The 72,089-nt window shown below is 38.6% G+C and overlaps 2 protein-coding genes, 1 long non-coding RNA gene and 1 other non-coding gene across 8 annotated transcripts; 1 reads left to right on the forward strand and 3 right to left on the reverse strand.

The window, feature by feature from the left end:
- Window positions 1-16,002: 16,002 nt before the first annotated feature.
- LOC111896420 (peroxidase N1) lies at window positions 16,003-17,791 on the reverse strand. Its single transcript, XM_023892415.3, has 3 exons — window positions 16,977-17,791; window positions 16,688-16,853; window positions 16,003-16,598 (listed from the first exon to the last, which is right to left on the reverse strand). Exons 1-3 carry the CDS (start codon window positions 17,373-17,375, stop codon window positions 16,180-16,182), a joined length of 984 nt encoding a protein of 327 aa, XP_023748183.1. The 5' UTR covers window positions 17,376-17,791; the 3' UTR covers window positions 16,003-16,179.
- Window positions 17,792-20,770: 2,979 nt separating this feature from the next.
- On the forward strand, window positions 20,771-23,334 carry LOC122195923 (uncharacterized). Of its 5 annotated transcripts, none has more exons than XR_006187000.2 (7): window positions 20,771-20,943; window positions 21,117-21,641; window positions 21,810-21,869; window positions 22,121-22,229; window positions 22,468-22,510; window positions 22,753-22,811; window positions 22,909-23,334. It is a non-coding gene; the product is annotated as an uncharacterized LOC122195923 (long non-coding RNA). The 5 variants fall into 5 exon arrangements; XR_006187003.2 differs by having other exon boundaries at window positions 21,815-21,869; XR_006187002.2 differs by lacking the exon at window positions 22,468-22,510.
- Window positions 23,335-25,478: 2,144 nt separating this feature from the next.
- TRNAM-CAU (transfer RNA methionine (anticodon CAU)) lies at window positions 25,479-25,551 on the reverse strand. The gene has a single exon. It is a non-coding gene; the product is annotated as a tRNA-Met (tRNA).
- Window positions 25,552-54,610: 29,059 nt separating this feature from the next.
- LOC111896393 (uncharacterized) lies at window positions 54,611-56,627 on the reverse strand. Its single transcript, XM_023892388.1, has 5 exons — window positions 56,167-56,627; window positions 55,553-56,072; window positions 55,254-55,493; window positions 54,941-55,190; window positions 54,611-54,843 (listed from the first exon to the last, which is right to left on the reverse strand). Exons 1-5 carry the CDS (start codon window positions 56,625-56,627, stop codon window positions 54,611-54,613), a joined length of 1,704 nt encoding a protein of 567 aa, XP_023748156.1.
- Window positions 56,628-72,089: the final 15,462 nt, after the last annotated feature.

Below are 72,089 nucleotides of genomic sequence, written 5' to 3' on the forward strand. Positions count from 1 at the left end.
AATGGAAAAACTGAAAATACGAGTAGCATATACTTAGGTTGTACCCTAACCCTAAACAACCATTCATTTCCAATCGACCTCATGCCAGTCTCAATAAAAAGTTTCGACGTCATCGTTGGCATGGACTGGTTAAGCCTTCACCGTGCCGACATCATGTGCTTCGAGAAAGCAGTCCGTCTAAACCTCCCGTCTAACGAAACTCTTATAGTCTATGGCGACAAACCCGGTGCAAGTCTTCGCATCATATCAAGTATTCAAGCACAGAAATACCTGCGTAAGGAATACCACGCATTCCTTGCTCACGTCGTCGACACGAACCTAGAAACGAAAGAACTAAAGGACCTCCCAGTAGTGAGCGACTTCCCCGACATTTTCCCAGAAGAACTACCCGGATTACCTCCGCAACGACAAGTCGAGTTCAGAATCGACTTAGTCCCAGGAGCTACCCCAGTAGCCAAGTCGCCCTACCGTTTAGCACCAGCCGAGATGCAAGAACTCTCTGGTCAACTTAACGAACTGCTCAGCAAGGGCTTTATAAGGCCAAGTTTCTCACCTTGGGGAGCACCAGTCTTGTTTGTTAAGAAGAAGGACGGATCCTTCCGTATGTGTATTGACTACAGAGAACTCAACAAACTGACGGTCAAGAATCGTTATCCTCTACCACGCATAGATGATCTATTCGACCAACTGCAAGGGGCGAACTATTTTTCTAAGATTGATCTGAGATCCGGGTATCACCAGTTACGAGTGCTAGAGGAGGATGTGCCGAAGACCGCCTTCCGAACTCGTTACGGACATTACGAGTTCGTGGTGATGCCATTCGGATTGACCAATGCGCCCGCAGTCTTCATGGATCTGATGAATAGAGTATGCAGACCCTACTTGGATCAGTTCGTCATCGTTTTCATTGACGACATCCTAATCTACTCCCGAAGTAAGAAAGAACATGGCGATCATCTGCGACAAGTTCTAGGGACATTACGAAAAGAGAAACTTTATGCGAAGTTCTCGAAATGTGAATTTTGGATCCGAAGAGTCGAATTCTTAGGACACGTGGTAAGCGAAGAGGGAATCCACGTGGACCCATCCAAAATTAAGGCCATTGAGAACTGGTCAGCACCGAAGACGCCTACAGAAATTCGTCAATTTCTAGGTCTCGCTGGCTACTACCGCAGGTTCATTCAGAACTTCTCACGAATAGCGAAGCCTCTTACAACCCTAACCCAGAAAGGTGTGGCCTTTGACTGGGAAGAGAAACAAGAAAGAGCGTTCCAAACGCTCAAACGAGCCTTGTGCACCGCACCAATACTATCCCTTCCGGAAGGAATAGAAGACTTCGTAGTTTATTGCGATGCATCGAATCAAGGGCTCGGATGTGTTCTGATGCAGCGAGGTAAGGTCATCGCCTACGCCTCGAGACAATTGAAGACACACGAGGTTAACTACACGACCCACGATCTTGAACTAGGAGCAGTAGTGTTTGCTCTGAAGATCTGGAGACATTACTTGTATGGAACGAAGAGCACTATCTTTACCGACCACAAAAGTTTACAACACATTTTCGATCAGAAGGAGCTCAACATGAGACAACGACGATGGGTCGAGCTACTCAGTGATTACGAATGCGAGATTCGTTATCATCCGGGTAAAGCCAACGTAGTAGCAGACGCCCTAAGTCGGAAGGAATATTCTGGTCGCAAAGTCAAGTCATTATCGATAACCATCCATTCACACCTGACTAAGCAAATTCAGGCGGCTCAACTTGAGGCCATGAAATCTGAAAATGTGTCAAGTGAATCCCTTAGAGGAATGGACAAGAATTTAGAAGCCAAGGGTGACGGAGCTTTATATTTCATGAACCGGATCTGGACACCGAAACATGGTGGCTTCCGAGACTTGGTCATGACCGAGGCGCACAACACTCGGTATTCCGTCCACCCAGGTTCAGATAAGATGTATCTGGATCTTAAGAAACTATACTGGTGGCCTAATATGAAAGCAGAGATTGCTACCTTCGTAAGTAAATGCCTTACTTGCGCAAAGGTTAAGGTCGAGTACCAGAAGCCCTCTGGTTTATTGCAGCAACCAGAGATCCCGGAATGGAAGTGGGAGCGGATCACTATGGATTTCATAACCAAGTTGCCCAAGACAACGGGTGGACTTGACACCATATGGGTCATCGTTGATAGATTGACCAAGTCTGCACACTTCCTGCCTATCAAAGAAACCGACAAGATGGAGAAGCTTACGAGAACATACATTAAGGAAATCGTACGGCTACATGGTGTACCTATGTCCATTATCTCCGATAGAGATAGTAGGTTCACCTCAAGATTTTGGCAATCACTACAACATTCCCTAGGAACGAGGCTGGACATGAGCACAGCCTACCATCCTCAGACCGACGGACAGAGTGAGAGGACCATCCAAACTCTAGAAGATATGTTGCGAGCCTGCGTGATTGACTTTGGGAAAGCATGGGATACTCATTTACCCCTTGTCGAGTTTTCCTATAATAACAGTTATCACACGAGCATCAAGGCTGCTCCATTTGAAGCTCTCTACGGCCGTAAGTGCAGATCCCCTCTGTGCTGGGCTGAGGTGGGTGATACCCAATTAGCCGGGGGGCAAACTCCCGACAGTACTCTCACCGGTCCGGAGATCATTCGGGAAACAACAGAGAAGATCGTTCAGATCCGTGAACGATTGAAAGCCTCTAGAGATCGACAGAAGAGCTACGCTGATAAGCGAAGGAAACCTTTGGAATTTCAGGTGGGAGACCGAGTCCTCCTCAAAGTCTCACCCTGGAAGGGCTTGATACGCTTCGGCAAGCGTGGGAAGCTTAATCCGAGGTACATAGGGCCTTTCGAGATTCTTGCAAGAGTCGGCCCCGTAGCTTACAAACTCGAACTACCAGACGCACTTCGTAACGTACATTCTACATTCCACGTATCTAACTTGAAAAAGTGTCTATCCGACGAGACTCTCGTAATCCCACTCGACGAGATCGAAATCAACGAAAGCCTCAACTTCGTGGAAGAACCTATAGAGATCATGGACCGTGAGGTCAAGCAGACAAAGCAAAGCCGTATCCCTATCGTGAAGGTTCGCTGGAATGCCAAGCGAGGACCGGAATTCACTTGGGAACGTGAGGATCAGATGAAACTGAAATACCCTCACCTTTTTGCTTAGTTATTTGTAAATTCTAGCTTGCTTAAAATTCTAATTTCGGGACGAAATTCCTTCTAACGGGGGGATGATGTGACAACCCGATATTTTGAGTCAATGTAATGTAAAACCGATCAAATTTAGGTCAAAATGTAACCTTCCTAAAATCTTATTCGGATTAATTAAAGTAATAGAAATCATATCAAGGTTTGCGTACATAAAAAGAACGTCCAAATCTGACCTCGGATGAGGAAGTTATGAATTTTTGAAGAAACTCCTTAATCACGTCATTTTAATAAATAAATAATAAAAATGATTTCGGAATTTGCCAGCGGAATCTAAACGAAAGTTGTAGATCATGGTCTCACCTTCGCGTGGATATAAAGAACGTCAAAAACGGAGTTCGTATGAGAGAGATATGAATTTTTGAAGTTTATTTAAAATAAATAAGAATTTAATTATAAATTCCCGGTAATATCCGAAGGGGAGTCATCGGATTGGACCGAAGTACGCCCTGCGTACCTTCGTACACCCCGCGTACTGAGATCGAGGGTCTCGGATCGTCCACGTCGCACTATCCGAAGAGTTCTAACCCGTCCGACCCGTCCGAAGCTCCGACCCGTCCGACCCGACGTCCCATCCGACCCGCCGTCCCATCCGACCCGCGTACCCAGCAACCCGTCCCATCCGAACCGAGGCAGTCGAGGCTTCGGTCATGCATGACGTACGCGTACGCGCTGCGTACGAGCGTACGCCCCGCGTTCGGAGGCGGTTCAGCCTTCCTATAAATAGGATGCGAGGCTTTCCGAAAATGTTGCTCATTTCTCTTCTCTCTCTCACAACTTTGTCTCGTTTTCCGTGCCCGTTATAACCCGAAGCTCTGGTCTTTTTGCTCAAGTCCCGAGGGTCGATTTTACTCCCGAGATTCCCGAGAATCCCGAGAAAAAACCGTTTTCTGAGACGAGACTCTGCCCGGTTTTCCATCTCGCTTTCTTCAATCAAACAAGTGAGTTTCATACCCCCTAATCAACCTGTTAAATATTCTAAATGCATTTATATGCTTTCAAAGGGGGGGATTACAAGTTAAATACTTATAGTTATTGTTTCAATCACTTATGATTGCTCTAATCACATGTGATTAATAACTAGGGAAATCAGTGGTTTTATCACTATTCGAACTATATATCAAACTGTTTTACTTCTAAATGTCTTCCAAACCCATTTACTATTCGAATTTACACTGCAACTGTGATTTAAGCAAATGTTCCTTATACTTCAACTGTTTTAATCAAATCTACGCCTTCAAATTGTTTTATAGATTGACATCAAGTTAATCTTTCTTTAATAAAATATACTTATGTTTCAAATGTCTTATAAACACTTATTTATGTTTTTAAATTACAAATTGCATGCCCATATATGTATAGACGTATAAATAATGTTTAAAGGGCTTAGGAAGGCTATCCACCTTGTTTCCTTTTCCTCGATTTGGATGTGGTCTGATAGGATTTTGGGTGACCATCCGAAGGTCGTTTCCATATTAATTATATATCAAATATACATATATAGACATAAAAGTACTTCCATAATCATACGTACTAAACACACTGTTAACAAGTTACCATCGGGGTAACACAGAATCATACTATTACAACTGCTAGATCAATGAGTCAGTTCATTCATGAGTCTATAATAGGAAGAGAATATATACAACTATACTACGAGAACATATACAACTATACTAGAACAAGAAACATTTCATCACACATGCAAGAATACGATAACAAATGTGATCCACTGTATCGGAGCATGCCTTAAATGTCATGGCCCGAGTTGTAGCCAGAATTCTCTTGGAGGGAGAGCGTTGAGTTTGCGTATAGATCTATACTGGATTGACTATCCTACACCTTGCTGCTAGCTACAGCCGGACCTGCAGGTCTGCGGGTGCCAAACGTCATTCCGTTATTACGACCGTTCTTTATGTCGTTGTTATCAGTCGATAGTATGGTGCAATTATCACATTATACCTTAATATAAATCCGGTTTAAGGTAGTAGTAATTAGTACAACAGTAGTTCTTATTATACAAAACTACAGTACTACAATGATTTACCCATTACATATTTTGGTGATAATCTCACTTAAGCATTAATGTACAAACTATATTTTATCAAATGATAGTTATACTTGGGTAATCACACACTTTTACAACAGACGAGTTTACAAAACAGTTAAGCCTTGGTAGAAGGTTACTATTATAGAAAATATAGGATTTTCTGAGAGATTCAAACTTTTGCAAATACTTTTAAACATTTATTTACATCTTTACAACTTATACATTGGGACAAGTTCAAACGTTTTTGACAATGAACATTGACACTAAAATACTTATGAACTCACCAGCTTAATGCTGATAAACTCTTTCAAAATAACTTGTATTCTCAGGTCATCAGTAGACAGGTACCGATGCCAACTTTTGAGATGATGGAGCGTACTCAAGACTCATCATCTTATTATTTTGATTTACGTTATATTTTTGGTGTCTAAAACTGTACAGAACACGCATGTATTAAATTTATATATTTAATGCAATGGATGATGTTGTTTGCCTATTTACATTTACTGTGTTGTGATTACCTTACATGACGTCCTCCGCCCCAGAACGTTTCCGCCGTTCTTGGTTTTGGGGTGTGACAGATTGGTATCAGAGCATTGTTTATAGTGAATTGAGTATATCAACCCATAAAAGATATACTAAACTATAAACCCAGTAGGGACTAAACTCTGACCAAGAGTCTATACTTTAAATAATAAAATATTTAACTAAGTATACTAGTCTGCATTCATACTAAAATAAGTGTCACAATGACAAGAACAAAAGTATTACGATTGATAAATATCACAAGTGAGCTCGGGGATGTATGGTCAGTCCTGGGAATGGCATAGCCTGATCAACTATGCTGATCCTAGGAGTGATTAGCACATGCCTTAGAATGGTTGTGATAGGTTAGCAAGTCTAAAAACTTACCAACAATTCCACAAGAAGATCAATAGAAAATTAAACTTAAAATACTATAGGAGTATTTTGCGCTACTAGTTACACGTATACTATATTCTTATACCTCTATTCTCGCGTAGATCTTGATGGCTAGATATCCATCATGGCGACCCGTACTTTCCCAAATGAAGGCAATGCCGGGTGGATCGATGAAGAGCCGAAGTTGATCATCCAATTCCTTTGGATGATCACCTCGCAGAAGGCTTTTCAGATGGGTCCGACTCCGAGCCTGAAGTCAACAACCTACCGATTGTAGGTCAAGCCCCGAACAACAACCCTCAACCAGCGTTTCCAGGTCCTACACCCATGTGAGCAAACAACCTGAACCGCTGGAGTGATGATCAGGGTCAACCCTTACCATACTTTGGAGACCGAACCTTTTACAACGTCAGCGATGGTGGCTCTACTGACCGAGCTCTGCCTGTCATTATCCACAGAATAGCTCGTATTGTCGAGCAAGGTGGAGCAGCCGTCGACCGGGTCATAGAGATAGATGCCGACTCAGGTGTCAACACAGTCAGCATCCGCCGTCTTGAAGAAGACATGGAACGGACCCGGAGGACAAATAAAACCCTGCTGTAGCAGTTGGCTGCCTCACGAGCTGAATTATTGGAACTTCGAGCTCGTCAGAGGACTTAGGATCGACCCATTCAAGAGGTGTTTCGTCAAGTGTCCGACCGCAGTACTCGCCCGGGATTTTCCCATCGCCGTTGGTTGATGTCTAGTACATCTCCGTCTTGAAATTAAAGAATAGCCTTTAACATCTGTGCTCCAAGTAGCACTTGTGTGTAAAATGTTTCTAACTTTCCGTACTCAAATTTGAAATCTAAGGACTGTCAAACTTTTCTATATGGTATGATGTATGACCTACTGTTAGGTCGATTTTCCCTGAACTTATTACATCAGTAATACCAGTAAATTTTTGAGATTTATCTATCTGGGGAAAAATCTATACACTTGTGCTTTCTAATAATGCTTGTTGTGGTTTCAAGCACCCTTTCAACTGTTGGACTATGTTTAGTTAGTCCATGTGTCACTCTCGCGTTGCTTACAAATTGATTCTTACCATCTTTCTTATCTTTGTAAACTTTCAGCTGAAGGATGCCTCCTCGCAAGTCTCCCAGGAATAGGAATAATCCTGCACCTCCACCACCTCCTCCGCCTCCGGTCATCGATACTGTAGCCCTGAATGCTGTCGTAGTTGCAGCAGTGGCAACCGCCATGGCTCAGTATCACTCTTCTGATGCCAGCAGAGGTGGAACCCCTGTGGAATCTATTCCGATCGAAATCCCTGTGCGCTCAAGGGAGTGCTCTTACAAGGATTTTACGAACTGCAAGCCGAAGCCTTTCTATGGCACCGGCGGAGTCATCGCTCTCTCGCAGTGGTTCGAGAAGACTGAATCAGTCTTCGAAATTTGTTCATGCCCTGCTGCGTGCAAGGTGAAATATGCCGCATGCACCTTTGAGGGTAAAGCCCTAACGTGGTGGAACGGCCACGTCAAAGCCCTAACTCTCGTCGTAGCCAACGACATGGGCTGGGAAACAATGAAAGACCTCATGACTGAGGAATACTGCCCGAGGGGCGAGATCCAGAAACTGGAGCAGGAACTCTGGAACCTGTCGATGAAGGGCACCAATGTGGTCGTTTATACTGCCCGATTCAGCGAGCTAGTGGCCCTCTGCCCCAATATGGTTCCCACCGAGGGGAAGAAGATCGAGAGGTACATATGGGGACTAGTGCCTCCGTATCAGGGGAATGTGCTAGCGTCAAACCCCGCTACCTTCGACAGTGCCAAACGATTGGCACAACGACTCATTGACCATGGAGTCAAAACCCCTGCAACCACAACCACCCTAGCCATCCCGGAACCCTCCAAACCCGCCGATACTAAGCGGAAATTCTGGGATGAAAGGAAGAAGCATCAGGCTGCCAAAAAGCAGCAATTGGTGGCAATTCATGCCGCAGTAACCCCTACTACTACTACTGCTCCGGTGAGTCGGTATGCTGGAAGTTCACCCAAGTGCACCAAATGCAGCTACCACCACAACGGCCCCTGCCGTGAATTGCAGTGCTCTAACTGCAACAAGAAAGGACACACCGTCCGATTCTGTAAGTTCCCGGCACAACCTATCAACCAAGTCCCTGGCTCTGGCGCGAGCCCAACCTGCTATGGATGTGGAGAAGCAGGCCACTTTAAGAGGGACTGCCCCAAAGCGAGGAATGCTGGAGGAGCAGGGAGGGTACTAGCTATTGGCCACGGGGAAGCAGTTGCTGACCCGACAGTAGTAACTGGTACGTTCCTCCTCGATAACTCCTATGCATGCATTCTATTCGATAGTGGAGCGGAGCGAAGCTTCGTAAACCATAAATTTGCTCGCATGCTTAATCAACCACCGGACGCACTCAAAGAACTATTTACAGTAGAAATGGCTAATGGAAAAACTGAAAATACGAGTAGCATATACTTAGGTTGTACCCTAACCCTAGACAACCATTCATTTCCAATCGACCTCATGCCAGTCTCAATAAAAAGTTTCGACGTCATCGTTGGCATGGACTGGTTAAGCCTTCACCGTGCCGACATCATGTGCTTCGAGAAAGCAGTCCGTCTAAACCTCCCGTCTAACGAAACTCTTATAGTCTATGGCGACAAACCCGGTGCAAGTCTTCGCATCATATCAAGTATTCAAGCACAGAAATACCTGCGTAAGGAATACCACGCATTCCTTGCTCACGTCGTCGACACGAACCTAGAAACGAAAGAACTAAAGGACCTCCCAGTAGTGAGCGACTTCCCCGACATTTTCCCAGAAGAACTACCCGGATTACCTCCGCAACGACAAGTCGAGTTCAGAATCGACTTAGTCCCAGGAGCTACCCCAGTAGCCAAGTCGCCCTACCGTTTAGCACCAGCCGAGATGCAAGAACTCTCTGGTCAACTTAACGAACTGCTCAGCAAGGGCTTTATAAGGCCAAGTTTCTCACCTTGGGGAGCACCAGTCTTGTTTGTTAAGAAGAAGGACGGATCCTTCCGTATGTGTATTGACTACAGAGAACTCAACAAACTGACGGTCAAGAATCGTTATCCTCTACCACGCATAGATGATCTATTCGACCAACTGCAAGGGGCGAACTATTTTTCTAAGATTGATCTGAGATCCGGGTATCACCAGTTACGAGTGCTAGAGGAGGATGTGCCGAAGACCGCCTTTCGAACTCGTTACGGACATTACGAGTTCGTGGTGATGCCATTCGGATTGACCAATGCGCCCGCAGTCTTCATGGATCTGATGAATAGAGTATGCCGACCCTACTTGGATCAGTTCGTCATCGTTTTCATTGACGACATCCTAATCTACTCCCGAAGTAAGAAAGAACATGGCGATCATCTGCGACAAGTTCTAGGGACATTACGAAAAGAGAAACTTTATGCGAAGTTCTCGAAATGTGAATTTTGGATCCGAAGAGTCGAATTCTTAGGACACGTGGTAAGCGAAGAGGGAATCCACGTGGACCCATCCAAAATTAAGGCCATTGAGAACTGGTCAGCACCGAAGACGCCTACAGAAATTCGTCAATTTCTAGGTCTCGCTGGCTACTACCGCAGGTTCATTCAGAACTTCTCACGAATAGCGAAGCCTCTTACAACCCTAACCCAGAAAGGTGTGGCCTTTGACTGGGAAGAGAAACAAGAAAGAGCGTTCCAAACGCTCAAACGAGCCTTGTGCACCGCACCAATACTATCCCTTCCGGAAGGAATAGAAGACTTCGTAGTTTATTGCGATGCATCGAATCAAGGGCTCGGATGTGTTCTGATGCAGCGAGGTAAGGTCATCGCCTACGCCTCGAGACAATTGAAGACACACGAGGTTAACTACACGACCCACGATCTTGAACTAGGAGCAGTAGTGTTTGCTCTGAAGATCTGGAGACATTACTTGTATGGAACGAAGAGCACTATCTTTACCGACCACAAAAGTTTACAACACATTTTCGATCAGAAGGAGCTCAACATGAGACAACGACGATGGGTCGAGCTACTCAGTGATTACGAATGCGAGATTCGTTATCATCCGGGTAAAGCCAACGTAGTAGCAGACGCCCTAAGTCGGAAGGAATATTCTGGTCGCAAAGTCAAGTCATTATCGATAACCATCCATTCACACCTGACTAAGCAAATTCAGGCGGCTCAACTTGAGGCCATGAAATCTGAAAATGTGTCAAGTGAATCCCTTAGAGGAATGGACAAGAATTTAGAAGCCAAGGGTGACAGAGCTTTATATTTCATGAACCGGATCTGGACACCGAAACATGGTGGCTTCCGAGACTTGGTCATGACCGAGGCGCACAACACTCGGTATTCCGTCCACCCAGGTTCAGATAAGATGTATCTGGATCTTAAGAAACTATACTGGTGGCCTAATATGAAAGCAGAGATTGCTACCTTCGTAAGTAAATGCCTTACTTGCGCAAAGGTTAAGGTCGAGTACCAGAAGCCCTCTGGTTTATTGCAGCAACCAGAGATCCCGGAATGGAAGTGGGAGCGGATCACTATGGATTTCATAACCAAGTTGCCCAAGACAACGGGTGGACTTGACACCATATGGGTCATCGTTGATAGATTGACCAAGTCTGCACACTTCCTACCTATCAAAGAAACCGACAAGATGGAGAAGCTTACGAGAACATACATTAAGGAAATCGTACGGCTACATGGTGTACCTATGTCCATTATCTCCGATAGAGATAGTAGGTTCACCTCAAGATTTTGGCAATCACTACAACATTCCCTAGGAACGAGGCTGGACATGAGCACAGCCTACCATCCTCAGACCGACGGACAGAGTGAGAGGACCATCCAAACTCTAGAAGATATGTTGCGAGCCTGCGTGATTGACTTTGGGAAAGCATGGGATACTCATTTACCCCTTGTCGAGTTTTCCTATAATAACAGTTATCACACGAGCATCAAGGCTGCTCCATTTGAAGCTCTCTACGGCCGTAAGTGCAGATCCCCTCTGTGCTGGGCTGAGGTGGGTGATACCCAATTAGCCGGGGGGCAAACTCCCGACAGTACTCTCACCGGTCCGGAGATCATTCGGGAAACAACAGAGAAGATCGTTCAGATCCGTGAACGATTGAAAGCCTCTAGAGATCGACAGAAGAGCTACGCTGATAAGCGAAGGAAACCTTTGGAATTTCAGGTGGGAGACCGAGTCCTCCTCAAAGTCTCACCCTGGAAGGGCTTGATACGCTTCGGCAAGCGTGGGAAGCTTAATCCGAGGTACATAGGGCCTTTCGAGATTCTTGCAAGAGTCGGCCCCGTAGCTTACAAACTCGAACTACCAGACGCACTTCGTAACGTACATTCTACATTCCACGTATCTAACTTGAAAAAGTGTCTATCCGACGAGACTCTCGTAATCCCACTCGACGAGATCGAAATCAACGAAAGCCTCAACTTCGTGGAAGAACCTATAGAGATCATGGACCGTGAGGTCAAGCAGACAAAGCAAAGCCGTATCCCTATCGTGAAGGTTCGCTGGAATGCCAAGCGAGGACCGGAATTCACTTGGGAACGTGAGGATCAGATGAAACTGAAATACCCTCACCTTTTTGCTTAGTTATTTGTAAATTCTAGCTTGCTTAAAATTCTAATTTCGGGACGAAATTCCTTCTAACGGGGGGATGATGTGACAACCCGATATTTTGAGTCAATGTAATGTAAAACCGATCAAATTTAGGTCAAAATGTAACCTTCCTAAAATCTTATTCGGATTAATTAAAGTAATAGAAATCATATCAAGGTTTGCGTACATAAAAAGAACGTCCAAATCTGACCTCGGATGAGGAAGTTATGAATTTTTGAAGAAACTCCTTAATCACGTCATTTTAATAAATAAATAATAAAAATGATTTCGGAATTTGCCAGCGGAATCTAAACGAAAGTTGTAGATCATGGTCTCACCTTCGCGTGGATATAAAGAACGTCAAAAACGGAGTTCGTATGAGAGAGATATGAATTTTTGAAGTTTATTTAAAATAAATAAGAATTTAATTATAAATTCCCGGTAATATCCGAAGGGGAGTCATCGGATTGGACCGAAGTACGCCCTGCGTACCTTCGTACACCCCGCGTACTGAGATCGAGGGTCTCGGATCGTCCACGTCGCACTATCCGAAGAGTTCTAACCCGTCCGACCCGTCCGAAGCTCCGACCCGTCCGACCCGACGTCCCATCCGACCCGCCGTCCCATCCGACCCGCGTACCCAGCAACCCGTCCCATCCGAACCGAGGCAGTCGAGGCTTCGGTCATGCATGACGTACGCGTACGCGCTGCGTACGAGCGTACGCCCCGCGTTCGGAGGCGGTTCAGCCTTCCTATAAATAGGATGCGAGGCTTTCCGAAAATGTTGCTCATTTCTCTTCTCTCTCTCACAACTTTGTCTTGTTTTCCGTGCCCGTTATAACCCGAAGCTCTGGTCTTTTTGCTCAAGTCCCGAGGGTCGATTTTACTCCCGAGATTCCCAAGAATCCCGAGAAAAATCCGTTTTCTGAGACGAGACTCTGCCCGGTTTTCCATCTCGCTTTCTTCAATCAAACAAGTGAGTTTCATACCCCCTAATCAACCTGTTAAATATTCTAAATGCGTTTACATGCTTTCAAAGGGGGGGATTACAAGTTAAATACTTATAGTTATTGTTTCAATCACTTATGATTGCTCTAATCACATGTGATTAATAACTAGGGAAATCAGTGGTTTTATCACTATTCGAACTATATATCAAACTGTTTTACTTCTAAATGTCTTCCAAACCCATTTACTATTCGAATTTACACTGCAACTGTGATTTAAGCAAATGTTCCTTATACTTAAACTGTTTTAATCAAATCTACGCCTTCAAATTGTTTTATAGATTGACATCAAGTTAATCTTTCTTTAATAAAATATACTTATGTTTCAAATGTCTTATAAACACTTATTTATGTTTTTAAATTACAAATTGCATGCCCATATATGTATAGACGTATAAATAATGTTTAAAGGGCTTAGGAAGGCTATCCACCTTGTTTCCTTTTCCTCGATTTGGATGTGGTCTGATAGGATTTTGGGTGACCATCCGAAGGTCGTTTCCATATTAATTATATATCAAATATACATATATAGACATAAAAGTACTTCCATAATCATACGTACTAAACACACTGTTAACAAGTTACCATCGGGGTAACACAGAATCATACTATTACAACTGCTAGATCAATGAGTCAGTTCATTCATGAGTCTATAATAGGAAGAGAATATATACAACTATACTACGAGAACATATACAACTATACTAGAACAAGAAACATTTCATCACACATGCAAGAATACGATAACAAATGTGATCCACTGTATCGGAGCATGCCTTAAATGTCATGGCCCGAGTTGTAGCCATAATTCTCTTGGAGGGAGAGCGTTGAGTTTGCGTATAGATCTATACTGGATTGACTATCCTACACCTTGCTGCTAGCTACAGCCGGACCTGCAGGTCTGCGGGTGCCAAACGTCATTCCGTTATTACGACCGTTCTTTATGTCGTTGTTATCAGTCGATAGTATGGTGCAATTATCACATTATACCTTAATATAAATCCGGTTTAAGGTAGTAGTAATTAGTACAACAGTAGTTCTTATTATACAAAACTACAGTACTACAATGATTTACCCATTACATATTTTGGTGATAATCTCACTTAAGCATTAATGTACAAACTATATTTTATCAAATGATAGTTATACTTGGGTAATCACACACTTTTACAACAGACGAGTTTACAAAACAGTTAAGCCTTGGTAGAAGGTTACTATTATAGAAAATATAGGATTTTCTGAGAGATTCAAACTTTTGCAAATACTTTTAAACATTTATTTACATCTTTACAACTTATACATTGGGACAAGTTCAAACGTTTTTGACAATGAACATTGACACTAAAATACTTATGAACTCACCAGCTTAATGCTGATAAACTCTTTCAAAATAACTTGTATTCTCAGGTCATCAGTAGACAGGTACCGATGCCAGCTTTTGAGATGATGGAGCGTACTCAAGACTCATCATCTTATTATTTTGATTTACGTTATATTTTTGGTGTCTAAAACTGTACAGAACACGCATGTATTAAATTTATATATTTAATGCAATGGATGATGTTGTTTGCCTATTTACATTTACTGTGTTGTGATTACCTTACATGACGTCCTCCGCCCCAGAACGTTTCCGCTGTTCTTGGTTTTGGGGTGTGACATTTAGCTCCCTCTTGCCTTGGTCACCTTCTTCTTGCAAGAACACCAACACAAGGATCAAAAATGGCCTCTCCTCCCTTACAAACGTTCTAGCTCTCTTAGGGTTTCTTTCAAGGGTCTGGTAGCCGCAACTGAAGGCTATAAGAGCCTTTAAATAGATCACAAACCCGAGAAATTAGGGTTTCACTTAACAGCGTGGACTCACCAAGTCCACGAGTCGACTCGTCGAGTCCGGTCACCAATCCAGATAAGAACCCGCGGTCCTACTCGGCGAGTCTAAGCATCAACTCGCCGAGTTCCTCCCCAAACTCAAAATAAATGAATAAAATAATATACTTAGAAATCCGGATGTTACAAGAATACAACAAAGTTTTATCACATGTATTTTATGCCACACAATGTCATAAAAAAATCATAAGGTTTTGTAGGAAAACTACATATGTTATTTTTACAGATTGTCTTATTTTAACAAGATAGCATACAAAAATATGGAAGTTTAAAAGCAGTTTATGTATTCGTAACATATAAAAGCAAAACCAATAAATTATAAAGTAGTTATGCTTTTTATATATAATAATGATATTTTATGTGTATTTTTGTATTATCTAACACAAGAAGTAAATGTATTCTCCCTTGAAATATATAAAAGAGTGGCAGTGTCACTCACCTTAAAGTGTGGTTATGGGGTCGTTTCGAGTATTGGATGCGAGAAACCGAGATGTATCGCTGTAAACACGAACGTATGTGATTAATTTAGTTTCCATGGAAATTTTATTATAAATTAATATTTCGAGTGTTATTTGGTAATTTAACTAAAGCATAGGGTTCCTTTATTTACTTAAATAAATCAAATTAATACTAAGTTTGTTAACTATTTCCAAGTGAGGGGTTATTTTAAATATTTAAAATAAGGTTTATACTTTTATTACTTATTTTGTAAATAAATTTCAAAAGAACGTTTAAACTATATAGGTAAAATAAAATTTTAATTAGTTTGGACTTGTTTTCAATTTTTTTTTCAAGGTTGTTTGAATTAATTTAATTTTTGTATGTTATGTTTTGATTTATGATTTAATTATATAACATGATTTATTTATATATATTTGTTTTTACAAACATTATAACAATATTGAAAAACAAACAGAAAATAACAGAAAATAAATAAATCAAAAAAATCCAAAAAAATACATGTCTCACCTAGTTATCACAATATATATACTAAAAATGTATTTTAAATAAATAAGTACAATATGATCTATTTAGAAAATTTTATCAGATTTATTGAAAGCTCATTGCAAATGACAACGTAACAAGTTTTTGGATTTTTAAAGTGGTTAATCAACATAGATGCTTGCAGTTTATTAATATTCAATTACTTCTACAAGATCTTTAGCATATATGCGACTAACAGCAGTTTTCTCCTTAGTACTGTAAATTCTATATTAGCGGAATAACGTGAAGATAGATATACAATAATAACATGTATCTAAACAATGGAACCACATTATATTACTGATTTCTTTTTATAAAATATATTACAATAATAAGACGCACGTAAAAATTGGAAGTATCAAAAAATATTACCGAAGAAACACAATATATTAACACTTAACCCAAACAAAATTGACCATCATAGATTCTCAATTAGATCTACCATTGATCAATTAAATGCACTGCAAACCCTACGAATTTCTCCTTGAGTTCCAGTTTTCACCTCAACATTACCCATCCTCACCATTGATCTCGCAAACTCAACATTGAATGTCAATCCAACTAGTCCACTAACTCCAAGAAACCGTTGTGCAAGTGTTCGTGTTGTAGGGTTTCCCCATAGCACCTGGTCAGATTCAAGTACACCTCGCCCACTCCTCAAGTTTGCAAAGTACGAAGTGTCAAATCTGTTTTCGCTACCAGTATCAAGAGCCACACGCCTTCTACTATCACCTCCGTTGGGGCACAGATTTCTGAGCGTGGTAAGGAATGCCGGGTCAATAGACGGGTCGGGACTATTGGTGTTGTTGAAGTTGTATAGCCTGTAGCTAAACACTAAACAAGCTCCTGTTCCAAGTGTATGTGCTCCTGGAAATCAATAAATTAAACCCAGAAACACATCAGTTTGTTAATTTCTTTCTTAGCAATGATTGAACTCTTGTTTTTGGTTAACTTACCAGAAAGGGTAACAAGGTCTTGGGTGTTAAGACCTTTCTCAGCAAACTTTCTGATTTGGACATTAACGGGGTCATTGAAAGCTGGCAGATTTGTAGTATCAGCGGCACGTGACACCAGTCCATCTCTCCGACCAGTTGGTACTTGCCAACGCGCAATTCCCCCAGCCTAGACAACAATAATTGAAAATATATATTATTATTACAAAGTTTTAATACCGGATTTTACCATTTCTATTGGCGCATTCGAAATGCTTAAGCTAATATAAATATTGAGGTATGAATAAATTACCAGGAGCACAGAATCACGAGCAGCGATAGCAAGAATATCAGCACAGGAGACCACTCCAGGACAAACCCTTTCGAGCTCGGTCTTTGCAGCATCGATTATCTCGTAGCCTCTCAGTAGAGTATTGGGTGGAGCAGTTCTCTCACTACCAGCACCATTAATTAGGATAGAGGCGTCACAGCCATTAACGAAGCAATCGTGAAAAAACATTCTAACCAAACCGGGTGGGACTCCTGGGTTGGCCCGATTAGCAGCTGCGACAGCAGACTGCACTATAGCTTCAACTCTTGGGCATGAGGTCTGATAGAAACCTACTCTGGTTTGGCCAAGTGCTAAGGTGATCAAGGAGGCAAACAAGACAAGAAAGAAAAGGGGTGTTTTGTTATGAGAAAACACCTCCATTACTACAAAGATTTATGTTTTGGATTAGTTGAAGTATTGGATTAATCTGGTATATTGGACAACGTAGGAGAAGGTATTTTATAGTAAGTGGAGGTGAACAAGTGTTGAGAAATTCTAACACGCCCAAGCCAATGAAAGTAAACAAAGTCGGCCATTGGAGATGCCAAGGAAGGAAAACAGTGAAGCTTCCTATGGATCCATGCAAATCCGACATTAAATTGGTATACATATATTGATCAATACTTTTCATTCTCAGATTAATCAACATTTCATCAATTTGATCATTCTGAGATTACGACGCCAATATCAACCATAGATAAAACAGCTTTGTTTTGACTTTTAATAAATTCAAACAATCATTTTATCAGTAGCAAATACTCATTCCCTTCAAAACCATTTTCAACCTTAGATTAAGCTTCTCACTTAGGCCCCGTTTGATAGTTGCTGACTGAGAATGTTCTTATTGGGAAAGGTCTGTCTGAATTTTGACTGAGTAAGAAACCATGCCGTTTGATTATATATATGACGGAATGTGCTGACTGATGCAAAATGACCATTTTACCATGTTGTTCTAATAATAATAATAATAATTGATTATAAAAGTTCAGGGTCCAACTAGTAATTTTCAGAAATTAGTTATGCAAAACAATTTAAAATTGTGGTAGATTCGGACAAAATGGGTATCTTTAAGGACCAAATCTGCCTAATTATGATTTTGAGTTGTCTTCTTCCCCTTATCTCCCGAGCATCGATGTAGGCTCTGTTTGTGTTTCTTTTTTTTTCTTTCTTTTTTTGTGTGCCTCTGTTCGTGTTTCTTTTTTCCTTTCAATGGATTAAATTGATGGTTGTGGGGGAGGAGGATGAGGGTGGTGCTAGTTGAGGGGCAATGGTGGAATGGATTTAATTCAAATTCAGTCAGCAACTTTTTTTGATATGAGTGAGTCAGACATTGTTGACCCGGTCAAATGCAAAGCTGAGACATATCAAACACATGGAGCTGACCGAGTAAGACATTTTTGTCTGACCTAATCCAGTCAGATCCAAATCAACCCGAGCCTTAATTTAGTTTGTTCATATTTATTTGAAGAAGACATAAATATATTTCTATAATAAAAAAAAATATTAATTTTGATGATAACATACATGGCCCAACAAAGACAGAATTTTTCGATAGAAAGTAGTTAAAAATATAATTTAGATAGATTTTTGTATGAGTTGGGCTACCTGCTGTCCCAATTGACTAACATGTAACCTATCAACTAACTAATTAAGAGGTTATTGTTTAATTCCACACATAAGAGATATTTAAATTATTTGGTGTTTAAAAAAAAGATAGCTTTGTTCGAAAATATTTCCTTTAAATATTTGTAGAAAAAAAATTAAGAAAGGCTGTACAAGTGTTGCTGTTTGTTTTGGAAACGGTTAAATGTCTTTTGTCTTTTTCCAAGTTTGCGGAAAAAGACGTGCACTTGTGAAACGTCTACCCGCTAGAAGGAAAAAGTGCTCAAAAAGTACTTTTATAGAAAAACAAACGAGGCTTTGGTGTTGTTTTCCTTTTAATATATAAAATGTTTGTACGTGTACAAAAAGATGTATATCAAACATTTGTAGTACATAAAGAATACTATTGTTTTTTTGTTTTTTTAGTCTGTGGCTAAATTAAACTTCAATTTAAATACATTGATGATTTAAACATAATTTTTTTTTCTCTCCATTATTTCTTATCAAAAGTTATATTTAAATTAAAAAAGTGACAAATTGCAAATTCAAAACAATATTTATGGATAAATACAAAAATGCATAACTAAAAATTGTTTGTCGATTACAAAATTAGGTATTGGTTAAATAAGATTATGTCGTTGTTTGAAAAGTAAAGTTAATATTATCAAAGAATTTGAAAGACATTGGTGTCACAAGAATTTTGTTTTTTTCCTATAAAACAATTATGTTAATATGTATATTAATTAATGTACTTTTATGAATTTTGTCTATTTGTTGACATAGTTTTATATTTTGAATACATGTTAGTTGAAAGTTTTTAAAAAATTACGCTAAATGCTTGAAATTTATAAAGATTATATTGGTTTTAATGTTAGGTTTTATTTGAAAATTAGTTTCACAAACTAGATAACTGGAAAACGAATGACTTGTATTTTCAAAAATAACATAACAAATTTACACCACCAATGATCATCTTGCACATTATGGAAAGATAAAAACACCAACCATAGAAATGATGAAGAAATAACAACTTGTGTAGTTTTTTGGATCTTCTTGGAAGACTTCGAAGTTGATGAAGAAGCCGTAACGTTTAAGATACCAACACGTTGTTAACTTGAAATAATGCTAGTTACAACTCTTAATCTTTAAGTCAAAACAAATCTATGACTTAAAAGATAATGCAAGTAACTTCTTCTTGATTTAAAAAGAAAAAGAAGAGTGGGAGGATTCATAGGAATTCTCTGCAATTTCAAGCAAAAACTAAATCCAAAAATGCAAGTCACTACCTAGTTAAATTATATACTTAATCTAAAGGTCCTTAAACATTAACCCCCTTACACAAATTTGTCCCCCATGCATGAACACATATATTATTTCTTTTGATTAAACAATGCAAAAGGCATCATCTCTCTTCCTAACTCTTTTTTTGCTATAGAGTAAAAAAAAAAAAAAAAAAAAAAGAGTTTAAATTTTATAAATCAAGTTTATAAAATGTAAACTTTATCGTTAGGTAAAAGACAAAAAGACTCAACTAGTGCAAAAGGTTGTATTTTAACGAATTAATTCATACCATATAAAATAATATGTTATATGTTATATGTTATTGTAAAATAATGATTTCTACGAAATAAATATTTTTCCAATGTATTACAAGAAATTATGAATATTTATTAAAATAAATTTCTAATAAATAATCAATTGTATCAACTTGTTGTTAGTGTGACCGTTAGGATCATATTAAATTAGCAATATTATACGACTATTGAGCATACAAGATCTTTCATTTAATTCTAATGAAATTGGTTTAATCCTAGGATATAATTTTGAAGGGTAGTTTAGTAATAACATATTGTATTTTGGATTTATTTTCAATATTAATTTCTTTAATCCTAATTAAAATATTACTTTATAATGCATAGATAATTAAAAAGTATATATATATATATATATATATATATATATATATATATATATATATATATATATATATATATATATATATATATATATATATATATATGCTACTTTATAATGCATAGATAATTAAAAATTCATAAGTTTTTAAGACCAAAGTTTTAAAACTAAGGAGATAAAGTTTTGATAATTATGTATATAGATTTAATTTTGTGTTCCTTTAGAAACAGTTCTTTCTTATCATTGGTCACTTTATTTATTTTCTTTTAATTTTTTTATTCGTTTTATCTTTGTAAACCACCGCTCATTCACACTTGTCTCGATTCTTTCCACCGCCTCTAGAAAACCTCACCCACTTAAAACCAGTCTTGGAAGGATGTAACCACAGGTCGACGATGAATGGATCGACAACGCCTTCCATCTTCTTCACCAGGTAGATGGTTCTTCTACTTCACTCAACTGTCCGGTTGCAAGACTTTTTCTCTCTCCTTTAATCCTCTTTTTCTGCAATTCCGACCCCCAACACGACACTTTATTACGAAATACAATGACTGTGTCTGCTGTTTCTCTTTATTTTTATGTATTCACGATTTCGTCGCCCTACAGAGAAATCGAAGCAAAATAAGTTCAGCAATTGAAGTGGGTCCTTTTGATCGATCATGGTTGAACCTGGAAACCTCCAGAGAAGAACCCTAAATTCATCGATTTTGCTCTGCTCCTTCTCTATTCGATTACACTTTCCACTCAATGATGATGCTATTGAAGATGAGTACAATTTGTTTGAAGCGTCCAATTTTTATTTTAGGGGTTTTCCACTTCTTTCGGTATTAAGTACATGTAATAATTTATGTGTCATTTTTCTTCATTTTTGTTTTTTCTTGATGCTTCGATTGATGTTTTCACAGTATTCCTTCGTTTGAACAAAGAAACGTATCCCTAACTGAATTTGTCCATAAAAGAAAGAATGAAAGATGAGGAAGAACAGAAAAAGAGGAGACGATATCGGAAAAAATGATGTTTATGCTGACCAATCGCCGTTCTTGATGCTCATTGCCATCGCTCGGAGCTTTCAACAGTAACAAAAAATAATTCTTTACCTACGTATTGCTGATATGTCAAAATTACCTTCTGGTAAGTGTGCACTTTGAAGAATACAATTACACGCAAACACAACTATACAGCCACACATACATCATACATCTATACACATATAGAAGCTGATTACCGATTTTTTCCTTTGACTATAAGGGTCAAACCTTTCACCTGCTAACATTTCTGTTTTTCCTTCTAAACGCATAGTGCAGTTGAGGCATGTGCAACCTGAAATTGATGCTAGAAGATCACAATGAGCAATTGCAGGTGAGTCATGAGGTACACATTTTCCATGGTGACACATTATATATATCCATATGATATGATGGGTAGAACAAAAGTGAAGGGTAGTTGAGTGAATCCCAATAGTTCACTCATGATATATTTCTTAAAATTTCAAAGTCATAACCATCTCTTTCATTTTGATAGAAAATACTTTTATATATGATCATGCTAATTTTTTATTGTGGTAGGAGGAAATTACCAAATTATAATTTTTTTTCCTCATTTTTTTACAGCTCCTCATCTTTTTCTACTTTACAAATTAAATTTCCAAAAATTTGTTGTGCTAAACTGGTCGCCTGTAAGCATTTGTGGATGCAGTTAACAAGCTGGGTGGAAGTCAAAGTACATTTTCTTTTTTTATTTCTGCATTGCTTTATTTTATTGTCCAAATTGTTATTATAATTTACTTATTTATAACTACGGGAGCTACCCCTAAGGGAGTATTGAAGCTAATGAAAGTTGAAGGTTTAACCATTTATCATGTAAAAAGTCATCTACATGTACATTTCTGAGTTAAACATAACATACGTCAAGGGAATGTGGTTCACTTAATTCACAATATGTTTGCTTTTGTATGCAGAAATAATAGACAGCTAGATACAAACCTAAAACTTCATCAGAAAGTAAGCTAAATATTTCTTTGAGTTATTTATTTATTTATTTATTTTTCACTTTAGTTGTGTCATTCATAAGACACACACTTATCTGGAAGTTGTTGAATCGGATGATTGATGAAGTAATCCCGGTTTATCATTCTGTTGCATCAAATTTGATGACATAGGTTCATACTGTTTATTTTTCATCCTTCCTTGTGCTGAATTCATTTTGACGTTGTATTATGTTTTGTATTTTATGTAACGGATAGCAAGTCGTGCCAATGTTAATTCTCCTCCTGTTGTGACAATAATGAATGCCATCCAGCAGGTACTCCCAAAGAGATGTAAACAAATTATATTTGTTATGTCGATATATGATATTTAGATATTGTTATGGTTTATACTTTATACTTCTATTATTGTAGGAGGGATATGGTGTTAGTAGATCGTACATTTCCAATAATGTGATCAAGACAAATCGTCTCATCTCAGAGTCGTGAGTTTATTTTTTTTATTAAATATGGAGTATGGACAACCTGATGTTGGTGGTCATAGAGAAATGGACGTTGTCCACAGTCATGATTGGGAATGTGTTACTGTGATTACAATTTGGAGAAGAATATGATTTAGAGTCCTTAGACCTGATGTTAATTTCTTTCTTAATGGTCAATTGTGATGAATTAAACCCTTGGAAACCTTGGGTTTGGGGTTGTCGGTGCCAATGGGCAATCCCAACCTCAGGAAACAAACACATTTTGGCAATTTGGAAGAACTGAAATAAATTGCGTGTTCAGTTGGAAGGAAATTGGAATCTCCTCTAAATATCTATGGGTACACAAATATTAAATAATAAACCATAAGCATATACTATTTAGTTAAAGAGTAGATACATTGTTTCCATTGGAAGTGCAAACCATATATATATATATATATATATATTATATATATATATATATATATATATATATATATATATATATATATATATATATATAACACCCCAATTCTGGTATGATATTTATATTTTGCTTATTGTTATTTTCTTTAAGTTCTAAGGGGAACTCGACGAGTCGGTAGCTGGACTCGTCGAGTAGAGTCGGGAATTCGAGCACGTATAAGTTAGCGACTCGGCGAGTCTATATCCAAACTCGGCGAGTCCGCCAGTCTGGACGAAACCCTAATTTCAAGGGTTTGCACCCTATTTAAACAACTTTTGGGGCCTCAGGTCAGCCCCCATCACCCCTCAGAGCATCTTCCCCGAAACCCTAGAGCCCTCTTTACATTTTGTGTGTTTTTGGTGTGTTCTTTGAAGTTTTTGAGAGATAAAGGAAGGTAGATCAAGAAGAGAAGAAGGAGATCCTAGATCCTTGAGGAATTTCAGAATAAAGTAAGGTATATCTTGGCCCTTTTCTGTTTCTATGCTTAAATCTCCTTTTTGAAGCCATTAAAGCTATTCTTGGACCATTTCTTGGCTTAATAGAAGCATAGAGGACTCATGGAGTTGATTAGCCTTCGGATCTAGCTAGATCTGAACTCCAGAAGCTTAGATCTAACACCTTTAGGGATCCATTTTACATGAAAGCTCTAGATCTACTATTATAGTGTGCTTTGAACCTTAAAACCTTCATTTGATGTTATTTCCATGTAAAGCTGGAAACTTTACGTGTAAATCAAGTCCCAGGAACCCAGATCTATTAATGGTATGGATTGGTTTCAAGCAGAATCGAGTATATAATGTTTGCATGCATACGACTCGGCGATTCGTTCTTCTGACTCGGCGAGTCGAGTCACGAGTCCCCTGTTTTTCCCTTTTTCGAGTTATGCCGAGTGGAACCAGTGAGTGAAAGGTGGACTCGGTGAGCTAGAGGGTTAGAGTCATTCGTGGAAGACTCGGCGAGTCAATGCCCTGACTCGGCGAGTCTGAGGCAATCTTCATACTTCAAGAACAGACTCGACGAGTTGTTCATACAACTCGGCGAGTCACAGCTAGAATGATCATCGGATGAAGGAGAACTCGACGAGTTGTTCATACAACTCAGCGAGTTGGATGCAGATTGTCGGAGTATTAGTAGTGAAGAGGAACTCGCCGAGTTTGCGCCAAAACTCGACGAGTAGCAGCGAGTGGAATCGAGAAAGTAAGAGTAAGGACTCGACGAGTTGGCGACCCAAATCGACGAGTCAGGTCAACTGAGTGTTGACTATGACAGTTAGGTTGACTTGGACCAGGGGTAGGAGAGTCATTTTACCCTCAGTATTATTATCAGTATTTGATTGATGGTGCTCATGGATATTGTAAACGGAGTGAAACCGGAGCCGCAGCAGACAGATTCCGGAGCAGTCCTTTCAGCAGCTAGGCTACGAGGTGAGTTTTCCTTCCAGTAGGAACGGGTCTAAGGCCACAATGCCGGCCCGTTTAAGTTAGCAGTAGTTTCCGGACTTTGGTCCGATGCAGTCGTTAGTATGTTTGATGTCTTCGTGACTCAGACAAATTTATGTGTTATGTGTTCCGAGCTACGGTCCGATGCAGTATGCAGTATATGTGTTTATGCTAGATGATATGTGTTATGCTAGTTGATATGAGTTTATGCTATGTTATGATTGTTCAGTTCTGGACTTCGGTCCGATGCAGCTAGTTCCGGACTTTGGTCCGATGCAGTCATTTCCGGACTTCGGTCACGCCCAAAATCTATCCCCGCGTTAAAGGAACATAACATTACGCTGAGACCCTTCATTGTATCCGATCTCGAGACGCTACTGGATGAGAATAATTATCAGTCAAATTCTGCGCTCTTATAATTGCTTAGATAGAAGGGTTCAAAAATCGTATACTTTTTCGATGCCCTCTATCGGCGATAGTTCGACGGACTACTTTTGCGATGTATGTCACATGAAGAAGCTCAACAAGCCTTGCAATGCTTATCTAATGCATAGTAATAGTGGTTAAGACCTCGTCTGGGCAACCTATTTGCATCCTGCAAAAAGATCTCAAGTGATTAGGCGGGGACAGGATTCGAACCTGTAGTCTTCAGATCATGAGCCTGATGAGTTGACCATTCCTCCACCCCGCTTGATGAATTCCCATTCAAAAAAGGTCAATTAGCTAAGATCGATCAGAAGGTGTGTTACGGAATCCGATATCCGATAAACTAGGCCACTTCTCTTACGATCACTGATGACTCAACCGCGAAGAATGAAAGAGTTGGGCACTCGACCGCGCTGTGTCTCTCTCTTGTTGCGGATGACCTTCCCTTTTTCCTTTTATCGAGCATAATGATTCGAATCGGGCTTTTTGGTAAAATTCTTTGCCGAAAGATTTCTCCCTTATCGGATGGCATCAGATGCCGGTGGCGGTTAGCGTTCTTTATGGGTATTATTCGGTGCCAGTCTTTTTGCTCAATAGCTAAATAAAGATAAAGTGATGCAGCTAGTTCCGAACACCGGTCCGATGCAGGGGAAAAGGTCCTAGTCAGTTTCGGACCACGATCCGATGTAGTTTCCAGGCTTCGGCCCGATACAGTGGGCAAGGCCCAGTACGTGTTTATATGTATTTGTATGGTATGTGGTAGTTTGGGGGAGCTCACTAAGCTTCGTGCTTACAGTTTCAATTTTGGTTTCAGATACTTCCGCAAGTAAGGGGAAGAGCTCGGGATGATGGCATCGCACACACCACAGCTTCAGTCTTTATCCTGGGAGTTTGTTGATTCGTAGTTTGATTTGATTCAGTTGTTTCACGATATTTTATTATGAGTTTAGATATTTGACGTATGGTTTTTATGATATGACAATCAGTATATGATTTTTATTACTATTTAAACAAAAAATTTGGGGTCTTATTTTGGGATGTTACAAGTTGGTATCAGAGCCTTGGTTTGAGGGATTCGGGCACACATCCAGGTGTGTCTGAACTCAAACTAAGGAAATGGTAAAATGTTTTTCGAAAGAAAAAAGATTTAGAAAAAAAAAATAGAAAGATAAGAACTTTGAAAAGAGAAAATGGGTGTGGTGCATGCGATCAGCCGAGCTCAAGTAAGTACTCCCAAATTACCCATACAAGTTTATGATCATTAGTTTCAATTTTAGTTTCAGTTTCAGTTTCAGTAGAACAACATGCTAGTATAGGACTAAGGATCTAGGATGATGCCTTATGTGCCTGCTTTATGTGTTTCAACTTGATAAGAATTTCATGCTAGTATTGAGTAGATAGTACTAGGATAGCCTGTGTAGGTTATGCCTGATAGTATGAGCTTAGCATTGTACGCTAGTACAGTTTCTTGTTATGAGGATAGTTTTGCATGAGTATGTTTCCTTTATCTGAATGCTGCTTGCTTTGTGCTTTGTGGGACTCTGAGTGATGGGAGTTAGCCATTAGGTGAATACGTCACATCCCATGTGATCAGGGTTGAATAATCTCAGAGTGTTGGATTTGGCCCTACTACGCAACTCTCGTTTGAGTCTAACCGTTGTAAGGACGAGAATTTTACTCGAAGGATTATCCCAGCCTCATTGCATGTGATGGTATTCAGGTGGTGGGTAATTGGCATTACAAGGAGGCTTTCAGCAGCTGAGAACTGGATCAGGTATAGTTAGAGAATTCCCTAGGGCAAGCCTAGGATGAGAGTAGCATAGATCATTAGCAGTAATAGTGACTTGGTGGAGTCAAGGCAGTACTTGAGGAAAGTACGAATAGATGTGGAAGGTAGTATGGACCCGTACTACTGGAAGCAAAGGATCCGTACTCAAATCAAGGAAAGCTGAGATGAGACCGGAAAACTTGTGGTAGTAGTGATTCCCCGAGATATATCAGTGTTCCTGACGTTTATTAGGTTGTGTTTCAGAATGGTGGTATTGCGCCCTAGACCAGCACTCGGCAGTTCGGGTGGCGGAGTAGGATCAGGATCAGGCCCGGAGGCTGGGCAGATGGATGAGCAGACCAGGGCGTTTCTCTCTTCAGAGATTACTTGCACCATACTTGAGCAGACTCCTGTGATCTTTGGTTCAATCTAGGAGGGTATCTTGGAGTTGATGGATGAGAGACTAAGTACTTTCCGTGCTGAGGTAGCGGCCATGATGGGGTCGCGCACGCTTACCTTCAGGGAGTTCCGTGCATGTGGAGCTCCAGATTACCACGGGGCGCAGGACCCCATAGCGAGCACCAGATGGTTGGCAGATGTAGCCAACGCCTTCCGCACTAGTAGATGTCCCGAGGGGGACAAGGTCAGATTGGCGTCCTGTCATCTGAAGGACAGGGCACGAGATTGGTGGGAGGAGATTGGTCATGCCATCGGGGATGACGCAGCCTTAGATGCCATGACCTGGGCAGATTTTTCTACCAGATTCAGAGCCGAGTTCGCACCGGTTATTGAGGTGCAGCAGTTAGCACGCGAGTTTCAGGATCTTACCCAGACTACAGAGACAGTGGCGGAGATTATCGCCAAGTTCAGGGAGAGGGCTCTTCTTGTTCCTCAGTACGCAGCTGATGAGGAAATAAAGAAAGCCCGTTATCATGAGATGCTGCGAAGTGATATCCGCCAGTTCGTGAGACGGTCCAGTTGTAAGACGTTGGATGACATGATTGCTAGGGCTTGAGAGAGGGAGATTGACCTTGAGATGGAGAGAAAGAGGAAGTCGGAGGCGGCTCCAGGTTCAGGGAATTTCGGCAAAAAGCCCAAGGGTTCAGATCATAGAGCTAGGAGTCAGCAGAGCCACGCTCGGTGTGGCAAGTGTGGGAGATTGCACGACGGGGCGTGCAAGGCAGGGAGTGCCGACTGCTACAAGTGCGGCCGGACTGGACATATGAGCAGAGATTGTACAGCCACTACTACCACCGTTGCGGCATCAGATCTGATTTGCTTCCAATGCAATCAGAGGGGACATAAAAAGTCTCAGTGTCCGAGTTTAGCAGCAGCGGGGAAGGTGTCAGCACCAGCTCCTGCTACCTTGAGGATTTTAGATGGCCGTCAGGGCCGAGTCGAGACACCGGTGGCGAAGAGTAGGGCTTTTCAGCTGACAGCAGAGGAGGCACGAGCGACTCCTGACTTGGTGACGGGTATGTATTTTTCCTTATCTCAGTATTTATTTCTTTATTGTTTCTTATGGTTATATGTTTTGTATAGGGTCGTTCTCGGTGAACGGCATTACTGCTACAGTATTGTTTGATTCGGGAGCTACCCGATCATTCGTCTCTCTTACACTTAGCAAGAGGTTTAGCAGAGCTCCAGGGGAGCTAGACTATAACGACCCAAATTTTCACGTCCAAAAATTTCGTTTTTAAAACATTACTTAGAAAACATTAATGATTAAAACATTGTTTAATTAAACCATTTCACATCGAAAACCCAAATTTGAAATCCACAACATGTAAACAACCAAAACATCAGAGTATCAATCCCAGAATAAACTCATAACTGCGGAAACAAGAGTGTGTGTGTCATATGCTGCTACCGCGCCGGCTCCTTTCCCTTAGCTGAAGAGGTACCTGAAACCAAAACTGAAAACTGTAAGCACGAAACTTAGTGAGTTCCCCCACTATACCACATACCATATAATCACATAACATACATAAATTGTCAGGCATATCTGGTTGCCCAACCTACCCCTTCGGTCCTCTCGACCGGATACTGCCTAGCATATCTGGGTGCTGGCCTCCCCTTCGGTCCTCTCGACCGGATACTACCTAGCATATCTGGGTGCTAGCCTCCCCTTCGGTCCTCTCGACCGGATACTGCCTAGCAAATCTGGGTGCTGGCCTCCCCTTCGGTCATCTTGAACGGATACTGCCTAGCATATCTGGGTGCCGGCCTCCCTTTCGGTCCTCTCGACCGGATACTGGGGAAACTATTTCTCCCCTCTACTACTACCACAAAACATGTAACATAATATCAGAATCTATCTAACATGGCTAAGTATGACTACCCCTTCGGCCCTACCGACCGGATATCTTGGGGACTATCTCCCCCTACTGTCACTAGCACATAAATGCAACACAGGTAGTAGTAATCCCTTAGATGAATATCACAGAGAAAATCATCTACATACAACTCCTACTGGTGGGCCGGCATTGTGGCTGTAGACCCACTGCTACTAGAAGGTAACTCACCTCGAAGTAGTTGCTGATCTGATCGGGAACTGACTGTCTACTGCTGTTGCTGCTGTTGCTGCTCCGGAAATCCTCCGGCTGTAATTCCCACAACATACTCAATCAATCACTATTAACTGTCCTTTGGGTAAAATGACCATTTTACCCCTGACCATGTCATAAGTCAAAGTCAGAGTCAACTTTCAGTTGACCCGACTCGCCGAGTTGGCTCACCAACTCGCCGAGTCCCTATCCAATCGCCTGACCTGGATCTCGTCCCTACTCGTCGAGTTAGACATTGACTCGACGAGTTCTCCTTCTAAATTGAGGTTCAAGTCCTTCATCCTACTCGCCAAGTTGTATGAACAACTCGCCGAGTTCATCTTCATCCGATGAACACTTATGCTGCGACTCGCCGAGTTGTATGAACAACTCGCCGAGTATGTTCTTGATCTAAGGAGATTGCCTTGAACTCGCTGAGTCATGGCAATGACTCGCCGAGTTCCTTCATGGGTGAGTTCGGCTTCCGACTCACTGAGTCACACCCCGTGACTCACTACTCTCACTCGACACAACGAAAAGGGGACAACTCAGAGACTCGCGAGCAGACTCGTCGAGTCAGATGAACGACTCGCCGAGTCTACCATGCACTCACTATATACGCGATGTTGCTCGATTCCAGTCCATGCCATTCACAGATCTGGGTTCCTAGAGGATGAATAACACGTAAAATTTCCAACTTTACGTTTAAATATTCCTCAATGAGAGTTTTAGGGTTCAAAATGCACCAAAAGGGGTAGATCTAGGGTGTACAAGCAACATGGGTCCATAAAGGCGGTAGATCCAAGTTCCAGGGACTGAATAGGGTCCAGATCTAAAGGCTAATCAACTTGAATCAACCAACAATGCACAACCAAGCTTGGGGAAGAGCTCAAGAAAGACTTTAATGGAGGAATAAGTATGGAAACAGAGGGAAAATGAGTTTTACCTCAAGGGGAAGCTCTGAGATTGCTCCAAGGTGGCTGTCCTCCTCTTTCTTCTTCTTGATCCACTCTTCTCCTTTCTCCAAATCTTCAAAACACACAAGAATGCCTCAAGTTCTCAAGGAATTAAGCTTTGAACGAGGGTTGGGGGCTCTGAGGGTGAATGGGGGCTGGCTTGGGGCGGAAATGAGTGATTAAATAGGGTGCAAACCCCTAAAACTTAGGGTTTCATCCAACAGCAGTGACTCGCCGAGTCGCCAACTTAAACGTGTCATGGGTCCCGTCTCTACTCGGCGAGTCGGACCTATGACTCGCCGAGTCCAAGGCTAAAAATGGAAAATACTCAAATAAGATTTACGTACCAGGAACCAGGTGCTACAAATCTCCCCCACTTATTTTAGACTTCGTCCTTGAAGTCTGCTGCTCGATCCTGAAACAGCTCGGGGTAATGCTCCATCATCTCTTCCACCGGCTCCCAAGTCCATTCCGAACCCTTGCGGTGCTGCCATTGCACCTTCACTAGCTCCACCCTCTTGTTCCTCAAATCCTTCGACTTCGTGTCGAGGATTGCGACTGGGCGCTCAATGTAATTCAGGCTGTCATCAACCTGAATATCTTCTAACGACACTATTGCTGAATCGTCCATTAGGCACTTCCGCAGCTGAGAAACATGGAAAGTGTTGTGGATCTGGCTGAGCTCAACTGGCAGATCCAGCCTATACGCCACCTTGCCCACCCGGGCTACAACCCTGAACGGCCCAATAAACCTCGGGCCCAACTTGCCCACCTGGGCTACAACTCCAGGTCGGATAGGCGCTTGTCGGCGTAACTTTTTTGCCGACTCTGAGCAGTCTGAAGCCTGCTCCGAACCTGCTAGATCCTCTCGGTCGTCTTGAGCACCACCTCGGTGCTCCCCATGACTCTCTGGCCAACCTCTCCCCAGCATATCGGGGTCCTGCACCTCCGACCGTACAACATCTCAAATGGGGGACGGTCAGTACTCGCGTGGTAGCTGTTGTTGTATGAGAACTCGGCCAAGGGAAGAGAGGTATCCCAGCTACCACCGAAATCTAACATGCACGCCCGCAACATATCCTCCAAGGTTTGGATGGTCCGCTCGCTCTGACCATCCGTCTGCGGGTGAAAGGCGGTGCTAAAATGCAAACGAGTGCCCAACTCGTCATGAAATCTCTTCCAAAACCTGGAAGTAAAACGCACATCCCTGTCCGAGATAACCGATACTGGCACCCCGTGCCGCGCCACGATCTCCCTGATATAGATGTCAGCCAATTTCTCGGCCGATATGCTCTCCTGAATCGGGATAAAGTGAGCACTCTTGGTCAATCGATCCACGATGACCCAAATCGAATCTACTCCACGCGCAGTCCTGGGAAGCTTAGTGATAAAATCCATCGTGATATCTTCCCATTTCCACAGTGGAATATCCAACGGCTGTATCTTGCCATGCGGTCTCTGATGTTCGGCCTTGACCTTCCTGCAGGTCAAGCACCGCTCGACGTACCATGCCACATCCCGCTTCATGCAGGGCCACCAATAATCGGGAAGAAGATCCCTATACATCTTCGTCGCCCCGGGATGAATAGAAAATCGGGACTTGTGCGCCTCCTCCATCAAGATCTCGCGCACGCCTCCGTGATACGGCACCCACACCCTACTGTGCAGTGTCAATAGTCATCAGCTATCATAATCGAAGGAGGAAACCTGACCCACCACACGCTCGCTCTTCCGATGTTCCTCCTTGATAGCCTCCTGTTGAGCCTCCCGAATTCGCTCCAACAGGGAAGTCACTACGGTCATCCTCATGCAAACGTCCCTGATCGGTGCCGCCTTGCGGCTAAGCGCATCGGCCACCACATTGGCCTTCCCCGGGTGGTAGAGGATCTCACAATCATAATCCTTTACCACGTCCAACCACCGACGCTGCCTCATGTTCAGATTCGGCTGATCCATGAGGTACCTCAAACTTTTGTGGTCCGTGTAGATGGTACACCGAACCCCGTAGAGGTAATGTCGCCAAATCTTGAGGGCAAAAACCACCGCCCCCAACTCCAAATCATGCGTCGGGTAGTTCACCTCGTGAGGCTTGAGCTGCCTCGAAGCGTAGGCGATGGCATGCCCCTCTGCATCAGTACCATGCCCAACCCTGAAATGGACGCGTCACAATAAACCACAAAATCCTCTACGCCCTCTGGCAGGGCTAAGATTGGCGCCTCGCACAATCTTTGTCCCAGTGTCTCAAATGCAGCCTGCTGCTCGGGTCCCCACCGAAAGACCACGACTTTCTTCGTCAGCCGCGTCAGGGGTACGGCTATGTTGGAGAAGTCCTGAATGAATCTCCGATGATAGCCTGTCAATCCTAGGAAACTCTGAATATCAGATGGAGACTTCGGAACCTCCCATCTCATCACGACCTCGACCTTGGCTGGGTCGACCAGAATCTCATTCTGGTTGACAAGGTGTCCGAGAAATTGCACCTCGCGCAACAAAAACTCACACTTGGAGAACATGGCATACAAACTCTCCCTCCTCAGGGTCTCCAATACCTCTCTCAGATGCTCCTCATGCTCCTCCTGTGTCTTGGAATAAACCAAGATGTCATCGATAAAGACTATCACAGACCGATCCAACATCGGTCTGCATACGCGGTTCATGAGGTCCATGAACGCGGCAGGAGCATTGGTGAGCCCAAACGGCATCACCACGAACTCATAATGGCCATAGCGCGTCCGAAACGCGGTCTTCTGCGTATCCTCTTCTCTGACCCTCATCTGATGGTAACCCGAACGCAAATCAATCTTGGAGAACCAAGATGCTCCCTGAAGTTGGTCAAAGAGATCATCAATCCTCGGGAGTGGGTAACGGTTCTTCACCGTTACCTTGTTCAGCTCCCGGTAATCTATACACATCCGATGCGACCCGTCCTTCTTTTTCACGAACAGAATCGGGGCTCCCCAGGGTGAACTGCTCGGTTGAATGAATCCCTTGTCTAACAGCTCCTGTAGCTGTGTAGACAACTCCTGCATCTCAGGAGGAGCCAACCGATACGGTGCCTTGGCTATCGGAGCCGCACCAGGAACGAGGTCAATCCTGAACTCCACCTGATGCTCCGGAGGTATCCCAGGAAGCTCCTCTGGAAAAACATCTACCAAATCTCGCACCACCGGAACCTCGCTCACCGTCGCCTTACTCGCCTCCCGGGTATCCATCACGTACGCGACGTAACCTATGCATCCCTGCTGAAGGTAGCGTCTAGCACTCGCTGCTGAACATACTGCGGGTCCACACTGCGGCCTCTCGCCATGAATCACTAACTCTCCCCCACCGGGGGTCCTGACTCGCACTAGCTGCTGCGCGCAATCTATCACCGCCCCATTGGGGCTCAACCAATCCATGCCTATAATCACCTTGTTCCCACGCAGCGGAATGGGAACCAGGTCTACCAAGTAGCGCTCCTCAAACAAACGCAATACACAATCCAGAAACATCATCGATGCTCGCACCGATCGATCATCAGCAATCTCTACATCCAAAGGGCAATCCAACATGCCCGAAGACTCAGTGAACTTCTTGCTAAGCGCAAGAGAAACAAACGATCGGGTAGCACCCGAGTCGAACAACACCTGAACTGGGCTACCGTTCACATGGAATGATCCTAACACATATATATACACACAGAGCACATATCAATATCATAACATCATATAAATAAATGAGAAGGAAAGAATCATACCCGTCACCACATCGGGTGCAGCGCGTGCCTCCTCGGCGGTCAGCTGAAATGCCCGGCTCCTCACCATTAGAGCCTCTGCCTTGCCCTGTCGACCATCCGTGATCCGCGGGGTCGTTGGAGCTGGCACCTTTACCAGCGCTGAAACTGTCAACTGGGGGCAATTGGCCTTCTTGTGGCCCCTCTAGTTGCAGTGGAAACACAGCAACTCAGACGTCTGCACAACTGCTGCCGGAGCAGTGCAATCCCTGCTATAGTGCCCAGACTTGCTGCACTTGTAGCAGCCTGATGATCCCAACCTGCACGCCCCCTCGTGCGCCTTGCCGCATTTCCTGCAGCGTCCCCGCCCCTGTTGGCCTTTCGGCCCCACATCTGATCCCTTGGGCTTCTTCCCTGAAGCGCCTCCTGTCTGTCCCTCCTCTGACTTCCGTTTCTGGATATGCTCCAAATCTATCTCCCTCTCCCTCGCCCTGGCAATCATGGAGTCCAAGGTGGGGCAAGCTGAAAAACTAACATGCTCCCGGATATCAGCCTGGAGGATGTCATGATAGCGGGTCCTCCTCATGTCCTCATCGCCCGCATATTGGGGCACCAACAGTGCCCTCTCCCGGAACTTGGCGGTGATCTCCGCCACAGTCTCCGTCGTCTGTCTCATGTCCAAAAATAAGCACCCTGCTGCATACCTCACCTTCGACCCCTCAGGGCAGAAGCTAGTCAACTGTGCAGACTCGATGTCTGCAATCCATCGTCTGGCGGCAATGGGGTCTTTCACCCCGTGGAAATCCGGTGCACCACTACCCCTGAAGTCCTTAAAGGACAGTGTGCGAGATCCCGACTGGCCAGATGCCATGTCGCTCCTGAACGCCCAGAGTCGATCTTCCATCAACTCGATGATCCCCTCCTTGATTGACCTGAAGATAATGGGGGTCGACTCAAAGATACCCCTGGTGATCTCTGACGCGATGAACTCGCGTAGTCCCTAATCCACTGGCTCGGAACCTGATCTCGAACTTGACCCCTCTCCTGAACCGTCATCTATCGGCCTCGATCGTAGTACCACCATTCAGCAATACATAAATAAGAATCATTAGTGAAACTGATACTTCTTGAGGGATCATAACCACTTACAAGTTCCCTGGTCTTATCTTGGCCTTCCTTGGTTTGGGTACAAATCCTCTGCTTTTAGTAGTGCAGGCCCATACTACCTTCCACATCTATCCGTACCTTCTTCAAAGACTGCCTCGACTCCACCAGATTCCTTCCACTACTGCTGATCACCGCTATACTCATCCTAGGCTTGCCCTGGGAAATCTCAGGCTCCACCCTACTAGGTCCTCAGCTGCTGAAGGCCTCCTAGTAATGCCAGTTGACCATTACCTTAATACCATCACATGGGGTGAGGCTCGGATAATCCTTCGAGTAACGGACTCGTCCCTACAACGGTTAGACTCAAACAAGAGCTGCGCAATAGGGTCAAATCCAGCACTCTAAGATTATTCAACCCTGATCACATGTGACGTGACGTATTCACCTAATGGCTAACTCCCACCACTCAGAGTCCCACAAAGCACAAAGCAAGCAGCATTCGAACTAAGGGAACAATCTCAAGCAAATCCACTCTCATAGACAGAAACTGATCTAGCATACAGAGCTAATACTCATACTATCAGGCATAACCTAACAGGCTATCCTACTGCTGTCTATTCAATTCTAGCATGAAATTTTCATACACCGAAGCACATAAAGCAGGCACATAAGGCATCACTACTAGATCCTTAGTCCTATTCTAGCATGTTGTTCTACTAAAACTGATAAACACAACATAAGCTTGTATGGGTACTTTGGGGAATACTTACTTGAGCTCGGCCGGTTGCGCACATCACACACTTCGTTCTTTCTCAAACCCTTTTCTTAATTCTTAGAAAACATTTTTTTTGGAAAATCTTTTACTCCCTCGATTTGAGTTCAGACACCCCCGAAGGTGAGTCCGAATCCCTCAAACCAGGGCTTTGATACCAACTTGTAACGACCCATATTTTGACGTCCAAAAATTTCGTTTTTAAAACATTACTTAGAAAACATTAATGATTAAAACATTGTTTCATTAAACCATTTCACATCGAAAACCCAAATTTGAAATCCACAACATGTAAACAACCAAAACATCAGAGTATCAATCCCAGAACAAACTCATAACTGCCGAAACAAGAGTGTGTGTGTGTGATATGCTGCTACCGCGCCGGCTCCTTTCCCTTAGCTGAAGAGGTACCTGAAACCAAAACTGAAAACTGTAAGCACGAAGCTTAGTGAGTTCCCCCACTGTACCACATACCATATATTCACATAACATACATAAATTGTCAGGCATATCTGGGTGCCCGACCTACCCCTTCGGTCCTCTCGACCGGATACTACCTAGCATATCTGGGTGCCCGACCTACCCCTTCGGTCCTCTCGACCGGATACTGCCTAGCATATCTGGGTGCTGGCCTCCCCTTCGGTCCTCTCGACCGGATACTGCCTAGCAAATCTGGGTGCTGGCCTCCCCTTCGGTCCTCTCGACCGGATACTTCCTAGCATATCTGGGTGCTGGCCTCCCCTTCGGTCCTCTCGACCGGATACTGCAACATATCTGGGTGCTGGCCTCCCCTTCGGTCCTCTCGACCAGATACTGCCTAGCAAATCTGGCTGCTGGCCTCCCCTTTGGTCCTCTCAACCGGATACTGGGGAAACTATTTCTCCCCTCTTCTACTACCACATAACATGTAACAGAATATCAAAATCTATCTAACATGACTGGGTATGACTACCACTTCGGTCCTACCAACCGGATATCTTGGGGACTATCTCCCCCTACTGTCACTAGCAAATAAATGCAACACAGGTAGTAGTAATCCCTTAGATGAATATCACAGAGACAATCATCTACATACAACTCCTACTGGTGGGCCGACATTGTGGTCGTAGACCCACCGCTACTGGAAGGTAACTCACCTCGAAGTAGCTGCTGATCTGATCGGGAACTGACTGTCTACTACTGCTGCTGCTGTTGGTGTTTCGGAAATCCTCCGGCTGTAATTCCCACAACATACTCAGTCAATCACTATTAACTGTCCTTTGGGTAAAATGACCATTTTACCCCTGATCATGTCATAAGTCAAAGTCAGAGTCAACTTTCAGTTGACCCGAGTCGCCGAGTTGGCTCGCCAACTCGCCGAGTCCCTATCCAATCGACCGACTTGGATCCCGTCCCTACTCGTCGAGTTAGACGTTGACTCGACGAGTTCTCCTTCTAAACTGAGGTTCAAGTCCTTCATCCTACTCGCCGAGTTGTATGAACAACTCGCCGAGTTCATCTTCATCCGATGAGCACTTATGCTGCGACTTGCCGAGTTGTATGAACAACTCGCTGAGTCTGTTCTTGATCTAAGGAGAATGCCTTGAACTCGCCGAGTCATGGCAATGACTCGCCGAGTTCCTTCATGGGTGAGTTCGGCTTCCGACTCACTGAGTCACACCCCTTGACTCACTACTCTCCCTCGACACAACGAAAGGGGACAACTTGGAGTCAGATGAACGACTCGCCGAGTCGTTACCATGCACTCACTATATACGCGATGTTGCTCAATTCCAGTCCATGTCATTCACAGATCTGGGTTCCTAGAGCATGAATAACACGTGAAGTTTCCAACTTTACGTGTAAATATTCCTCAATGAGAGTTTTAGGGTTCAAAATGCACCAAAAGGGGTAGATCTAGGGTGTACAAGCAACATGGGTCCATAAAGGCGGTAGATCCAAGTTCCAGGGACTGAATAGGGTCCAGATCTAAAGGCTAATCAACTTGAATCAACCAACAATGCACAACCAAGCTTGGGGAAGAGCTCAAGAAAGACTTTAATGGAGGAATAAGTATGGAAACAGAGGGAAAACGAGTTTTACCTCAAGGGGAAGCTCTGAGATTGCTCCAAGGTGGCTGACCTCCTCTTTCTTCTTCTTGATCCACTCTTCTCCCTTCTCCAAATCTTCAAAACACACAAGAATGCCTCAAGTTTTCAAGGAATTAAGCTTTGAACGAGGGTTGGGGGCTCTGAGGGTGAATGGGGGTTGGCTTGGGGCGGAAATGAGTGATTAAATAGGGTGCAAACCCCTGAAACATAGGGTTTCATCCAACAGCGTGACTCGCCGAGTCCAGGATATGGACTCCCCGAGTCACCAACTTAAATGTGTCCCGGGTCCCGTCTCTACTCGGCAAGTCGGACCTATGACTCGCCGATTCCAAGGCTAAAAATGGAAAATACTCAAATAAGATTTACGTACCAGGAACCAGGTGCTACATAGACTGTCCACTTGAGGTTGAGATAGCGGCTGATAGGACCGTTAGGGTGGCAAGGGTGCACAGAGGGTGTTCTCTGCAGTTATTCGATGAGCAGTTTCCGGTGGACTTAGTCCCAATTCCCTTGCGAGGGAATAAGGTCATAGTAGACATGGATTGGCTGAGCCCCAATGGGGCGGTGATAGATTGTGAGCTACAGTTGGTGAGGGTTCGCACTCCCAGTGGGGGAGAGTTAGTGATTCAGGGAGAAAAGCCACAGCGCGGGCCAGTTCTGTGTTCAGCAGTGAGGGCCAGACGCTACTTTCAGCAGGGTTGTGTCGGCTATATTGCCTATATTTCAGATGCCGGGAGAAGGGCAAGATTACAGTTGATGATGTTCCGGTGGTGCGAGACTACTCGGATGTATTTCCGGAGGAATTGTCGGGGGTACCTCCTGAGAGACAAGTTGAGTTCGGGATTGATCTAGTCCCTGGTGCGGCTCCGATAGCCAAGGCACCGTATCGGTTGGCTCTCCCAGAGATGCAGGAGTTGTCTATGCAGCTGCAAGAGCTGCTAGACAAGGGATTTATCAGGCCGAGCAGTTCGTCCTAGGGTGCACCGATTTTATTCGTGAAGAAAAAGGACGGGTCGCACCGTATGTGTATTGATTACCGGGAGCTGAATAAGGTAACGGTGAAGAATCGTTACCCACTTCCGAGGATAGATGATTTGTTTGATCAGCTTCAGGGAGCGTCTTGGTTCTCCAAGATTGATTTACGTTCCGGATATCACCAGATGCGGGTCAGGGGAGAGGATGTGCAGAAGACTGCCTTCAGAACCAGGTATGGTCATTATGAGTTTGTGGTGATGCCGTTTGGGCTCACCAACGCTCCGGCCGCGTTCATGGACCTCATGAACCGCGTGTGCAGGCCGATGCTGGATGGTCTGTGATAGTATTCATAGACGATATCTTGGTGTATTCCAAGACTCAGGAGCAACATGAGGAGCACCTGAAAGAGGTGCTAGAGGTTTTGAGGAAGAAGAGACTTTTCGCGAAGTTCTCCTAGTGTGAGTTTTTGTTGCGCGAGGTGCAGTTCCTTGGTCACCTCGTCAACCAGGAGGGTATTTTGGTAGATCCGGCCAAGATTGAGGCCGTGATGCAGTGGGAGGTTCCGAAGTCTCCATCCGAAATTTGCAGTTTCCTAGGATTGGCAGGGTATTACTGGAGGTTCATCCATGATTTCTCCAAGATAGCAGTACCGCTCGCCCGACTGACCAAGAAGTCGGTAGCGTTTCATTGGGGGCCTGAGCAACAGGTACGTTTGAGACCCTCAGGCAGAGATTGTGCGAGGCACCGATTCTTACCCTGCCAGAGGGAGTAGAGGATTTCGTAGTCTACTGTGATGCCTCGATCACAGGTATGGGAGCAGTGTTGATGCAGCGAGGTCGTGTGATAGCTTATGCCTCGAGACAGTTGAAGCCTCACGAGGCTAATTATCCTAGGCATGATTTAGAGCTGGGGGCAGTGGTATTTGCCCTCAAGATTTGGAGACATTACCTTTATGGGGTCCAATGTACCATTTACACGGATCACAAGAGCTTGAGGTACCTCATGGATCAGCCGAATCTGAACATGAGGCAGAGGCGATGGTTAGATGTGTTGAAGGATTACGACTGTGAGATCCTTTATCACCCAGGGAAGGCCAACGTAGTGACCGACGCCTTGAGCCGCAAGGCAGTAGCAGCCCCGCTCAGAGATGTTTGTTTGTGGATGACGGTGATTACTCCATTATCGGAGCAAATTAAGGAGGCACAAGTAGAGGGCCTCAAGGAGGAGAGACAGAAGTGTGAGAGGATCGTGGGTTGAGTAGCTTCTTTTGATTATGATAGTAGAGGATTGTTGACCCTTCACGGGAGAGTTTAGGTGCCGTACTGGGGCGGAATACGGCAAGTGTTGATGGATGAGGCCCATAAGTCTCGATTTTCCATTCATCCAGGGGCTACGGAGATGTATAGAGATATTCGACCCTATTATTGGTGGCCTTGCATGAAGTGGGATGTCGCCTGGTATGTGGAGAGGTGCTTGACTTGCAAGAGGGTTAAGGCAGAACACCAGAGACCTCACGGCAAGATGCAACCGTTAGACATTCTGGTGTGGAAATGGGAAGACATTACCATGGATTTCATCACAAAGTTTCCCACAACTGCACGTAGAGTGGATTCTATATGGGTTATTGTGGATCGGTTGACGAAGAGTGCTCATTTTATACCGATCCAGGAGAGCATATCAGCAGAAAAGCTAGCGGATATTTATGTGAGGAGGTGGTGGCATGACATGGAGTGCCTGTTTCAGTGGTGTCAAACCGAGATGTCCGTTTTACTTTCAGATTCTAGAAGCGGTTTCACGACGAGATGGGTACTCGTCTTCATTTTAGCACCGCTTTCCATCCTCAGACGGACGGACAGAGCGAGAGAACGATTCAGACTCTCGAGGACATGCTGCGGGCACGTGTTCTAGACTTCGGTGGCAGTTGGGATACGTATGTTCCGTTAGCGGAATTTTCGTATAACAACAGTTACCACGCGAGTATTGATCGACCTCCTTTCGAAATGCTCTATGAGAGGAAGTGCAGGACCCCGATTTGTTGGGGCGAGGTCGGTCAGCGAGTTATTGGAAGCACCGAAGTGGTGCTCAAGACGACAGAATTGATCCAGCAGGTTCCGGACTTTGGTCCGATGCAATCATTTCCGGACTTCGGTCCGATGCAGCTAGTTCCGGACACCGGTCCGATGCAGGGGACAAGGTCCCAGACAGTTTCGGACCACGGTCCGATGTAGTTTCCGGGCTTTGGCCCGATACAGTGGGCAAGGCCCAGTATGTGTTTATATGTATATGTATGGTATGTGGTAGTTTGGCGGAGCTCACTAAGCTTCGTGCTTACAGTTTCAGTTTTGGTTTCAGGTACTTCCGCAAGTAAGGGGAAAAGCTCGGGATGATGGCATCGCACACACCACAGCTTCAGTCTTTATCCTGGGAGTTTACTGATTCGTAGTTTGATTTGATTCAGTTGTTTTACGACATTTTATTATGAGTTTAGATATTTGACGTATGATTTTTATGATATGACAATTAGTATATGATTTTTATTACTATTTAAACAAAAATTATGGGGTCGTATTTTGGAATGTTACAATATATATGATAGAAATATGATGATGAGTTAAGAATAAGTATAGGTTCATTGATTAGGTAATCAAGTAATGTTATTTCTTCATATTACAACAATGCCATAAAAAACAAAGCATTTATATAAACAAGAAAAAAAAAAGTTGAAAGCATAATATGCTATAATTGAGTACATTTTTCAAAGTACAATGTCATGATAGTAATATATATACATATATATATATATATATATATATATATATATATATATATATATATATATATATAGAGAGAGAGAGAGAGAGGGAGAGAGTTAGGTTCAAATATTTTCACTATCTATTGTGTGCATGTATGATTGATTATGGATCAATCATTTTAGTTATGTTAAGAAAGTAATTAATGCATATTATATGTTGAAGATATAATGGATATATCCATTATATCTTCAACATATAATATGCATTAATTATTTTCTTAAAATAACTAAAATGATTGGTCCAGAATCAATCATACATGCACACAATAGATAGTGAAAACAAAATAACCTAACCCTATATATATATATATATATATATATATATATATATATATATATATATATATATATATATATATATATATATATATATTAAATTTTAGGTTAACCCTAACAAGGTATTAATTAATTATAAGATGCATTTAAGAGAAACCATGAACCCCTAAAGAGTTTCTCTTCCCATCTCTGCTTTTGTATTCAGTTTCATTATAATCTGTTAACATATTTTGATTTATGTAGATTATTTTAATACTTTTAATTTAAGTTTAAGAATTAAGATAATTACTTTTTTGTTTATAGGATGATCTTCCTTACCTAGCTCGAGGTGAAGCACTGTATACAGTTAGTGGGGGTGGCCCTCTGAACCCTAAATTCAAGTCCTCTCATGTTGTTTCTGTTTCACCCTCTACATGACACATCTCAGTTTGTATCTTTGTTTTCCTGAAAAGAGCTGTTGCAAGTTGATTGGTGTGGGATTGCAATAAACTATGTGATTTTCAAGAACGCCCACCTCTTAAAAAGTTAGGTTTTATAGTTATGATTTTTTTCCTTTTGTAAATAACAATATAGTTACAGTGTCGCATATAGTAAAAAAAAAATAAAAAAAACTCTTGACCCATGCGTAGCTTGGGCCCTTTTCTAGTTGGAGTTGGCTAAAAAGAAATTTTTATAGGGCGTCTAAGGATTAAATTTAACAACACTCTTTTTAGTTAGATTAAATTTGAATGGTTAAAATAAAAATCCATGTAAATAGAAACTAATCAATCAAAATAGATGTATAGAAAAACTCTCACATAAAATTGGATTATATATTCTTCCTAACATAATCATTTTGTTAACACTTTCTCTTTCTACATTCCACTCTTACCAGGATCACGTCAAAAGAAATCAAAGATCTGGATTTTTTTTTTGGCATTTTTTATAGACACCAATCTATTTTGACCTCCATACACACCAACCTATGTATTTTGGCACAAAAAACTCTAATCCTCAAACTCCGATAATAAACCAATTTATTAAAGAAAAAATATGTTGCTAATAAGACACCCTTTAGACACTCTATTGACACTTTTATAAAAAGTCAAACAATAATTAACTGCTTATAATCAACTTTTCCGTAAAACAATGCAATTTAAACCAATAAAAATATTTAAAAAATTAATTATGGTATCCATCTATCCTAATAAATAAGAATCATTTTACCACATGTCATTCTCTCATTCAATTTGTCAGATATCATTTTGTCATAATTTAGAGATATATTTATTTTCCACTTGTCATTTATTTTATTTTCCATTTCTAATATATTATTAATTAGTTTCCATAAATTAAACTTACCATAATGAAATTAATTTCAAATTTTAAATTTTAAATTTCAATTTCAATTTCAAATAAATTTACAGTTTAAACATTTGTGTTTAACATTTTGTTATAATTAACTTGTTTAGTATACAGGTCTGATAACTAAACAATAATTTTTATTTATTTATTTTTTACATGTTTTTTTTCTCATAATTTTTATTTATTTCAAATTTCGAATTCAAATAAACATCTCATTTAATCGTTTCTATTTAATATTTTGTTTTAATCAACCCATATAATATACGAGTTTCACAACTAGTATTCCAATATGAGATGTCTTTTTGATCGCTTAGACGCTTACCTTCTTGGAGAATGAGCCACACACCTTTACTTTTGGCTGCCAATCCACACATAGGAGTAAACCTTTTTTTTTTCTTTCTTCTTCTTTTTTTTTTTTTATGATATGTCCAATTTTTTGGATGATTAAGTTCTATTATTTGGTTTTTTTTTAATTTAATGTTTCAATCCTGTATATCAAGTTTTTTCTTTTAAATATTTTTCTTAAAGATTTGTTAAACCCATATGTTTAGTAATTTTATTAATAAATGATAAATACAATTATATTTATGATTATTAATTTCTAAAATGAAATATAATTATTGTTACTTTATATGCTACATAGAAATAGAAAACGTTTCTATGATTACGCCAATATGAATAATTTATTTAAGAAAAATATATTTTTTTCTATTGATTTATATATAACTAGATTATGACCCGCGTTAAACGCGGAAGAATATATAAAAAAACCATATAAAGTTATATAAAGTCGACACAATAAAAAAAATGATAAAGTAACCTAAAAAAATTAATATCATTAAAAAAAACAAAACATGAGTTGACGATTAAAATATATTTCTACTTGACACTGTCACTATCTCAAAATCTGAATGAAATGCAAATACTTCTTGAGAAACGATGTGCCGGAACAACATACTTAATCGTATTTCCTTTAAAAAAAATTAAGGAGATTGTTTCGATAATCTCAGCATTCATGTGAATCGGCATTGTAATTACTAACATCGATTTTAACTCATTGATTATGTATGAAAACCCAAATACCCCACAAACGATCTCTATCTATAGAAAAATATCTCAATTTTCTATCAAATTTGGTAAGTCTCGATGCATTCGAGTTGAGATCATTAATAATAGAAGGTGCATATATCACTAATTAATCTTCTAAATGTACATCGAATTGCAATATGTCATTGTTAGATAATAAGATGTAAACCACATATGGTGGATGAGTGATCTTGTGCATCATTACTTTTATTGTTTGATGTGTACTCCATTATTGATTTGATAAATTGAAGTGATGTGATAAGTCGAATTGACAATTAGTAAGCAAAACATCATGTAATAATTCTCTTTCAATGTGTGTCAAGTAAAAAAATTGATATTGTATACACAAAAAGAATAAAATCACTAAACTTGTGTATTTCTCGGTATCTTGATTCCGATATTAGAGAGCTTTCATGTTCACAGTGAATAGCAGTAATCGTTAAGGAAGTCGTACACAATATATACAACAGAAGTTTAAAGACAATTTTGGAAATTATTACCCATATATTATAGATGTCAACAAAATCGTTTCTATACTTAATTTCAAAGGATGCATAAATAGATTATATATTATTTACTATTAAATCAACCTAAAAGTATAATAAGATCATACCAAAATATTTTAAAATCATATCAAAATTAATCCGATTCTTATAACATAATATTTAAAAAAATCATAATCATCTCTAATATATAAAAATGATATTTTCGTAATTAGTATCAAATCCAAAGATAATTAACTTCGATTTTGTTAAAATTAATTAAAATTAAAATTTAATATACATCTAAAAAATTATACCAAAAATATTCAACATCATACCAAAATTAATAAAGATTTTATAATATTTTCATTAAAATAAAAAATGATATCATACCATATTTAAATAGAATCTTAACATATCTTTCAAATTATAATTAAATAATATCAATAAAATAAAAGTTATATCATTTAAAAATTCATTTTTCTAAACGTTAATAAAATTTTAAAATAACCAACAGATTAAACGTAATTTCATCTTTAGTTATAACTAATTGTAATAACTAAGTTTACACAAAAATTCTAATTTGACACTATGTTTATTTTTATCTCAAATTTGACACTGCGTTTTTCAATTTTTTACAATTCTGACCACTTGACCGTTCAACCCGATTGACTGCTGACGTGGCATGATGACGTGATAAGCTGACATGACATGTCAAAATTGAATTTATTTCCCACAAAAGTAACTAAGTTATTTTTTTTTTTTTGAAATTTTGTCACTAAATGTAATTTTTTTTTCAGTTTTGACACTCTGTATTTTTGTTCCAAATCGAACATCATTTTATCCAATTTTATTCAATGGTGACCATTTTCTATTTGAAATCATATAAATAGATTTTTATTACATTTTAAACCATATAAATATATATTTTTTTGTTTAAAACCCACATTTTTATTTAAATAAAAGTTTTTTTCTATTATTATTTTTACATTCAAAGCATAATGTTATGCATAAATATGCATTACTTATATCATGAGAACCAAACTAATTATAAGCTTCGAATAAGATGCAAAAATTTCACAGGTTGCAAACCTGACATCTGGGCCTTGATCGAATAGCCAAATAGCTAAAAATGTCTCTAATCATATTTTTTATAATTTTAGATTAAAACCTTTTGCTATTTCAGATTAACAAAAATAATTCCTTGAAGATCGAATCTCGCACAAACCAAAAATAAAACTTTTTTGTTTTATAAAGACGTATACACAAATAGCAAAGTACTTTGCTACAAATAAAAAAAATGAAAAAAAAACTATAAACCATACACTTGCACCAAAAGTGAAGAAAAACACCAAATTTTCACAAAGGAATCTGAAACTAACCAAATCAGTCAGCAAAACTGACCCAAAACAAAGGATTAATGTGTGTTATTGTATAAAAATTAACGAAAATGTCCCTATACCGTTTCCTAATAGATCGATATACTCCATCACAATCAGTTTATGCCATAATTCTATTGCAAATTGAATGACAAGAAACAAATAAATGTTCCTAATTCTCAATAAATAATAAGGAATGAGAGCTGATTAACGATTTTCAATAAATAATTAGAAAACAGGAGGTGTGATTTTATATTAAATTCAAATAATTGTCAAAAACAGATAAATTAGATGCATATTTAATGAGATTTGATTAAATGATGGTTTTGAACATTATAAGGGTCAACGATTTTAAATGATTTAAAGATATTATTTCCTTAATTAACATTTTAATCATAAATGTCGGAATCCAAAAAAATAATTATTTCCTTAATCAACATTTGAAAGGATTTAAAAAAAATCCTATTAACATTGATGACATCATCAAATTTATCTAAGGATGGAAAACTATAAGGAAAAGCCAATCAAGAAACCTGGTTTTTGAAGATGATGTAATCAGGTTTCTCTTTTAATATATATAGAGATTAAAGATAACATAATTATTGATATGCTTATTTAATGAGTTTTTTTAAAAAAAGAAAAAACTAATCAGGTTTAAATTTTGAAGCCAAAAACTATAAATAATGGAATTAAATTATGAACAATATTAATTAGGGTTAATGATGACATAGATCGTCAAAAGATGTCTTGAAGGAGATGCTTGCTTCAGTTTGTAGAGATTTGTGTGAAGCCAAAGCAGAGGTGTGATAATTGGAGATGCAAGGAAGAGGCAATACGCAAATTCTAAGAATACATGAGAAAAAGGAACCAGGTTATAGTGCTACATTCTGTTATGAACACACAAAACATCAATTGAAGCACAACCACTGACATGAGGAAGAAGAGGATTAGGGAATTCTTGTTTAAGAGAAAAAATAGAGAAGAAAGATGGGGGCGGTTATTCATGTTTTTGGCTAGATTTATGGAGAAACCGATGTCTCATATATAAATAAAATGATATGCTTTAATTGATAACATAATTGCTGATTTTAAAGATTCTATAATTAAATGTAATTATTCCCGAATTATGAAATATATTTTCGAAAGTATGAATAGATTCTATAATTAAATATGAGTAGATTCTATAATTTAATGTAATTGTGTTTGAAATTTAATTGGTAAATTTAAAGATTCTATAATTAAATGTTTGAATACTATGTTGGGAAGATGATGTCATCAATTTGATCTAATGGTGAAAATCAGATGATTGAAATACAATCAAGGGCCTTGATTGCTTCATTGGTGAATTAAGGGTTCTCTTTTAATAATATTTAGAGATTTTAATATATAATAACACGTTAACGAACAATGTTATAGTTTAATATACGGTTAAATGGACTTTATAAAATAAATTCTACTTTTAATTTTTGTCCTATTAGTTTTATTATATAATATTTTTTACAAAAATACAATTAGGTTTTTTTATTAAAAAATAAAATTTTATTTATATTATATTTATTAATTAAAAATAAATTAATAATCATTACTTAATTATTATTGTAATAATGACATTTAATAAAAAAAGATGTTTTTAATCATTATCGGGCAAATAAATGAAAAAAATAGAGCTAAATAGAATAGATGAAAAAAATAGACCTAAATTTAATAGTCTGGTGTCTCTATAGTAATAGAAGGACATTTTTTTTCTTTTTTGAAGAAAACTGCCTACAAGATTTCAACTTCATCGGCAACTCTCCATCTCCTTCTCCCCTTCCATCTTCTCCGGTGCACCCGTGTCGAAATCACATGCACACACACATAACTCATCAACATTGTTTCATTTTTGTCGCTTTGGATCTGTACAAAAGCAATTTAGAAACCGTATTTTGGGTCCCTATATCTTTTTGGCATAATATGTAGCATATATGTTAATATGTTGTAATATCTTTTAGATTTGTGTTTGGTTTCGATATATGTTTGTATGCTTTTCGATTCTCTATTTTGTTGCACATCTGGTTCATCTACAAACCGTAGATCCAGGTTTGTATGTTTTCGATTTTATGCTTTGTTCTTGAGATGCAATTCTTTATCTGTTGATTCATCTATTCAAATCTTTCTATGAAAGCCTTTCAAATCAGATCTGAATTTTTTGTATTTAGATCCGCTTCAATCTTAGTTTTTGATGGTTTGTAGTTGTGTCTATGTAAAGTTTATATTATAAAAGATTGGATGTGCAGTGAGTGAGCAATGGTTGTTTCATGAAGTTCAGGCAATATGATTTCAACCATTTGGTTCCCAAATCAGGATGAAGAAAGGTTTGCACATGGGTTTCAATTTTTGCATCTAAAATTTTCGTTTTTTTGCTATATAATCTGATTGTTTGGTTTTTTTAGTGTATTAGTTGCAGATCAAACAGGTTCATTGCAAAAAGACTCAAATGTCATTCATTACTAGGTTGAAAATATTTATTTTTTTTATTTATTTACTTTACTAGGTGTGAGACCCGTGTATTACACGGGTTTATTAAAAAGAATTAATATCAAATCAAAAAAATTCACCAATTTTGAATGTAATACTTTGTTAGCAAGATTTAATTTTCATTAGAACAGAAGTGGAAACAAATGATTTCTATTTATTAGGATAGAAGATCAACATGACATCATATTTGCATTTTTATCCATTAATAGTAACATACTTTCAGTTGTATCACATAATAGGGTCATACTTTCATTTTCATCCTATGATAGCACAACTAAAAAACCATTATGCCCTTTTAAAAAAATTACCGCTATGCCCTTGCACTGTTAACATATGAAAATTAATAGTTTTAACATATGTAGGAACATAATTCTAATTTTCAACAAAATAAAAACTTACTTATATTTATGAATGGACACGACATCATATTTGCATATCCCTTAACATCATCATTTGTATCACATAATTACATCATACCATTATACTTTCGTTTTCAGCCAATAACAGTAACATAGTTTTTGTTTTTATATAATAATTGATATATATATATATATATATATATATATATATATATATATATATATATATATATATATATAACTTTATGATCGTTATATATAAATAAGATTTAAAATGATTACCGACTTTGAACAATTTTATTTTAGTTCATTAATAATTAGATAAAAACATAAAAGTTAGAATAATATTTTTGATAGACTCATGATAACAAACACAATCATACAGGGTAGTAGTTTAATGTTATTTTAACAATCCTAAAAATAAGGTCAACAGAACTACATGTACGAAAATATGGTGAAAAACTATAGAAACACACTAACGCAAATGAATTAGCTTTGTTAACATGACGTCTAAAAAGTATGCATTAAAGTGAAAATAAATTCTTGCAAGCCATTTAAATATCAACAAATTATATTCATTTATATATCAATAAATTATATTCATAGTTATAATTGAATGCACAAAGCAAATTAAATTCTTGCTAAAAAATATTGTGAACCATTTATATATCAATAAATTATGTTCATAATTATAACTGACTGCACAAATTAAATTAACTTCTTACTAAAAAAATCTTGTAAGCCATTTATATATTAGCAAATTGTCTTCTAGAAATAATTGTACCATTCTTGTTAATTTTGAAAATTAAAACTCATTTAATTTAATCACTCTCAAAAGTAAAAATGTGGACATTTTTGAGATAAATACACTCAATATAGTCTTACTGATGAAAAGTTCAACGTGGAAGGAGGAAGTTTTTCAATTTAACTGACAGTAAGCAATCCATGAGCAAAAATGCAAATCATATAATTAAAAGGGTTTTTTTTATACTATTTTTTTTAAAGCTGCTTACAGTGCTTCACAAAGTGTAAATGGGATTCAAATAAAAAAATTGTAGTCAAAATAGATTTAAGAGGTTTTTGATATTCGGATGTCATCATCTTATGATTTTGACCATGCAATCAGGTTCATTAAAACTTATTTACAAAAAAAAAAAAAAGGAAACACAATGTAGATCATAATGATTAAAAAACAACCTTTTCATCCATGGCTAATGTTAATGCCTCATTTATATGTAAAAGTTATTTAGAGGATGCTAAAGGTTATCTCACATCATTGAAAATCAATTTGCAAAAAAGAAAATCCACCACATCTTGATGTATAATAGATTGTCATGAATGGCCACCATGGCACCTTCAAACTTTCTCAATTTAAAAAACACATGTGATAAAGAAGAAAAGAACCGAATCATCAATTATTTTCTTCCCTGCATATATGATTATTTGTCAAACTTCTATCTATTTTATCCAAATTAATATCATGGAATTAATTGTTTGGGACTGAGTTATAGATCGAAACATCATGTAGTAAGGAGGGTTTACGTGCTTGTTGTCAGCAATGACAAAGATGGTGTTGGACATCCTATTAAGATGGTGAGATAGTGATGAACAAAGTGAAAGGGGTCAGCTGTTTCTTGTCGGAGAAACAGAGACAAACCAGGAACGAAGATTAGAGATCAGCACATTTGTGGGAGATGATGAAGTAGGAAATGATCCCTTTCTAATGATGGTGAGGCGTTCGTTCCATTCACTTTAAGAAAAAAAAAAGAATCAACTGCCTAGGTCTGCAAGAAGATTTTAAGGACGGACCGTCAACCAAAAAATTGTAAAGAGAGTGCCCCAAAAATGAAAACATAAATAATACATCATCTTCCTGATCGAAGTAGGACAACCTGCTGGTGGTTCATCCTTGGGTTAAGTTACAAAAAAAGTTTGAAGTGAGAGCATGGTCTACAAGAATAGCGGCATATTAGTTTATCATCTCTAGCGGACAACACATTCAAAAAGATTGATTGAAAGGATATAACATCACATACAAAAAGATTCAAAAAACAAAGGACAATTGTGGTAGAGATAAATCAGGTAATTGCATATGACAATTGAAATAGAAAAAATTTCATGATTAGAAGAAAAACAAAATTCAAAGTTTGAAGTTATACTAAAATTAAATCATTATAATAGTCAACATTCCATATATTATACACTAACATTTATTCGAATTCAATGTATTAGTTGTCAAATTGAAAGGCATTAGTAGTTGCAGTCAATTTCCTTTCAATATAGGCTAAAACTAAGGAATATTTAACTGATTATATAAAAATATTAATTAGGTGTCATTATAGGTTAATGACAAGTGGAATATATTAAATAAATAAAAAAATTCAGAAAATGACATGTGTCGAAGTATATGGAAAACATGAGATGTGTCACAAATCATTTTCATTTATTAGGATAGATGGTTTTCCCACTTTTTGTTTGACATTTTGTTAGTTGAGTTATAATTTATTACTTAATGTTAAAATGTTTTGTTGGTTAGTCTATGTTTTATATGTTATAAAAGTGACTTATGGTTGTCTTTACCATGATAATATAGTGTTTTAGATTTGGAAGTGAAATAAATATTTTATGATTTATATAAATTTATGAATTTTGGTAAGATGTAGTTAAATTTTTATAAATTTATGGATATCCATTTTATCTAAAATAGATTTAATGTGTACTGTTTTTTTTAATACCTAAATATTGTCGACGAGTTCCTAGAAAGTTCAAAACATTTAACAAACATAGCATTTAATTTTTTAGTAGCCATTCTTTTTAATAAACTAATTGCAAATCTAAAGTAGTCGGGCGGAGGAACTTTTAAACATGTTATAGGGATATTTATATTGAGGAACTAAAATCTAATTCAACCGTTCTCACAACATTATTGGATTTTAAGCGTATATCAAAATTATTGACTTATATTATGGGTATGAAGAGAATTTTTAATCCTTAAATTAGTTATTCGTTTGGATTAAAGAAAAAGAATACATTATTTTTTAGTTTTACTTACTATATCATTAAATTGGCTATTCTTTTATATAAAAAATATTTTATATTTTTACTTTATTACAGATGAATGAAAACCTTTTATATAAAAATGACATTTTTTTGCTAAACTTTTAACATACAAATTCCCAAAAAAACAGAAATTGTATTAATTATTTTTGTAACATTTATATATTATGTGATACCAAGAAGAATAATGTATTCACAATTAACCTGAATTATATATATATATATATATATATATATATATATATATATATATATATATATATATATATATATATATATATATATATATATAAACATGTTTTTATTAAACCAAGACGATTTATATATATTATTAAAACAACAATTATTTTTAAATTGAAACTGATTAAACAATTTATTAAATAAATAAAATGGTATTATTACAAAATATGAAGACGTAAAAAACTAAAATGTTGAAGAAAGTACGAACATGCTTTTTAAATTGAACCATATATAATATACACAAAAGATTTTGTATATTTCAAAGTGACAAAATTGCAAATTTGGTCCTTGTGGTATGTCAAAACTAGCATGTTTGGTCCAAAATGAGTTTGGCTTGCAAGGATAGTCCAATAGTTTCTATTTGTTGCGAGTTTAGTCCAATGGCTTAACAGCCATTACCAAGCTCCCGTTAATTTACACATGCCCCTCTCACTTAAGGGTATTTTAGTCCATTCATCTAGCCCCTTTATTATTTTATTATTATTTAGTCCATAAAGAGACTACAACGTCTCTATTCTCGTCTCCAACAATAAGCCCTAACTATCACTCCCTCTCTGATTTCATCTTCTCCATCGATCACCCCCTGTGATTTCATCTTCTCCATCGACAATGGTGATGTGCTTCTGCAAAAAGTGGGCGATAGTTCGGACATCGTGGACAAATAACAACCCAGGGCGCCGATTTTGGGGATGTCCTGACCCGGTAAGTATGTTACACTTTATTTTGACGACTGCTCCCTGATGATCTAATGTTTCTTTCTTCTTTTTTTCAAGAATTCATCATGTGGGTTTATTGGGTGGCATGATGAACCCATGTGTGCTCGTTCCAAAGTTATAATACCAGGGCTGCTTGGGACAATCAATAAGCTACGAAAAGCAATAGATGATATAAAAGAACAAGCAAGCAAGCATGAAAAAGCAATGGAGAAGATCAAAGAAGAAGAAACTATGTTGAGGTATTACCTAGTCTATAGTTGGATTTTTTGTTGTTGTTGTGTTGGTGTTCTTGTTGTAAGTCCACATGTTGATTGTGGTTATCTTTTGTAATAGGATAGGGGTACATGTGTCTGGTTTAAGTAGTTTTTTGCTAATGTGGAACTGTAATGCAAAGTAATGGTAATGAAAATTTGGTATCTATTGACCAATTATGGATTTGTTCTATTGTTCATACATAACCTTCTAAAGATAACATATAATGCATCAATATGTAGTTAACACAAAAGCATACTGAAGACATAATACCTATTACCATCTTCAAAATACATGTCATAAGTTAATTGAAAACAAAGTTATTGCAACAAAAGACATCCTGCATCTAGGAATAAACCCAAACTTGTTCAATACAGTCAAACCAAAAGATAAAACCAACATAGACCATCAAGTCCCTCCCTAACCTTTGCATGTCCTGGAGTTGTGCCCTTTGTTTCCACACTTACTATAAGTCACACTAACAAACTTTCTTGTTAGTTTCCCACTACCATGTGGACCATGACCATGAATCTCACTGGGACCAACATCTGACCTTTGACTCTGACTTTGACTCTTGCTTTGACTTTTTTCCTCCATGGATTGCCTTCTCTTCCTCTTGGGTCTCCCAGGTTGATTACCCATGCCCCTCTCACTTAAGGGTATTTCCAAGTTTGTAGCCAGTGCACCTTGTGTACATAAGTCTGGAGCTCGTGTACACACTCACCATGATCTGCGTTGTTATACAACACAGAAATCACATGTCTGCAAGGGATACCTGTTAATTCCCATTTGCTGCAGCTGCATACCCTTTCATGCATATCAACAACATGTTGATCATTCCATGGGCCTTTGACTAGGTATTTTTCATCACCACACAATTATGCAATGTACTGAGTAGCAGCTGCTTCATTCTTCTCCATGATCTTTGTTGCTGTTGGGGTGAGTGGGCCTACACACTTTTGTTGCACCTTGAGGACATTACATATCCTCTTCATCATATATTCCCTAATAAACTCCATGCAGCTAATAATTGGTTTGTCTCTCCCATCAACCAGCTTGCCATTAAACACCTCACAAAGGTTGTTTAACAGCATGCCTGTGGTTGCTCTCCCTGTATATAAAAGGGTAGAAGTGTCATATTGTTGTGTAAAGGGTAAAATGGTCAAAGGGTAAAATGGTAAAAGGGTAAAAGGGTCATAATAGCTTACCTGTGAAATGGCTTTTTGCCCAATGTTGTGGTGGTATTGACTTCAACCATTCATATGCTGATTTGTCATATAAAATGAATTGGTGCATGTAATGGTTAAACTTTGGCACTGTTGTAGCTGTGGCACAATCCCAAAGGTGATCTTTATATTCCTTAGTTCTCCATTGTTTCTTCATGTTCTCATGTATATGTCTGAGACAGAACCTATGCTCAGCACATGGGAACAGTTGACTAACTGCTTGTAGCAAACCCTGGCAACAAATTACACATGATTAAAAAATAAACATTAAAAATAATAAATAAAAAACCATTACCTTTTGTCTGTCACTAACAAAAGTGAAATTAGACATAGCATGTAGATCTAAGTCATCACCAAGACATTCAAGGAACCAATTCCAAGATTCACAATTTTCAATCTTTACAATTACATATGCAAGTGGGTATATGCCATTGTTGGAATCTAATCCAACTGCAGTTAAGATTTGGCCTGGATAAGGGCCTTTCATATGAGCCCCATCTAGCCCCAAGAAATCTCTTAAACAAGCTTTGAATCCCTTATTCATCCCCCTAGACAAACATAGATTCTTTTAAAACATCTTGAAGTGCAATTTACCAAATTAGATTCTGAAACATCTCCAAGTTCTAATTTGACTGTGGTATCAGGATTGGTTGACTGCAACTCAAGGATATAGTCTCTCAGAACTTCATACTGTTTTTTGTAATCACCCACTACAATCTTTTTTGCATCTGCTTTAGCTCTAAAAACTTTATGAATTGAGAAACCCACTCCATACTTCTTCTGTAATTGTTCTTGGAGAGCTTTAACTAGGATAGTAGGGTTGGATTCTACTTGATCCATGATTTGTTTGGACATAAACTTTGTTGTTGCAGCTCTCACCTTCCTTGTATTCATACAAGTGTGTTTGTCTTCATATGTTTTAATGTACCAGCTGCTTGCATCTGAAGACCTCGAGGCATGTAACATCCAAGGACAAGAAGAATCTGCTTTTTCCTGACTTGTCCCACCTTGTTTGTCCTTTTCTTTACTTTTCCCTTTCCTTTTTTCAGCTTGGGTAGGTCCACTAACTACATCATTATTAAATGCCACAACTCCATTACATATGGCCCTCAATCTGGATTTGTCATTTTTTTTTAAATGCAATATTTTTTTTTGTTTCCAATGCATGCATTTTGATTTTCTCTTTCAACTCCTGCTTACTGTTATACTTTTGACCTATTTTAAAATGACACTTATGAACCTCACCTAAAGAACAACTTTTTTCCTTACTTAGTTGTTTCAAAACTGCTCTTCTCTTTCTGTCCTGATCAGAATCCTCATCCACGGAATCAAAAGCAACATTGTCAATGACATCTAACTCATCTACTTCTTCGTCACTCTCATGTTGTATAGGATTCCTAGCCCTTTTATCCAAGAACTCTACTTTTGTAGCAATGCTCATGTTAAAATCCCTCATATCAACTTCAACATCTTCAATTACATTATCTTCATCCACCCAATAATCATTATCATCACTATCATCTTCCTGCTTTGTTTCACTTCTTTCTTTACTTTCAACCTCACTTACATTTTCTTTTCCACTACTATCCATGTTAGACTGAGGTTGGTTTTCACTTCCATCTTGGACAAAAGCATCAGTTTGATAGTCAAAATCCCAAAAGTCATTCATCTAAGCTTGGTTTACCTCATCCATCTGAGCTTGGTTTTCTTCATCTATCCGAGCTTGGTTTTCTTCATCCATATGAGGTTCATTGACATCATGCATGTCAGTGCCATTGACTCCATCAACATTGCTTCGTATTATTTGTTGGTAGAGTCCAATATAAAAATCAGTAGCTTCCTCAACAAAGTCTTTGGCTATCTGCTCAATCTCACCAATATCATCAAAGTATATTTTCTTACTGCAAGATGCTATCACTCCATCCTTGCTCATAACCCTTCTCCTATTATATCCAGGTGACAAGGATACGACTTGAACTATTTTATTGACTTGGATTTTAGGTTGGTTTGCTTGAGTGGGCACCACATCAACTAAATTATCAGTAGGTGTAGTCATCACAGGTGTTTCCTTTGATTGGTCATCAGGAGCTTCATTAATATGTTGCACATCCTCATGTGCTTCATCTAACTGTACAAGGGTAACCTCGGTAACAAGCTTAGGATTCAAGAAATAGGTGAGTAGTCTTGTTTCACCATGTTCTGTGTATACCTTCATCACTTTGTGCTCACTGACATATTGAGAAAAGTTTGCAACATCTTGATCATTTCTTAAAGGACGAAGACCAAAGTGGAAGTCTCCACCAGGCATAGGAAAATGGTAGTATATAATAGGAGGAACCCCATATCTAAAACCCTTCATGATTGCATCGAGCTCATGAACTGAAAACTCATCTATATCTACCATGTCAACATAGTTTACAGTTCCATCAATGTAACGGACATCAGGGTACTTGGTGAACTCACCTCCATGGTACAACATAATGGTAAACAATGTTGCGTGTCCATCTTCAAAACAAGAAAAAAAACACCTCAGTTAAAAAAAATCAAGAAATCAAAAGATGAAAAAGGGCAAATTATGTACCATAAACAACCTTGGGACTGAAGGGTGTGTTTAACAATCTTACGTGCCACATTGGTATGTTCATCCACCGATAATCTCTACAAATCGCAGCTTAACTAACAGAACTGATTTTGTGTCTAGGGCTTTTATTGATCTTGGTTAAACAACGACAATCTACTTTATTAAGGAGACAAACTGCTTTTATTGAGCTTTAGCGGGAACGGTTAAAGGGATGAATGGACTAAAATACCCTTAAGTGAGACGGGATTGGGTAAATTAACGGGAGCTTTGGCTATTAAGCCATTGGACTAAACTTGCAACAAATAGAAACTATTGGACCATCCTTGCAAGCCAAACCCATTTTGGACCAAACATGCTAGTTTTGACATACCATAGGGACCAAATTTGCAATTTTGTCTTTCAAAGTAAAAAAGAAGAAGGTAAAGTAATGATTTGACAAAAGTTGTTTTATAACATCTATCATTATTGGTAAATGCTCACATGATTTGCTTCATCCATCAAGCTGCGCAAGTTCAGTATCACAAAAGTTGTCTAATATAATTGAGCAATTTCATAACAACTGAAAATATGAGCATCAAAATCCATAAAAGTGACACCAAAACAAAAAAAAAACAAAAAAGAAACTAAAATTCAAACCAAAAAAGCAACCGAAAAGGACTGCTAAACCATAAAACTGTTCTAGAAGAACACACGACCATAAAAAGATGAGACTGTCCGTGATAGATCGAAAGCAAATTATTCGTTATTCAGGAAAACTTAACTAATCTACGAAATGAAATTATTCGCCGCCAGCTGCATCGCGAGGGTAGCCTACTAGTGTGTGTGTGTGTGTCTATATATATATATATATATATATATATATATATATATATATATATATATATATATATATATATATATATATATATATATATATATATAGGGAAGGTTATATGGAAACAAAAAAACCCAAAAAATCATAAAAATGTATAAAAAAAATACTTAAAGATCACAAAACTTGTTTTTGAGTTTATATATGAAAAAAAATCGTAGGTTTTTATAAAAATAGTTGAAAAAAAACAAAAAACCGAATCTTTTATTATTTATTATTATTTTTTTAATTTTTTTTCCAATTTTTTTTCCAATTTTTTTTCACCGAATTTGAAGAAAAAACTGCGATTTTTTCATTTATAAAGTCAAAAAAAAAGTTTTGTGATCTCTAAGTATTTTTTAATGCATTTTTATGATTTTTAGGGTTTTTGTTTTCCATAGAACCTAAACCTATATATATATATATATATATATATATATATATATATATATATACGTGTGTGTGTGTGTGTGCGTGTGTGTGTTAGGGGTCAAGATCCTGAAACCTATCCATGATCCCGGATTTTAAGGAGTCTCATGATCCTGAACATCACCATTATTATTTCCTAACAAGTTTAACGACTATATTTCTTATTTATTTCTCACATGTTTAGAAATGGTCAAAATAAGACTCATTCTTAACAAACAAATGTTCCAGTCGGGCTTAAGGCCCATAAATACAAAGTCAAAGCATGTGCAAATACCAGCTCAGCAGGATCCCGAAAATATCGGACGTATAGTTACATAACCTAGACTATATATACACCTATAAAACATACACAACTGTCACAATCTTTTGACACCTTTTAAAACTAGAGCTAGGAAAACCCTTTTATTCGCAACTGTCATCATTTGTGTAATTTACGTTCAAATCAATAAGATCATTCAAGGTAGGTGATCATTATCACCTCCCAAGGATTTATGTCGGAAATCCTAGCAAGGATGAAGGGCTTTCGTCGTAAACCACTTGTGTTATTTTTATCTCAATTCAGTACTCACGTTATTCATAATACCACAACCTCTCATGAATCTTGGTTGATCTTTGTTTGATCGATTATTGACTAAAACAATTTGGTGCCCACCATGGGGCCTTGGTGTTTATAATCTTCAAAAACGCATGTCTACCCAACCAATTATATATTCTTCCTTTATTCCTCCCATTTCCTCAAATAATCTTCCACCACCTCCAAACACACCTCCCGGTCATAGGAAAACTCCAGATACCTCTAAAAAGATCACCTCTCCGATCATTAGCCATGGAAATCCAGGATCCCTGGGATTCTAGGATCCTAATGTTTTGATCTTTAATAGCAAACTCTTCTCCATGGTAAAGATTGTATAGCAACAACCAAATCAACAACAGAAGGAAAATAGAACATTTCTTAAAAAAATGCAAAAAATAAAAGCAGAGTTGCATAAACCGCATGAAATAACACCTTCGATTTTGCATCCCTAGATCCTCGATTTCGACAGCACAAGATCCTTAGGGAACCGCCGAGATATTATAACCTCGACGCCTGCTGCTGCTTCAACTTGGGTAGCAATCACAAATAATCAAACCCATGTAATGTAGGATCCTAACAAAACCTTCACTACCCTTAAAAACTAAGATACTATTAACTTACCAAATAATAATGCATTTAATACTAAATCTCAGGATCTTGATGCAAGTATAAGTTCTATCATAGCTAGGGAACTTCAACAACTGAGACAGATGATCTCGTGTGACAACCGTCACTTTCTGGTCAAGTAAAAGTCAAAGAAAGTCAACAAATCAAACTGGTCAACTCAACTAGTGCTAATATGTTAGAGATTACTTTATGTTTACTAATGTGTAACTCTAAATCTTAATGCAAAGTAACACTTGAAAGTTTTAAATGTTCAAAATTCTAAACCCTAACCAGATTGAGGGAAGTAACAACTTTATAAAACACTATTACGTGCCCTTCAGGGTGTATAACACTCAAAATGGGATGTAGCTAAGCCTACGATCTTTGATCTAGGAAGAAAAACATTAACAAAGACCCCCAACAAAGTATCTCTCAATCTCTCCCATTGTATCTATATCTCTCCCAAATCTCTCCAAGCATGTGAAATCTCTCCAATTATGTGAAATCTCTCCCAAATCTCTCCAAGTATGTGAAATCTCTCCCAAATCTCTCCAAGTATGTGAAATCTATCCTAAATCATTCCTAGTAGGTGAAATCTCTCCCAAATCTCTCCAAGTATGTGAAATCGCTCCAAGTATGTGAAATGTCTCCCAAATCTCTCCAAACATGTGAAATCTCTCCTAAATCTCTCCAAACATGTGAAATCTCTCCCAAATCTCTCTATGTACCTTCCTCAGTCGAAAACAGCCCAAAACCAAAGGAGAACTCCCAAAAGAACCCTTTTAGTCCGGAAACCTCCTAATCTGGAACCCTCCTGGTCTGGAACCCTCTTAGTCCGGAACCATCTTGGTCCGGAACTAGACAATTTCGCACCCCCCCTAAGCTTCAGACACCTTCACTTCGGAAAGTGACTTCAGAACTCCTTGCTTCGGACCATCTCGCAGACGACAGGAGGACTTCACCCGGACAAGCCTCGCACCTCGGAAGCCATGAATCCACTCCGGAAGTTATTGAACCGCTCCGAAATAGTAGAATAGACTTCGGAAAATACACCTTTCACTCCGGAATGGTGATTTTGACTCCGGAACCCTCGCAGGTTCGCATTCTTCTCCCTGTTTTTGACCACTTTTGCATTTTAAGCCCGTATTTCACGATTTTGACGTGGGATTTTCACCCAAACTCATATTTTGACATATAAGACCTATATATTCATAATTTAAACACATTTTAAGGGAAATCTTTGTCTAAGAATAATATCTAGTGAGTAAGATATTGAGGTGGAGTGTTGACTTTGGCTTAAAGTTATGACACAAGATATCCTCCACACCGACTCCATGACCATCCTAAGTCACTATTCATCCCTACCTACCATCTTTCTCTAGCATATGATCTTCAACAAGGGCTAGAAATTCTTACCTCTCCTCCCACGTTACTCGCACTTTCACCAAGAAGCAAACCTATTTCTCTCTCTCACCTTTTCTCACTAAACTCAAAATTGAAGGTCGTTCTTGAGCATTCTCCTCCAATTTTGGTAAGTAAATTCATCCTACACTTGATTATCTTACATCCTTTCACTCAAATCATGGTTTCCTTACACAAATATCATCATATTTGTTGATATAATCTTCAAAACTTCAAGCATCTCCCAAGTGTTCTTGACTTGGAAACTTCTTCTCTTCACCATCCATCCTAAGAGATCACTCAAGGTGAGTTCATAGCCCCACATTTTCATATCTTCTTCAAGTTTTCGGGGGAGAATACATGTTAAATTACCAAAAACTTAACAAAACTCAAACATCAACTTTCCATAGAAAAGTTGAGTTCCATTCACGGACTGTTTTGACGGACTTAAACTTAAAATCTTTCAAAACTGTTTAATATATAAATAGTTTAGGTTCATGCCTTTAAAATGACTACTTTCATATATTCACACGATTTTTCTACAAATTAAGGTGATTTTTACAAAAATGTCTATCACTGTAGCTACGAATTCGGACCAGTATGTGAATACGAATGTTTTCACACTAGTTAGAGACTTATAAAAATCATAATAAAATTTATGAACAAACTAGACACGTTTTCTAAACTCTCAGAGTTTACGGATTCAGTTTTTGACTTCGTATGATTTTTCCGTGATTTTTCTAAAACAGTGCAGAAATGTTAAAAATGAATTAAGAGTTTACAACTTTCATAACACTTTGTAAACATGTTGAGCAAAGTGTTAATGTTTGATGACTTCATATTTTACATGTGTTTTCAGTTGTGTATAATTATATAACAGAAAATATTCACTGATTTGTAAGAGTCCTTTATCATTACAAATAATCAAGATGAGGCATGATAAACATAGTTATGTTTTTGCTATACATTCGACTCACACAGAAAAGGTTTCATTTACATTACAAACAATTATGATAAACTACAATAGAATTAGTTTATGTTTCATATGCATTACAAACAATTATGATAAACTATAATAGGTATAGTTTATGTTTTATTTACATTTCGAACTCATTAAAAAAGGTTTTTAGTTCATATAAATGGGGTACGAATACAAAGTACCGAGTTTATAAAAAAAAGGGTACGTTACAAAGTACCGGATTTTCAGTTCATATAAATGGGATACGAATACAAAGTACCGGGTTCATACAAAAAGGGGTACATTACAAAGTACTGGGTTTTCATATAAATGGGGTACGAATACAAAGTATCGGGTTTATACAAAAAGGGGTACATTACAAAGTATCAGGTTTTCATATAAATAGGGTACGAATACAAAGTACCGAGTTTATACAAAAAGGGCTACATTACAAAGTACTGGTTTTTCTTTCAACTAAATGAGTTTATGTCGATCAACTATATTTAATCCGAGCCTTACCATAGCATAATCATACATAAGAAACTCGCTCGGACATTCGGGTCCGACCATTCATGGCGAGATAATGGACAATAGTAACAAAGTCCGAAGCAGGATGTATCAAGGATTCAACACATCTACAGCGGACAAGAAAACCTTGGGAATACCCAAAGGCAATAAATCTCTACAACTAAACTTAGGATAATCATATCATGAGCATAATACAGATAAACCAATTCCTTAGGTACGCGAAGAGACCGAGCACTATATGCATCACACTAATAATTAATAAACAAATACAACCTAGTGAGTTAGTAATTACACTACTACTAATTCATAAGTCTATTGTACATAGAACTCTGTTATGAAACGTTTTCAGAATACTGTAAAAGCCAGAACATGATACGCTTAGAACTAAGATAACTTAGTTAAATAACTCACGACGTATAATCCCTTTATTAAAGACTCGTTATCATCTCACTTTTTTAAACATCATGGTTGAAAGGTGCCTTCTTTGTGGACCTATTGGGTACGATCATACCAGCACCAATGCACCGGATCCCATCAGAACTCCGCAGTTAAGTGTGAATGGACAAGAATAGTAGTAAGATGTACAAACTTAACAGTCGTACGAACCCTACTTCTACCTACTACCATAACTCTATCTCAGGAATGTTGGCAGAAACATTGAGAATAGCATAGGAAAGGGCGAAATTCATATATGTATATATATACATTGTAAGAATATCACTAATAGTGACCATCATTACTCATGAGACCATTTCTCGCCATACGACAGGATTATATTGTCACCGGGAGGTAACCAGCCAACAAGCAAGGAGCCAATCTTGTAGATAGACTCTACTACTTTCCAAGTTGTAGTCACGGCAGTCGTGTTTGCCGTCATGGCACAACTGAATGCTAACAACACCAGCGAAGTAGGAGGCAGTGTCGACAATACTAACCGCAGTAACAATCAAGTGCACCAGCGGGTGCCTACCAACGAAGACGCCTCAGATCACAAGCCAAAAAGCAAGAAACGAAAGTTTTAGGACAAAAAGAAGCGCACTCTAAATTAAAAACTCGCTAAAAGACAACAATCCGTGGCTGCCCCTACAATTACAACAGAAATCATGACACATACCTCGGCATTAGCCACAACACCTTTCACTCAAGCACCAGCCATACGATATGTTGGAACACTCCAAAAGTGTAACAAGTGTAGCTACCACCACAATGGGGTTTACAGGGTGATGTGATGTAAAAACTACAACAAGAAAGGGCATATTGCCTGCTTGTGCAGGACTCAGCCCCGACACATCGCTTCAACCACCAATTCCGGCATGAGCATAGCATGCTACCTATGTGGTGAAATGGGACACTTCAAGAGGGACTGTTCAGCTGAAACGAATGACGGAGGAGCAGGAGGAGTGTGACAACTAAACCTATAGGAGCAACAAGAAACCTTTTAGGACTTTTAGGATTGTTTCAAAAACAAGAATAGTTATGTATTGTACGTTTGTATGGTTTTAGTATGTTTGCTAAAATTACTGTCTATCAAGAAGTAGTTAAAATATTCTCTCGTTTAATCAAATCAAAACACTTATATATGAACTCTGATAACTTGATGTATACATCAGGGTTACTTATAATTAAAATATTACAGACTTAAAGTGAATAATTCCGTCCTAATTCCTGTTCCATGTCTAGTAGTGGGGTTAGAGTAGAGCAACTCACTCGACAGTTTCATTCGTACCAAATTTATACAACTTGCATATACCGATCGATCATAGAGAGATCTATCGGGGATCATGATATAAAGTATCATTACTAACTATCTGAACACTCATACTACCAGTACTGGCTACTATGGTATGAATCATTTGTAGTAACAATAACATCGATCAAAACGGAACACACTGACAAGAAACACAGGATGCACTATCACTCTAACGAATACCTCTTATGAATACAACTTAACACATGTATCATCGAGAAAATCTGATGTCGTCATTCGATATGGGTTGGTTTGGATCATCACCTTATCAATCACATATGTTACGAGAAGACCCTTTACCTAACCAGCTGAATATCGAAACCCTCGTCTCTCATAACACTAAATCTGACTTTGACCCTCGGGTCATCCTTCATTGCGAAACCCCAAAGCACTCTCTGGAGGTGTGTTATACATTCCAAAACCTTTTCAAAGTTTTCCTAGTAGACCCTTCGAGAATAGCACTCGTATAACAAATCAAGATCAAGCCCGGAGACGTGGGACGAATATGGATAACCGATCACTACTACGTGTATACACTAGTACAAAAATGACCTATGGTCACACTTTCCGAAAAACGGCCTGTGACACTTTTTCTTAAAAGTGTGGCCAAAGGTCACCAAAAAAAATTTAGAGACTTTTTTTGGATACATTTAAATTAGATTATGTGGCCATTATATAGACAATCAACACTTTTACCACACTTAATTATACCAAATGTGACAAATATTAGTCACACTCGAACACTTAGATCATAGGTCACAATCAGCCACATGTATCGATTAAGATTCTCATACTTTTTTTTTATGAGAGACAGTAGATAAAAGTATCGTCACATGAGTTAGTTCTCTGTGTGTCTATAACCTGGTGCCTTTTTAGCCACATAACAGACAAAGTAGCTAAAAGGTGATACATATGGTCACACTAACTATTTGTCCGTCCATAGGGCAGTTATGTACTAGTTGTATTTAGTTTACGCAAGAAATTAAAAGAAGTTAGTATTGGTTACTTATAGTCATGTACCTTTTATTATGCGTGTCAAAATATTATGAATTGGCTTTAAGAATAAACAAATACTGTATGTGTAGGTAGCATTTAGTTACGTTTACAACTATTATATGTGTCTATATGTAAATATAGTCATAAAAGAAAAATAATGTCTTATCGTTATAATTAGGGGTCGTTCATTGAATATGTTACTTATGGTCATGTACCTTTTATTTTGTGTGTCAAAATATTATGAATTGGCTTTAAAAAGAAACAAACGATGTGTGTAGGTACCATTTAGTTACGTTTACAACTATTATATGTGTCTATATGTAAATATAGTCATAAAAGAAAAAATAATGTCGTATTGAATAAGAGTTATAAGAAAGGACCAAATTGCCCTTTTTGTCATCTATTATTTTAATTGCACCAGCTAATACACCATTAAAAATGAAAAGAATACAACTTATTTTAACAGAATATTATGATAAATAAATGAAATGAATACAACATAACTTATTTAACATTGCATAACGAAAGTACATTGCTATTACATGCGATTTATGTTATAACATGTGTAACAATATAACAATAAAAAACCAAAAAAAAATATCTTTGAGTTATAACAATATTACACCATAATAGTTTGATGGTATAATATGGTAAAAAGATATTAAGTAAAGTACATCATCATTTTTTTGTCATTTTCTTATTCTCCACATAACGATATGCTCAAGTTTTGGCCTTTCCCTTCTACAAACAAAAAATAAAAATCATTAAGTGTTAAAAGAAGGAAAAATATTATGGCTACAAATGTAATTCATGACATTAAGAAACACGTACCGTACGTATAAGAATACCGTGACAATCAGTACGAAAATAATCATTTTCCTTCTGCAAGTCAAGTGTGTCTACACGTGGCAATATGTTATCATTATGAGGAACAATAGTACTAAATTCTTCATCTACATCTTCATATATATCTCTATAATTTTTGGGAGGTGTCTTAAACACAATAGACATTTTTCGATCGAGTGGGTCTGTCATGTAAAATAATTGTTGTGCTTGTGAGGCCAATATGAAGGGATCACCTTTATGGCCTAATATTTTTATTTCAACTAGTGTGTACCCCAATTTATCCCTTTTTACCCCATTCCTATTGTCAACCCAGTCACACATGAAAATTAGAATTCTTTGAAAATGATAATCTAGTACGCATATCTCTTCTAAAACACAATAATAAGTGTTTTTGGCACGTGTTACAACTTCTTTACTGATGTGTGTGTCAGTTGCAATAACACTAACCCCACTTTTTTGGTAAACTTTACCTTCACGAGCTTTTGTACGAAAAGTATATCCATTAATAGTGTATACATCGTATTTAGTAATGTTCTTATTGGGTCCATGTGAAATCCATCTCATTGTCTCTGTTATACTTTCTCTACAGGCCCCTAACTCTCTCTCTACCTGAATTGTAAATAGATTATGAATTTAATAAATCAAAACAAAAATAACAAAGAACACAACATATTTGAAAAGAATATACCTTCTTTCGTAACCAGTGACGAAATGTTTTACTATGCTCTTGTTCTAGATGTGCCTTTCGTTTAGTAGCGTGTAGATGTTCCAAAAATTGCATATGTCGTCTGTCAATATGTTAATGTTAATATTATAACAAAATAAAACATACATGTAAAAAACCTTACTTGATATACGGGAGTACTTCAGATGTATTTTGCAATACAAAGAAACGTGCTTTGCTGAATAGTTCTGCAGAAACTTATACCGATTTATCAGCTGATAGAGGAGTACCGTCCGTAATAGAGCTACTATCTACACCTTTATGAATTCCACATTTGTTATGATTGTCAGTTGGAATACCAAGAATATCCATCTTTTTAAGGTATTGACTACAAAACTCAATTGTCTCTTCTGCAACATTCTCTTCTGCAATGCATCCTTCTGGTCTATTTTTGTTTCTCATGTGCCCTTTAATAACCTTCATAAACCTTTCAAATGGGTACATCCATCTAAAGAGTATTGGACCACATAATTTTACTTCCCTAGTTAGATGAACGGTTAAATGAATCATCACATCCAAAAATGATGGTGGAAAGCATTTCTCTAGAAGACATAAGGTTACACATAACTCATTTTTCAACTTATCGAGCTCATCCGCTGTGATTTCTTTGCTACATATTGATTTGAAAAAGAAACAAAACCTTGCAATAGCAAATCTGGTGAGTGGATACATAATAGATCGAATTGCTATGGGCAAAAATTATTGCATGAGCATGTGATAGTCATGTGATTTTAGTCCGATCAACTTCCTATCCTTTAGACTCACCAAACTAGAAAAATTAGAACAATACCCTTGAGGAACCCTTAAGTTGTATAAAGTCTCACATAATTTGCCTTTTTCCTCTTTTGTCAATGTACAACCTACTGTGGGAAGTGTTGTGTTGTTCCCTTCTACTGAGGATGCAACTCTGGTTTGAAACAATAATGAACCAAATCCAATCGAGCTTTATAACCATCTTTCGTCTTCCCGGGAACGTTCAACACAATTCCTGTTAAACTCTCGCTCACGTTTTTTCCACATGCATAAAATCTATACAATATGGAACCAAATTGTCGGGCCAACACCTTAGTTGTCTATACCATATATTGAATTTCTTCCAGTATGTATTATTTTACTGGCCTACATCGGAAGTACCCACTTGGTGTGATTTTCTCTTTTTTTATTAATCTTCCCACATTTTCCACTTATAGATTTTGGATTTCTTCCTCCTTGCCCTTATTAACCTTTCCCTATTTATTAATTATAAATTTCACCCTGTTATATATTTCCTCCCCATTCATAGGTTTTGGAGAGGGTGAGAACTCTTGTTGTTCATTGAACGCCTTCTTTTGTCTTCTGAACGGGTGATCATACGATAGAAATCTTCTATGACCAGCATAACTCTGCTTATTCGATTTAGGGAGTCTAATGCAGTGTGTCTCTTCACCACACACAACACAACCTTGAAAGCCGATGTATGGGCAACCACTTAATGTACCTAGAGCAGGATAATCATTAATAGTCCATAACACAACTGCACGTAGTTTAAAGTGCTCTTGTCATATGCATCGTATGTTTCAACTCCAGTATCAAATAATAATTGCAGATCATCAATAAAAGGTGCTAGGAACACATCAATATCGTTTCCTGGTGTTCCCGAAATCAATAACGAAAGCATGATGAACTTTCTCTTCATACACAACCATGGCGGAAGGTTGTTAATGACAGTTAAAACAGGTCAAACACTATGATTCCTATTTCCTCTGTTCACATCGACCCCGTCAGCCGAAATGCCTACCCGCAAATTTCTTGGTTCGCTAGCAAAATCAGGATATTTGTCATCAATGGCAGCCCATGGTGGTGAATCAGCTGGTTGACCTAAAACGCCAATATCCACATTTCTTTCTGTTGTGTGCCATGTTAAATCTTTTGCAGTAGTCTTAGACTGAAAAAGACGCTTTAAGCGCGGAATAATTGGAAAGTACCACAAAATTTTTGTAGGAATATTGTTGTAAATTTTATTTTTTTGTTCATCAACCTTCCATCTTGATTTACTACAAGTAGGACATGCTGCCAAGTCTGTGTATTTAGTTCTATAAAGTATACAATTGTTGACACATGCATGTATCTTATGATGGGTTTTAGCCATAAGAACTTTCCTATGTGCGCATGCAAAACCCTAATGCTTGGATCTAGGATTTCTAATTAAACATGCTTTGAATCCAAGACTTCTAATGACTCTTTAGGTGTAATAACAATATTGAAACAGATCTAGAATCATACCTTTGAATTCCTTGTTGATCTTGTTGTCTTGGAGCTTCTAGAGTCACAATTGTCACTCCTCTAATGGCTTACAAACACCAAATAGCAAGGAGGATGATTTGGGAGAGAGGAGAGGGGAGGAATTCGGCCAGGGCTTCTCTACTTTTGGTGAAGTCCCGATTTCCTTATGCCATAGGGTCTATTTATACTTGTAGACTCCTTAAGGGTTACAACCTAAACCCTAATTGGATAATCTTCTCTTAAAGCTATCCAAATCCATTCCTTAGATAACCCCTTGGACGATTTGAAGCAATCCTTAGCTTTTAGAATCCGTCCAATGCATATCAATATGGATTTACAGTCTAAAGTTTAACTATCAAACAATTGATAGTTTATACCCTTTTATTTAATTAATCTCTTTAAGTCACCAAATTAATTCTAATTAATTCTATGACTTATATTAATCAAATAACAATATATTATTCTTTATATTATTCCCATAATATATTAATAATATTTACTCTCTCTTAATAAATCATCCTATCAAGTTGCTATGGTGAAGGCAACCCAAAAGGACCATGCACAACCGAGTCAAATACTTGCCTAATATAGTTGTAGCCGTAGACACTATTCCAACAGTCTCCCACTTGGATAAGTCTAATAACTATATGCACAAGTACAATTCGGTTTGCAGTCAAAGCTCTCAAAGACGCTGTCAAACTCTGATCTAATCAATCTTGTCCTTTAGATAAGGGATCGTACAGTCCACTGTTAGATATCATGCTGACAATCCTATGGAATGGTTAGTCAAGCATTTAGGTTTCTCGATCTCTGATTTATTTGAGATAGAACTTAATTGAACACATCAATTCAGTTCTGACCGGGCCCGGCACATAAGTCAAATCAAATCATCGAGTGGCCGAGATATCGCTTTCACCTTCTTAGATAAAAGTTACAGATAAACTTCGACTTATATGCATTTACTTATTCATTAACCAACTATACACAACAATGCGTTTTATAACACCGAGTTACTGATGCGTTTTCGCATTATCAATGTACAATCAATTAACAAATAACAAACCATATATCTCGGTTTTAAGACTATATGATATTATCGTCTTGCGATCACCCTTTTATATCATATTCCATAAGGTGATTCCAGCAAGCACGGGTTTGTTCCAATGCTCAAAACTAGTTCATAAGAACTCATGAACGTTGCAGCAACCCTTTGCTATGTCTAACACCATTTAGACAATCTACACACCAATTCATGACAATCTTCATTCATATCTACTTCCAACATATGAACGATTATGGACAATTTTGAACAATTCGATTATTCCTAATAAACTCAATTATTCTGGAAGTCAAAACATGCAAAGTGAAAGAATAGTTAAAATATTAACGTAAGATAGTAACATTACTCATAAATAAAACTCCTTTATTTAATCATCAAATGTTAATTACATTTATCTATTACACGTTTCTAATGCTATCTAATCTATGCTAATATCATCCTTCAGCCCAATACTCCTAGCATGCTGCAAGTGCTTAACCCTACTCAGTCCTTTCGTAAGCGGATCTGCTGGGTTATCTTCTGATGATATCCTCTTCACTACGAGTTGTCCTTCTTCCACACGTTGTCTAATGAAGTGATATTTTCTGTCGATATGTCTTGATCTACCATGATCCCTCGATTCCTTGGTCAAGGCAACCGCTCCTTCGTTATCACATAAAATCTCCATGGGCTCCTTTATGGCAGGTACAACTCCAAGATCACCGATGAAGTTCTTTAGCCATATTGCCTCCTTCGACGCTTCGCTCGCTGCAATGTACTCTGATTCACATGTTGAATCAGCTAAGGTTTCCTGCTTGGAACTCTTCCATGTCACTGCTCCTCCATTTAGGGTAACGACCCAGCCCAACTGCGAACGGTAGTTGTACCTGTCGGTCAGAAAACTGGCGTCACTATACCCTCGCGCCTTCAAGTCATCACTCCCTCCGAGGACTAAGAACCATTCCTTCGTCCTCCGAAGGTACTTAAGGATATTCTTCACCGCAATCCAATGTGCTCTGCCAGGATTCCCTTGATATCTGCTAACCATGCTCAAAGCGAAGGCTACATCAGGGTGAGTACAAGTCATAGCGTACATGATTGAGCCAACTGCGGAAGCGTATGGTACTCGGCTCATTTCTGCTATCTCAGCTTCGGTACTCGGACTTTGAGTCTTACTCAACTGGTCATTACTTTGTATCGGTAATTCTCCCTTCTTCGAGTTCTCCATACTAAAACGTTTTAGTACCTTCTCTAAGTAAGTATTCTGACTAAGTCCAATTAGTCTCTTACTTCTTTCTCTTACTATCCTTATTCCCAAAATGTAAGAAGCCTCTCCGAGGTCCTTCATAGCGAAGCACTTCCCGAGCCAGGACTTAACCTCCTGCAGAGTCGGGATGTCATTTCCTATGAGTAATATGTCATCGACATATAGAACGAGGAAGCTTACTATACTCCCACTGGCTTTGAGATATACACATGATTTGTCTTCGCTTCGTACAAATCCAAACTCTTTGACTTTCTCATCGAAGCAAAGATTCCATCTGCGAGATGCTTGCTTAAGTCCATAAATGGACTTCTCAAGCTTACACA

The sequence above is a fragment of the Lactuca sativa genome, chromosome 9, assembly GCF_002870075.4.
Source record: "Lactuca sativa cultivar Salinas chromosome 9, Lsat_Salinas_v11, whole genome shotgun sequence".
Classification (NCBI taxonomy): Eukaryota; Viridiplantae; Streptophyta; class Magnoliopsida; order Asterales; family Asteraceae; genus Lactuca; species Lactuca sativa.

Coding starts and splice junctions, on each gene's coding strand:
- LOC111896393 (XM_023892388.1), bottom strand. CDS start 56,627: ATGAATGACTTTTGGGATTTTGACTATCAAACTGATGCTTTTGTCCAA. Junction 55,191..55,253: donor TTGTTAGTGACAGACAAAAG/GTAATGGTTTTT, acceptor ATTTGTTGCCAG/GGTTTGCTACAAGCAGTTAG. Junction 54,844..54,940: donor GGCAAAAAGCCATTTCACAG/GTAAGCTATTAT, acceptor TTTTATATACAG/GGAGAGCAACCACAGGCATG.
- LOC111896420 (XM_023892415.3), bottom strand. CDS start 17,375: ATGGAGGTGTTTTCTCATAACAAAACACCCCTTTTCTTTCTTGTCTTG. Junction 16,854..16,976: donor CTCGTGATTCTGTGCTCCTG/GTAATTTATTCA, acceptor ATTGTTGTCTAG/GCTGGGGGAATTGCGCGTTG. Junction 16,599..16,687: donor AGACCTTGTTACCCTTTCTG/GTAAGTTAACCA, acceptor ATTGATTTCCAG/GAGCACATACACTTGGAACA.